Source organism: the organism of the source record quoted next, unplaced genomic scaffold, assembly GCF_019419815.1.
Source record: "Pyrus x bretschneideri cultivar Hongxiangsu unplaced genomic scaffold, Pyrus_bretschneideri_v1 Contig59, whole genome shotgun sequence".
In the NCBI taxonomy this organism is placed as follows: Eukaryota; Viridiplantae; Streptophyta; class Magnoliopsida; order Rosales; family Rosaceae; genus Pyrus; species Pyrus x bretschneideri.
In genome coordinates this window covers 1-50,813 of record NW_025999797.1, presented here as the reverse complement: position 1 = coordinate 50,813, position 50,813 = coordinate 1, and the positions used below count along the sequence as shown (strand labels likewise).

The 50,813-nt window shown below is 37.1% G+C and overlaps 6 protein-coding genes across 8 annotated transcripts; 3 read left to right on the top strand and 3 right to left on the bottom strand.

The window, feature by feature from the left end:
* The first annotated feature begins 4,616 nt into the window (after positions 1 to 4,616).
* Positions 4,617 to 6,136, top strand: LOC103965215 (probable indole-3-pyruvate monooxygenase YUCCA11). Its single transcript, XM_018651881.2, has 4 exons — positions 4,617 to 5,228; positions 5,373 to 5,606; positions 5,723 to 5,845; positions 5,948 to 6,136. The coding sequence occupies exons 1-4, from the start codon at positions 4,617 to 4,619 to the stop codon at positions 6,134 to 6,136; spliced, it is 1,158 nt and encodes a 385-aa protein (XP_018507397.2).
* Positions 6,137 to 8,695: 2,559 nt separating this feature from the next.
* Positions 8,696 to 10,785, top strand: LOC103965189 (B3 domain-containing transcription factor VRN1). Its single transcript, XM_009378202.3, has 4 exons — positions 8,696 to 9,106; positions 9,310 to 9,769; positions 10,016 to 10,143; positions 10,297 to 10,785. Exons 1-4 carry the CDS (start codon positions 9,002 to 9,004, stop codon positions 10,567 to 10,569), a joined length of 966 nt encoding a protein of 321 aa, XP_009376477.2. The 5' UTR covers positions 8,696 to 9,001; the 3' UTR covers positions 10,570 to 10,785.
* A 750-nt stretch (positions 10,786 to 11,535) lies between these two features.
* LOC103965212 (B3 domain-containing protein Os01g0723500-like) lies at positions 11,536 to 13,819 on the top strand. The gene is made up of 4 exons (XM_048571341.1): positions 11,536 to 11,700; positions 12,471 to 13,049; positions 13,196 to 13,466; positions 13,554 to 13,819. The coding sequence occupies exons 1-4, from the start codon at positions 11,536 to 11,538 to the stop codon at positions 13,589 to 13,591; spliced, it is 1,053 nt and encodes a 350-aa protein (XP_048427298.1). The 3' UTR covers positions 13,592 to 13,819.
* An 11,828-nt stretch (positions 13,820 to 25,647) lies between these two features.
* LOC125471201 (serine/threonine-protein kinase SAPK6-like) lies at positions 25,648 to 29,394 on the bottom strand. 3 transcript variants are annotated; one of them, XR_007253513.1, is made up of 4 exons: positions 27,990 to 29,394; positions 26,709 to 27,707; positions 26,240 to 26,532; positions 25,648 to 26,140 (listed from the first exon to the last, which is right to left on the bottom strand). XR_007253513.1 is itself a non-coding variant. In XM_048571390.1 (3 exons), exons 1-3 carry the CDS (start codon positions 28,107 to 28,109, stop codon positions 27,328 to 27,330), a joined length of 252 nt encoding a protein of 83 aa, XP_048427347.1. In that variant the 5' UTR covers positions 28,110 to 28,486; the 3' UTR covers positions 26,542 to 27,327. The 3 variants fall into 3 exon arrangements, 2 of the variants coding, with proteins under 2 accessions (XP_048427347.1, XP_048427346.1); XM_048571390.1 differs by lacking the exons at positions 25,648 to 26,140; positions 26,240 to 26,532 and having other exon boundaries at positions 26,542 to 27,337; positions 27,586 to 27,707; positions 27,990 to 28,486; XM_048571389.1 differs by lacking the exons at positions 25,648 to 26,140; positions 26,240 to 26,532 and having other exon boundaries at positions 26,542 to 27,707; positions 27,990 to 28,487.
* A 7,641-nt stretch (positions 29,395 to 37,035) lies between these two features.
* On the bottom strand, positions 37,036 to 38,476 carry LOC108868526 (chaperonin 60 subunit alpha 1, chloroplastic-like). Its single transcript, XM_048571317.1, has 2 exons — positions 38,104 to 38,476; positions 37,036 to 37,813 (listed from the first exon to the last, which is right to left on the bottom strand). Exons 1-2 carry the CDS (start codon positions 38,104 to 38,106, stop codon positions 37,382 to 37,384), a joined length of 435 nt encoding a protein of 144 aa, XP_048427274.1. The 5' UTR covers positions 38,107 to 38,476; the 3' UTR covers positions 37,036 to 37,381.
* A 574-nt stretch (positions 38,477 to 39,050) lies between these two features.
* On the bottom strand, positions 39,051 to 43,739 carry LOC103965188 (extra-large guanine nucleotide-binding protein 1). The gene is made up of 8 exons (XM_009378201.3): positions 42,464 to 43,739; positions 42,227 to 42,364; positions 42,028 to 42,132; positions 41,753 to 41,938; positions 40,966 to 41,146; positions 40,353 to 40,582; positions 40,065 to 40,228; positions 39,051 to 39,757 (listed from the first exon to the last, which is right to left on the bottom strand). Exons 1-8 carry the CDS (start codon positions 43,571 to 43,573, stop codon positions 39,163 to 39,165), a joined length of 2,709 nt encoding a protein of 902 aa, XP_009376476.2. The 5' UTR covers positions 43,574 to 43,739; the 3' UTR covers positions 39,051 to 39,162.
* Positions 43,740 to 50,813: the final 7,074 nt, after the last annotated feature.

Here is a 50,813-nt window from a genome sequence, read left to right as displayed (position 1 = left end):
AAATATTGGGTAAATTACAAAAAACTACTTCAACTATTGGACCAATCACAGTTTCATACGTCATGTTTAAAACATTTCAATGTCATACCTCAACTTATAAATTTGTTGCAATGTCAGACCTCCGTTAACTCTTCCGTCAAATTGACTGTTAAATATTGACGTGGCTTGAGGCGAGACCCCTTCCTATTAAAAAAATTAATTAAATATTACAACAACAACAACAACAACAACAACAAAGCCTTTTACCACTAAGTGGGGTTGGCTATTCTGTATCATATCCTCCGTTAGATCCAAGTACTCTAAGTCTCTTCTTAGAGTCTTTTCCAAAGTCTTCCTAGGTATTTCTCTACCCCTTTGGCCATGGACCTCTGTCCCGTAGTCGCATCTTCTAACCGGAGTGTCAATAGGCCTTCGTTGCACATGTCCAAACCATCGTAACCGATTTTCTCTCATCTTTCCTTGAATTTCGGCTACTCCAACTTTACCTCGTATATCTTCATTCCTAATCTTATCCTTTCTCGTGTGCCCACACATCCAACGAAGCATCCTCATCTCCGCTACACCCATTTTATGTACGTGTTGATGCTTCACCGCTCAACATTCAGTGCCATACAGCATCGCCGACCTTATTGTCGTCCTATAAAATTTTTCCTTGAGCTTCAGTGGCATACGACGGTCACACAACACATCAGATGCACTCTTCCACTTCATCCATCCAGCTTGTATTTTATGGTTGAGGTCTCTATCTAAATCTCTGTTCTTTTGCAAGATAGATCCTAGGTAGCGAAATTGGTCACTCTTTGGTACTTCCTAATCTCCGATCCTCACCCCTAACTCATTTGGGCCTCCATTTGCACTGAACTTGCACTTCGTATATTCTGTCTTTGATTGACTTAGGTGAAGACCTTTAGATTCCAACACTTCTCTCCAAAGGTTAAGCTTCGCACTTACCCTTTCCTGAGTTTCATCTATCAACACTATATCGTCTGCGAAAAGCATACACCAAGGAATATCATCTTGAATATGTCTCGTTAGCTTATCCATTACCAATGCAAAAAGGTAAGGACTTAAAGATGAGCCTTGGTGTAACCCTACAGTTATGAGGAAGCTTTTGGTTTGTCCTTCATGAGTTCTTACGATAATCTTTGCTCCATCATACATATCCTTTATAACTTGGATATATACTACTCGTACTCCTTTCTTCTCTAAAATCCTCCAAAGAATCTCTCTTAGGACCCTATCATACGTTTTTTCCAAATCTATAAAACCATGTGTAAATCATTTTTCATATCTCTATATCTTTCCATTAATCTTCGTAAGAGATAGATTGCCTCCATGGTTGAGCACCCTGGCATGAACCCAAATTGGTTGTCCGAGACCCGTGTCTCTTACCTCAATCTATACTCATTGACTTTCTCTCAGAGCTTCATTGTATGACTCATTAGCTTAATACCCTTATAATTCATTCACTTTTGTACATCGCCCTTATTCTTGTAGTGCTCTTTAGCCACTCATTTGGCATCTTCTTCGCTTTCAAAATCCTATCGGAAAGGTCTGTGAGCCATGTTATACTTGTCACTCCCAAGACTTTCCACACTTCGATTGGTATATCATTTGGGCCTACTGCTTTTCTATGCTTCATCTTTTTCAAAGCTAAACAACCACTTATTCCTTCCTAATTCGGCGGTAAAAAGAGTAGTTTCTACACTCTTCTGAGTTACTCAACTCCCTCAGAGAAATACTCCTTTGATGTCCTTCATTGAAAAGATTATGAAAACAACCTTTCCATCTATCTTTGACCGCATTGGAGAGGTTATTAAAAACAAATAAAATAAAATCATTTAATAATTTTTTTTAAATGGAGGACCCACACCTACAATCCCATCCCTTTTCTTCCCTATGCACCCGTGTCCCCTACCCCCAACCTTCCTTCACCACCAAAACTAGAACCCCACCAAGACTCTCCCTTGTCTTCATCCTCCCTACTCGATCGTCTTCTCCACCCAGCCACCTCTGCCAAATTCCAGTCAAGTCTTCCTACTTCTGTAACTCTCCAAAAACCCTTAAATGCCCATCAAATCCTAGACTAATTACTTCATCCTTCAACTCTTTTCTTCTTCTCCTATGGGCTATGAGAACTAAGGCTCAGACGAAGCCCACCCCTCTCGTCATCGCTATCCTCTTTGCAGATCGTCTCCGTCGCCGCCTCTGCCACCACTATTGCAACAACGCCAACCGACAACAATCCTCTTTTTGCGCCCTCACTGTATCGCTATCTCCGAAACCGTAGCTCGACCCCCGACAACTCCACGTACATCGACCTGCATCAACTCGAGCTCGTACTCTCTCTCATGATCTCCGTCTTCTTCCTCCGAGTACCTCAAAATCACGGTGCAAAGTAGGGATTATAGGGGAATATGGTAGAGGAAGAGGAGGAGGATGAAGAGGAGGGGGAGGGGGAGAGAAAGGGGGACGAGGAAAAAGAAAAGAGTTGGAGGACACAAGTGTGAAGGAAGGTTAGGGGTGAGGGACACGGGTGGATAGAGAAGAAGGGGGGATGGGTTTGTAGGAGTGGGTCCCTCATTTAAAAAAAAATTATTAAATGATTTTATTTTTTAGTTTTTAATATTTAATTAATTTTTTTTATAGAAATTGGGCTCCGCCTCAAGCCACGTCAGCATTTAACGGTCAATTTGATAGAAAAGAAGGAGGTCTGACATTACAACAAATTTATAAGTTGAGGTATGACACTGAAATGTTTTAAACATGAGGTATGAAACTGTGATTGGCCCAATAGTTGAGGTAGTTTTTTTGTAATTCACCCTAAAACATTTATTGACTAAAAGTTGTTTCTTGTAATTTTAATGTGCTATTTTAAGTTTTATAAAATGTCAGGCTATTGACCTTAAAAACTACCAATCCTATGTGGCGCGCATGCCGAGTAATTAATAAACTAACTACATCCTTTGGTTATGTGCGGGGCGTGCCAACTCGTCGGTCGAGTTCGGTGGGGGAGTAAAATGTGTTGATGTGGCGTTGGGCGCGCTGCTGACTTCTTGATCTTGCGATTGCGGTCGAGGAAGGAACACGTCTCGGCCTTCGGGTTCTAGAGCCTGAAGACAAGGCTGCTAGTTCTGCAAAGTTCACAAATTGTATGTTGTGTAAAACCATCTCACACTAGACGCATGTATGTCTTAGATTAGAGGTGAGGTGTATGGCTTATGTGAAAATATAGCACAGCTGTAAATGGAAGGACAATGTACTTGAGGTTGTAGCTGGATAAGAATGAATGTAAACGAATGAATCAATCAATAAAATTAGCAGCTATGATTTGTTCACTCTAACTCTCTGAAAAACACTCTCTGAAAATTCCTTTTGTTCTTTACCTTTTCTCTCATAAGTTTTTACTAGAAATCCATCACATAATGGTTTTAAAAGTTAGTCCGGTAATAAAACTGTATCGACATATTACATGGGTAATATGATAAACTGTTGATATGTCATGGGTAATATATCGTGCATAAAATTATCAATTACTGCCTGCACAACATATCGACATATTACATGCATTTTCAACAATGTCAACGTACGTTAAAGAATCGATGTCCCACACTAGGAATCTGGTGCATAAGTTTAATTCTGTCAGACAAAAATTTTAGCTAAGGAAATATCATTAAACTTTACTGGTTTTACTACATATAATCATTAAACTGTACTAGTTTTACTACATATAAGTGCAAAATAATGACATCCATGTAACTCAAAGGCATTTGGATTTTTTATAAAAAAAAAAAAAGAAAAAAAGAAAAAAAAAAGGCCCTTCGAATTCATATTTGAGCCGTACTGATATTGCCAACAAATTCTTCACAAACAATTCATGAGTACATATTTGCTTACCAGTCTACTTAGTATCATTGAATGAGTTTAGATTTTGATGGTGGTAAGCAAAAGTATTCAAAAATATGTGGTGGTAAGTAAAAGTATTCAGAAATATGTGGTGGTAGGTATACGGCCAACCTAACTAAAGTTGAAACTTTTGGGGCCTTAGTGCGAAAATGAAAAATAAGATCATCTCTTGTACTAATTTTTAAAACCATGTATTAATGCCATAAACTAAAATTTATAACTCCGAATCATCAACAAAAATCATCAATTTACAAAAACTCATCGATTTTATTGTTTGACTATATTTGTCTCTTTTCTCTATTATTTTTGTTAAATTAGCTGTCCTATCATTTATAGGCTAATATGAAACCTGGCATGTGAATTTGATGTTGTTTGGCGTAACTCGTTTCAACTACATATCTGCTGGCTGGGCTGCATTTGCAAAGCGAAACTGTTTGACAGGAGAAGTTCGCATGGTTCCACATCAAAGTGCTCCAAACACGACAGGAATTATTCATACGCAGTACTGCTGCAACTGATTCAACAAATTTGTTAGAAATGAGTAAGTAGTCCTGCCTGTAATTAGTAATTCTAAGTTGGCTTTGTGTTGTACTATTGGGTTTAAATTCCTGAGCGTGTAATATGTTGTACACAGAATCAAATTCCGAAAAACAAAAACAAGAATCTTTCAGTCACTTGACAAAACCACCTAACCAAAATTCAACATAGAAATGGAGGAAGTGCAGGTGGTCATCGTCGGTGCTGGTCCGGCCGGCTTAGCAACCTCAGCGTGTCTTAATCACCTTAACATTGCAAATGCGGTACTCGAAAGAGAAGATTGCTATGCTTCTCTTTGGAAGAAAAAGTCATATGATCGTTTGAAGCTACACCTAGCAAAGCAATTTTGCGAACTTCCCTATATGCCTTTCCCTTCAGATACACCTACATACGTCCCCAAGAATTTGTTTGTTCAATACTTGGATACTTATGTATCCCAATTCAACATAAACCCTAAGTGCAACCGAAGCGTGAAGTCTGCTTTCTACGATGTGGATTTAGAGAAATGGTGTGTCAAGGTCGAGAACACGCTTTCGGGTGCACAAGAAATGTATCTTGGGAAGTTTCTTGTGGTGGCAAGTGGTGAAAATAGCGTAGGTTATATTCCTCAAGTGCGTGGCTTGGATGGGTTCAATGGGCAGGCCATTCATTCAATCAAGTATGAAAACGGCAAGAAATATGGTGGGAAAAATGTTTTGGTCGTTGGTTCTGGTAATTCAGGCATGGAAATTGCTTATGATTTGTCGAATTCTGGAGCTAATACTTCCATTGTTGTCCGTAGCCCGGTAAAACTTCTGCCTGCCTTTTTCTCCCACACAAGGACAACTAAAGTTGTTCCTTTTTTTTAAGCTCCTTGAATGTGCACTCAAATTTGTATCGATCATCTTATTTCAGGTACATTAATATTTAAACTTTTGTAAACATCGCAGGTACATGTTCTCAGCAAGGAAATTGTGTTCTTTGGAATGGTTTTGTTAAAACTCCTCCCAGTTACAATAGTCGACATGGTTGTCGTAGGATTAGGCAAATTGAAGTACGGAAATTTATCCAAGTACGGAATTCAAAAGCCAAAACAGGGACCTTTTTATCTCAAGGCTACTAAGGGTCGATCCCCCACTATCGACGTTGGTTGCATTAAGAAGATTAAAACCAGAGAAATAACGGTAAAATAATTTTTAATGCATAATTTATATCTTCATTCTTTATGTTGCAGATTTATAACATTTACTTATGTTGTTGACAATTAAAATAATTAACTATCGATAAAAAATTTCATCAGGTCTTGCCTTCCATAACAAGCATAGAAGGAAATCTAATCAAATTTGAAAATGGCATCTATAATTGGTACGATGCTATCATATTTGCTACAGGCTACAAAAGCAGCGTTCTAAATTGGCTTAAGGTATGCGTTTATGTCTAATGTTTTCTTAGCATGTACCGAAGAATTGCTACTCTTTATGATATATACAGTCCAAATAACGTTGTTCATTGTTTTCTTGTGAAGGATGACAACTGCTACTTTAACGACAATGGAATACCACAAAAGAGGTTCCCAGATCACTGGAAATCAGAAAATGGTCTTTACAGCGCTGGGTTCTCAAGCCGTGGATTGCTTGGCATTGCACATGATGCACATTGTATAGCAAATGACATTAGTTCGTGTTTGAACTTACACTGCAAGAAAATGGATTGACTGTGATGGATTATCAAGCGTGATACAGTAACATGGCATTCGTATTACATTCATGAATGTCATACTAACCTGCTGACATGATATTAAAGTTGAAGGATTTGTAACATTAATTCTTTACATTCTTTGAATTGATTTTTCAGCGAGTTAATTGATTCTTTGCATTTGTTTTTGGAAGTTGTACCTGCACTAAGTATTTATGTAATACGAATTTACCTGCATTGCATATGATCCATCTTTCTTTTTAAGAATTAGAAATTTTCCTCTTTATTCGCATACAAATAGAGCTAATTAGCATAGCAGTCCGTTGGGATGTAGCTGCTTGTAGTAAGTATTGACTATATAGGAGAATGCAAGTATTGTCCTTCAAAAACAAAAATAAAAAAAAATATTCTCACACACTTTGTGTGTGCCCATATGCTAGTTTTTAATTAAACTATCAATATCTCTTTTAACCCAAATTTACTAACTAAATTACCCTCACAAACTCAATTCAATATATAAATTTGTCTTTACACCCATTTGGAATATAAAAACACAAAATCAATGTTCTACAACTCATTCAAGATTTGTCTCTCTAGCGACATTTGCTTAGCTGTCATATAATTTCTTTTATAAAATGTTGTAGAATACAATTATATCTGCTACCAAAAGATTCAAATTTGGTACATTTTAATTTGATTGTTAATTTCATCTTATACTTGATGGTAATTATGCAATAGGGTAGAAAAGACAATTCACATTTGAAGTTTAAGTTGGGTGTAAAGAGAAGTTATATGGGTTCAAATAAAATTTTCAAAAAAAATGTGAGGTGCCAGACAATCCTTAAAGACTCTTTCTTCTCTTTTTGGGATGCCGTGTTCATAGTAGACCTAACATTTTCAATCCGATCCGTTAACCCGACACGACCCGTTAAAATTAGTATTCGAGTGAGTGATAAACGGGTCGGGTGGTTAACAGGTCAACTTGTTAATCACCCGTTAAATAACGGGTCATGTTGGGTGAACCCGTGAAACCCGTTAACCATCCGTTAACACCCGTTAGTGAGGACTTTTGTGTAAATTCAATAGTCCTAAGCCCAAATGGGTGGCCCTGTGCGGATCGAACGGCTGCAATCAGCTGGTCGCGAAAAGAGACACCTCTCAGATTCAATCCCTCGCACTCACCTTTGCTACGCCGCAATTCTCAACTTAGCTTTTGACATCCCACAAAGTTTGCAATTCTTCGAAATCCCGAACACCCACTCCGCCAGCAGGGGTGAAATTTGCAGAGGGAGAAGAGGAATTGCCAAAGGTTGTTTTGTCCAGCGTCGACTTAATTGCATTTTTTGCATTCGTCCAAGCTTATCCAAATTAATTGTTGTATGAATTACGATAAAGGAAAATCCAATTTCACTTTCTGTAGAGGTTGGTTGGAATTTGTGCGTGACAATAATTTGGTACTGGATGATGTGTGCGATTTTGTGTTGAATACCAACAACACTAAACCTTTGTTTGATGTCGTCCTTTTCCGAGCCCATGATGATGGGGAAAAAACAGTGCTTCAGATAGAAGAAGGTGATTTTCTACCCTGCCCAAAATCGGAGGGGAGATATCCAATAGCACCGCAGTTCCACAAGAAAAAGAGAACAAGTTGGAGTCCGAAAGCTAGAGCTGGTCCTGAGTTTTTGGGAGCCTGGGACAAAATTCTAAATTGAGTTCCTTCTGAAGACACCCTCACAAGTCACAAGTTTCAGTATATCTAACTTTGACAATTTGGTGAAATGTCCTTGTACCACTGGTTTTTATGGCTTTCTATTTTTTTGTTGTTTCGCTTAGCCAAGGACATTTTCAGACTCCTTTCTTTAATTGCGTGATGTAATGGTGTTTTTCTTTTAATTGGTTTTTGAATTCTCCTTTTGTTCACAAAAATTTACCTTTCATGTAATTATTAGCTATATCAAACTAACAAAATGAAATATGCATTGCTGCTGTTTAGTATTCGTAAAACTAGCATAAAACTATTTGGACACTCTTGCATGTATTAGAGTGTCAATCAACAAATATGTCAGTTTTGTGTATTTAAATAACATCACGTGTTTACTATTAATATTGTAGTGTCACTTTTGTGCTTTGGCAGTGTCAAATGTAATTCTGGTGTTTTGCGTGATCGTTGGTCGATGTGCAGAGTCGCTTGCGTGGTGACAATATGTGTTGAGCTGCAAGGGTTTGAATTGTTGTTTTCTTCGGGTATTATTTGTTTTGTATATGGATACTTTTTAAGGTCAAGGTTACGAATTTGGACAATGTACTTTTTACTTAAATATATCATGTTTAGTTCACATATGTCTTAACTTATTAGACTTTTTCCATGATACATCGTTGTTTAATTTAAAAAAGGCTCGTTCAAAAGATTTAACTTTGGATGTTGTAACATCTTTTTTGTTAATGAGGTCTATAAGAATGAAAGAAAAATACTAATGCTAGTGGAAATATTCCACCATATATAGAAGAAAAATGATGTTACGAGCGTGCATGCGCAACATGCTTGATGGAAATAAACTTGTACCTGTCCAGCACTGCGGTCCTTCATTTTTATCTTTTCTTTCTTCTGAGATTTCCATTTCTGCACAATGTGACTTTAGTACGCATTGCAGATTAAGGAAACCAGACTGCATACACTCCTTCCATAATTTGTAAAAGAAAAACCAAGTTTACTGATTCCATCAAGAAAATGACGTTGAGCTGCTGGCCGCTTTGAATAAATCATTTACTTTCAACTACCAATTACATAATTGCAGACCTCCTCTTGTATACCTTTTCCTTGGTACTTCGTCATCAGATTCCATCTAGTAGATCCTGCACTTTGTTCATAAGCTTTGGAGCACCTATGGCTTTTCTACCCCGAGAAATCGATGACCGCCCGACATTTCCCCCTGCCGTTCCTCATTTCTTCAAGATCATTCTCAATGACACTTCCAGAGACAAGAAAATTGTAAACCTCTCTCTCTCTCTCTCTCTCTCTCTCTTTCTCTCTCTCATGTTTTCTGTTGTAGTTAGGCCTAGATCATATTGAGGTGATTAATCTCTACTGTTGTTAGGCTTAGATAGTACTGATGAGTTGATTAATTTCTTGCCCGAAAAAGATGAGTGTTTTATACTTAAAGACCAAAAACTGAAACTTTCGCTGTTGCGCAGAAAATTCCACCGAAATTTGTGACGAAATACGGAGACAATATGTCAAATCCAGTATTTTTCAAGGTTCCAAGTGGCTTAGAATGGAAAATAGAACTTCGAAAATGGGATGGTGAGGTCTGGTTTGAGAATGGTTGGCAGGAATTCTCTAGTTTTTACTCTCTGGATTACGGTCACTTGCTGGTTTTTGGGTATGAAGGGAATTCAAAATTCAGGGTTCGGATATTAGAGAGAAGCTGCACAGAGATAGACTATCCACTACAAAATACAGCGGAAAAAGCTGATGAAGATGAAAAATCCAGTGATGATTCCCATGATACTTCCTATCATGAGTCTGGTGATTATTCGGATGTTGGTTCTGTTGAAATCGGGGATAATCATACACCCTGCCCAAGAAAAACAAGGGAGAAATCTCTACTGTCTTGTCCCCGACCTCGCAAGAAAAACAGACCAAGTTCACGTGGTAAGGCGAAAACCAACATCGAACTTGTTCAATGTGGTTCCACATCAATCAGACTAATTAGAAACTCTCAGCAGTACGAAATGATGTTTGAGAAGACAACGAAAAGCAGAGATCCACATTTGTCCAGATCGGAAGTGAAACTAGAGAACATAATTTTGTTCTCCATTTTCACCTCCTTGTGCTTTCTGCCATTATGTTCTCAGTCTCTAAATTGTAATTAATATCCTTATTGTATTAATTCAACAGGCAAAGCTAATGTTCCAGCTGCAAGTGCAAATGCCACAGCTCTTGAGAGAGCTAGTGGTTTCAAATCTGATCGACACCCTCCTCTCAAGGTTGTTATGACACGCACATATTTATATCGATGCTACTTGGTAAGCTTTCTATAGAGCCGTCACCCCGTTTGGGGATACCGCGGATAACGAATTTAGCAGATGCAATTGTCATCCCAAGGCCATCATACGCATTGGTTCCTAAATTTTGTTATTGACTTTACTGCTTTTCCCCTTTCTTTTTTTATTTTTCAGAGTTTGCCATCCCAGTTTATCAAGAAACACCTTAACCGGACTGTTGGTTATGTCATCCTTCGGGTTTCGGGTGGAAGAACTTGGCGTGTCAAATTCGAACAATACGACACCGGAAGATGCAGGTTGCTGGGAGGTTGGAAGAAATTTGTCCGAGAGAACAGTTTGGCAATTGGCGATGAGTGTGTCTTTACTGTGATTAACACCACCAAACCTTTGTTTGATGTTGTCATTTCCCGGCAGCGGATAGAATGCTGCGACTTGCAACTTGAATAACTGAAAGAGACGACTGAATCTGAATCTGAATATTGCACCATGAGTGACTGCTACCAAGTTGAATTGAGTATTAAGAGCACAGGAAGAAGTGTCTGTAAATTTAATGATGTGCAAACATAAATACCCCTAAGTTGCGTTTATATGTTGTGCCCTCCATTGTTATGACTCCTGATCCCGTTCGAAAGATCAATCTAGAATCTTATATGTTGTGTTTTATATTTCAGTTGTCATTTTGAACAGTTCATCTTAATAGGAATACTCTATTGTGAGAGTAAGGATTATTTGAGATCCTTCATCTCAAATTTCATCTTTAGGTGCGAGGCAGTTTTCTCAAGCTCTTCTGAAGTCTTAGTGAGATTCGTGTCAACGACATAAACTATAACTCTAGCAATTCGAAATAAGACTTCATAGTTTTAACACGCAAGGGCATAATTCATCCCTGACTGATTAGATAATCACTTAAACAGGTATACCACATCCGTCGGATTGTAAGTGAACGCCTCAAACAAGTTAAGAGGGTGTTCCGTGGTTTGGAACTATTTGAACCAGTCCATGTAATTCTTCGGGAACTTACATGTACATCTCCGTATTTATATCCCCATAAAGAAAACACTAACCACATTTCATAATGCTGCTATCAATCACATGATGTTTTAAGAAAAATCTTGCGCCGTAAGACGTGCATCATATCGCAAGAGATAATGCTAGGTAAACAAGTGTCCACCTCTCGGAAAAGAAAAAGTTAACAAAGTATTCATAAAGTTATGATTAATGTTAGGGATATCGAATTTTTAAATTAATTTTACAAATCGAATAATGTTGATGTTGATGATTAAATTATAATTGAAGTGTCAATTTATGTATTTATATTTTATTTATGACACATCATTTTATTTATAAATTTAATTTAAAATTTTGTCACCGTAGCATTACGCGGAAAGTATACATAAACACAGATTCCTTGAAATGCTCAACACACACCAAACCAAGGACAGTTCTGAGTCTTTGACCATTTCTCCGTTCAGAAGAGAAACGCTGAAGAGGAAGAAGAAAATGATGATGGCAAGATCAAATGCAGTAAGAGCACCCACCTTTTTCAAGGTTCTTGTAGATGACTTCTCCACCCAGTTGGTAAGTCCAGCAGCGCCCTCCTATTATCTACTCTCTCTTTACACTTTACATAAAATAAAAACAGAAAAGAAAATTCCTTTAATTATTTACCGGAAGTCAACAGAAAAAAAAATTGCTTTGTTATATCACAGTGGATAATCTTTGGAGTTCCCACGATTCGAACCTAATAGCTTTGAGTAAACAGTATTTACAGCACTCAAGTTTCATGTTATGGAGTCTAATTATTAGCCAAGTGGTCTTAATCCTCTTCTAATTTCATCCTGCGCAGTGGAAAAAAAATCATAACTTCGATTGAATCTGTAAAATAATTAAGGTCTGTTTGGAATCCTTCTTGGATCCTATTTTTTGTTTTCAAACATGACGAATGTAGCTAAATTACTTAATACTCATTAGTTTCAAAATAAAAAAAAATTGGATTCAAGAAGGATACCAAGCAACCGCAAAGGATCGGGGCATAAATTTCTCCTTATTTGTGATAAAATATGTACATGGCATCCCATATCTACCATAGATCCCTGCGTAGATTTTAGGAAATTATTTCCGCACACCCTGTCTCCTGCATGCCCTTGTTTAGTTATGTCCCTTTGATTCACCTTTCCAGCCCCATATAGAGCCCCTCATTGGGGATGCTCTAACTATTTGCCTTTTGTTTTTAATTTTCGTTGGCTGAAAATAAGTTTGCTATGTATGCTGATCTTGATGTAAATTATATGTTGCCAGTTGGATCATAGGATTAATTTCTATGTGCATCCTGATCACTTTCGTTACAGCAAATCCCGCTGGCTTTTCTCGTGCATTTTGATGGAAAGGTACCTCAAGAGACCCATCTTCAGACCCCAGGTGGAACTTGGCCTGTTAGTCTGGAAAAACGTAATGACAGGTTCTTTTTCCAAAAGGGTTGGAAGGAATTTGTGCAGGACAATGGTTTCCAGCTTTGTGAGTTCCTAGTTTTTCGATATTATGAAAAATTGGGATTCTATGTTGACATATATGGAAGAAATGGATGCAAAAAGGAGTTTGTGGCGGTTATTAGGAAGAGGGACAGACCTCATGAGGAGGCACATGGCAATGCAGTTCACAGAAAGACACCAAGAAATCATGGAAAGCAGAATGTAGATAACCAAAGCCGAAAGGGCTTGGCTCATGGAACTGGGACTAGTCGTGCGACTCATGCCAATATTCAAATCAAAGATGAAGTAACTAATGATAGAGAATATGAATTATCGATGCATCGAAGGGCTACAAGAACTGAGAATGCTGTTACTCTTCAGAGAGGCAATGGTTTTGAATATCGAAACCCTTTTTTCAAGGTTCCACTGCGGTTCTCATATACCCATTATGGTTATCTGGTAAGCTTTCTATGGAGTAACCCTACTAGGCCATCAAAATAAACTCACTATTTATAATTTTGTACATGTACAGAGAAACGTAAAATCATACATATTCTGTGTAAATTTGTTTGTCTTTCGACTCTTTCCTGCTTTTCTTTTTTCAGGCTTTGCCAGGTATGTTTGTCAAGGCACATCTCACTGAGAGGCCTTCTGATGCTACCCTTCGGGTTTCTGATGGGAGAATTTGGCCTGTTAAAGTTGGATTTGATGTAGCTGGACACTGCAGATTCCTTAGCGGTTGGAGTCTATTTGTGAAAGACAATGGTTTAGAAATTGGTGATATATGTGTCTTTGTCTTGATTAACAAGATTGAGTTTTTGTTTGAAGTTGTTCTTCACCGCAAGATAGGAGCTGTGAGTCCTACCTTGTCACCAGGTAAGCAATCTGTTATGCAGTGAATTTCTGCTCCATTATGTCTGCCCTCTGCATAACACAGACATGTCTTATTGTTTATTCTTTTAGTTTTATGGAAGACAAACTGCAGCGGAGGATCAATTTGAGGTACGAAATCAAGATAGAAGTATAATATATGAAGCTTCTTCTGATGAAATGCCTCCTGCAAACGAAGGCCAAGCATAAGTATTACAAGGCCAGTTTACTATATGTATATTTTGTCTTTTGTTGTTATTTTACCACCTGTCCACTGGCTCGTCTAAAAGAACAGTAATGTACCATATCAACCACTTAATTTCGATATCCTTATGTGTTTCATTGAACAGAAGGGGACATACTGCCACTCTTCATGTTAGATAGATTGTGTCCTGCCAAGTTGTTTGCTCTTCAAACATCTCATCAACTAAATCATGTCCTAAAGATGAAAAATCAATACTAGGTAGAAAAAATGGACAAATATGGGTGGGCATTATTGAATTATTTCTCCATTCGAAGGTGCAATTTTTCTGTTTTTTGTTCGTGCAAATAAGCTCTAATTTAATGTAAGTTAGTTTTGTTTTTGGGTTTTTGATAGCTATTAGACATCAGTCCAACTAAATTGGGGTTTCAAGATTTTGCATCCAAACTAATCTTATTGAGCAAAAATAATTAAGTTGGATTGGGTAGGATTAGAGAAAAATCAGACTCCGTTTTTTTTTTTTTTCTTATCAAACGATAGGTTTTGTTAAATTAGATGTTAGATTGGTCATCGATAGTGTTCGAATCCATATTGTCATGCAAGGGCTCAATACTTTTCCATCACTGTGGTAAATGGCCACTTCCGGAAAATCAGACTCCTATTCTAACAGTTTCTCATCTAGCAATCAATTTTGTTCATTCACATTTATAAAATTATTTTTAAAAGGGTTAGGTCCTTAATTTTCATTTGGAGAGAAAGGACCATACCGATCACATTTTGTAAACTACATGTATTATTCTTGTAATAAAAGTGGGGTCTATTTGTATGAAAACAACTCATGGTCAATTTTCATTTAGTGAAAGGAAAATACCATGAAGACCACATTTTAATATTTTATAGACTACATGTGAACCATTTTTTAAAAGGAAAACTAATAAAAACGGTTTGAAAACTTTGAGTTTTAACGATACCATGATTGACTTTTTAATGTACAAATGTGATTTTTCGTTAAAATGAACAGTATCAGGAGCTTTTCGTTAAAGTTTTCTTTTTTAAATAAATGTGGGACCTATTTGTATATAAATAATTTTCATTACGGGGAGGAAAGTACCATGGAGACCACATTGTGTAGACTATATGTGAATCTCTCTGCTAAAAGTGAGGCCTATTCGTATTGGCGGATTCAACCTATTAGAGTGATGATTCATATGGTCTGTAAAATGTGGTTTCTCTAGAATCACTGGGGAAGAAAACAACAGTTTACTTTTAAAAAAGATAATTGATAAAAAAAAGTGAAAGCAATAAATTGTTATGTTGGTTAGAGTCTTCTTCTTTAGAGTCACTACCTCCTCATTCCCTTTAGTGTAGACTAGGATAAAATATCTCATGTACTTCATGTAGTCGAAAAAGATAATTGAAAAATGGGTGTTTGTGTTTTTTGGAGGAAATTGACAGAAGAAAGTTACTCTATGGGACACAGCTACACCTATCCTCGTGAGAGTACGTTTTTTCTAAAAAGAATTCACAAGAGAAGAAAAAAGGAAAGATAAAAATAGTATCAAGAGAAAATCGTGATGGGAACAAGAAGAAGAAAAACCCTCCTTTTTCAAGGTTCTTGTAGATGACTTTATGTAAAGAAAGGCCCATGTTCTAACTAGAAAGGAAACTTGAAATTTACCTCCTTTTTTTCCTTTTTTTTTTGGAGAAACTGGATAATTCATTACTAGGACCGAAGCCAAAAAGAGACAAATCAAAGGCGATAATAGGCTAACAAAAGAAACATAATCTCGAGAAAGTAAGGAGAGAAGATAGAGACCCAGCGCTCAGGCCAAGGTCATCCCCTTGATTCCTACTTAAGCAACCTAGCAAGGGGGACACGGTAGTCCATCCTTGTTCAGAATACCAACTAACGATGATGTGGGTCCTTCAACCCAAACAGAGTTGCTTATCTCCGCACCTTTATGTGTAGCAATATAATCTGCTGCTTCATTGGCTGATCTCGGAACCAAGACCAGACGCAAGCATGGAAAGCTTTTTCAAGATCATGGAGGCGACAGAGAGAAGGCAAAGCTTCCCAACTGCAGTTTTCAAAATTCCCATTCAGACACGAAATCACCTCCAGAGAATCAGATTCCACCACTATGTTTGGATATACCACGCTGCAAAGCCAGTGTCCCCGCCTCCAAAACTCCCAGTGCCTCGGTTGTAATAGCATTCGGATCTCGAATCTCTTGCCTCCGCACAGCCAAGCACCTCCCTATACAATCACGGGCCATAATACCAATGTAAGTTGCTGGGTGACCAACCATCCAGCTTGCATCCATATTAATCTTCACCACGTGAGGGGCCGATGGAGACTACCTAGGATCAGCTTTGCTCACCTGTTGGACTGGGTCAACCACATCAGCCCTTCAAGCAATGGCCTCAAAATAGGAGTTTGTGGCATATGATATGACATGGAGAGACTAGACGGCTGATGACTTTGTGTTGTTGAAGATCACATTGCACTGAGCCTTCTATATGTGCCAACAAGTGAAGGCAAAAAGAGTTAAAGGACAAGACCTATCTTGGAAGGATCCATTATCCACCTTCATAAACCTATCAATCCATTCATAGAAAGTAGTAATGGTACCTTTGTCAACCCGATAACCTAGCGGCAAAAAAGGAGAACATGCTTAATAGATTCCTCCTGGTTACCACAAATAGTGCATAACAGAGACGAAGAACACCTTTGTTTGAAAAGGTCTACCTTCGTGGCTAACGCTTGGCGTAACACCCGCCACATAAAGTGTTTAATCTTAAAGGGGCATCCATTTTCCAGATATGGCTCCAAATCAAGGAATCAATCACTGATGACTAAGAAGGTCGTTTGGTTTTTCCTTTACGCAACCCCGAATGCAGCCAGTGATAACCCGCTTTGACCAAATATTTCCCCCTTCGATCATTCGTCCAAACTAACCGATCCGCCATGATCTAGCTGTAAGAAGGGTGGTTGATTATTGAGGAAACAGTCTGACTTCGATTAGCAATAGCCCCATTCAAAAGGATGGGGTGCCCCCGTTCAAACGAAGGAATCCAACGGTCCACCCACAAATGTGTGTTCTCCCCGTTCATGATTTGCCAATGGGCCCCGTTGGTGATCAAATCTCTTCGAGCCAAGAGAATGGACCAGGCCCATGAGGTTGTACCACCACGCTTGGCATCGAAGAAAGAAGTCTTTGGGAAATAGCGTGCCTTCATCACTTGGGCCCAATGAAAGGTGGGCTCATGAATAAGCCTCCAACACTGCTTTGCCAACAGTGCTAAGTTGAACTCGCTTAAGTATCGAAAACTTATTTCGCTCTCTGTTTTAGAAATACCCAGCGTCTCCCAACTCACCAAATGAATTAGGTGTTCACCCTCCTTTTGGCCCTACTAGAATCTAGCAAGGGTTGCGTCAACGTCACAGAAAATCATGAGTATTAGGAAAACAAAACACATTTATTAGGTATATTGGGATAGCCTATGCTACTGCTTTAATTAAGACCTTCATGCCCGCTTAGGAGAGGAAAGATTGCTTTCATCCTTGAATTTTTGGCATTATCCGATCCTTCACATAGGCCAAGGCCTCTCGGTTCGACCTTCCCCAAACAGTCGACCTTTGTTATATATATATGACAATGGTTTTATTATTACCTGAGTAATTCTGTTGAAGTGTAAATGATTCTGCTAATTTTTTAGTGTTCAAGAAATTTGAATGGTATGTATGTTTTTGTTGTTATTTTGTCACGTAATCTTGTAAGACATGTAGATGAATGGAACTCACATGCTCTCTAGATCTAATGATCCTGAGCCTTAGGATCAAATGATCCGGACTGTTGAAATTTGATCCAACAGCTACAAATAGATGGCCTCCTAAAAGTTATAATAATTGTGACCGTTGGATCAAATTTCAACGGTCTGGATCATTTGATCCTTAGGTTTAAGATCATTAAATCTAGAGAGGATCTGAGTTCGGATGAATGAGGTTCACATTTTGTATTTGTGGTCCAAGAGTCATAGCTCTGCCACTTATCTTAGTTTTATGGGATGATGAATTTTAAGGCTGAGATTGGTGTGTGTAAGAGAGAGAACCCTCTTTCCTTTTGTATCGTTACTGAGCTCATATGCTCATTGGAGTGGAATGAACAACTACTGAAATTCTGTGTCATTCACTTACATTCTTCCACGAAATCTAATAAAGGACATTCCTCCACTCTTTTTCAAATTCTTCCATAAATCAAAATACCAAAATATCAAACACTAACAAATTCTATTTAACTTGTCCAATCTAGTCTCCCTGAATTTCATGTTTTCTGTTTATTGTAATCTAATTGGTTCTTAATCCCAAAAATCTGTAGACTGCTTAAGGCTTTTTTTTTTCTTTTTTTCTTTTTTGACAACGATAGGATAATTACACTAAATTCATTTAAACCACAAGAGAAAGGGATTCAAACTTAGAGTGCAAAGGATGGTGGTTAAACCCAGGTCTGCGTGGTTAAGGTATTGAATTATTTAAATCTGTACATGAATCAATATTTACGGTAGCTCTTTGTGTAGTTTTTTCTTACGTTACAGAAAATCCCGCCAGGGTTTTGCATGCATTTTGATGGAAAGGAACCTCTGCAGTCCCTTCTTCGGACCCTGGCTGGAACTTGGAGTGTTGGTGGGTTCTTTTTCCGAAAGGGTTGGAAGGAATTTGTATACAATGGTTTAAAACTTTGTGAATTTCTAGTTTTTCAATGTGCTGGAAATTCAAAAGTATATGTTGACATATATGGAAGAAATTGCTGCAATAAGGAGTTTATAATGGTACTACGGCATTTTATAAACATAACTATCCCCTCGAAAAAGGTACATTGTAATGCAATTCAAGGAAAGCAGAATGTAGATGGCCATCACTTAGGCTCAGCGAGTGGAACTATAACTAGTCAAGTCACTTGTGACATAAAAACTCAAGTAATCGATATTGAATCTGAAACATCGATGAATGTTCACGAGCCTGCAGCTCAAGAGGAGCAACATAGCGAGCATCCTGAAATTGAGCTGCCTAGTAAGTTTCCGAATTCGTAATATATAGGCAAATGTGGTGGCTTTGTATGGATTGAGAGACAGATAATGTTGGGTTCAGTTTGTAAAGCATCATACTTTGAAGGTGGGAGATGTTTGTGTCTTTGAGCTGATTAAGACAGATAATGTTATGTTTTAAGTTTCCATTTTTAGATGTAGTAGTTTGAGTTGTGTTTCGGTATGATGGGTAGTTTTGTATGGATTGAGTCTTGGAGATGTTTTTTAATCTCCTTTTACCTTTGTTTCAATATATTCAGAAATGGAAACGAAACCTTCAATTCTTGCGCATTTTAATACTCAAAAAGGTTTTGCATCATCATTAACAATGTTTCGGTTTTATTTTTCATCACGAGTTGGTTAATAGCTGCAAAAACATTAGGTAAAGTATAAAGATTTAGCATGCTGAAGATATTTAGAAAATTTGAGACTCCTCAAGAAGCTGGAAACGTATTTTGTGCATATAGCAGCTTGTCGACTGGCTCAACCCAGCAGGTTTGGGCCAACCATTATGTTTGGAGGGGCACCCTTCTGGTATGAGTCTCAGGTCTACCCTCTCAGTCTGAGGCTCGAATCAACCCTCTTATCTGAGACTCGGGTCGGTCCATTTGGATGGACCAGCATGTGGAGGTGTAAGGCCTAGTCGCTGAGGTCGTTAATAAACCAAATTACAATTAACTTATTTAAATAAGAGGAATCAGCATATGCATAAGAGCCTTCTACTTTCAAAATATGTTTTTGCTATGAATAGGATTTAGCAGATAATAGAACAATATCCTACTTAATTAGGGTACCAACTAGTCAACTAAGTATCTCGGATCCACGAATCTTGTCAATCAGTATAACTCACTATGTGAGTTAAATAACTTGAAGATCAAGTTACTTGACTTTCAAGTAATTTGGTTCTCAAATTAATTGACATCTCAAGATAATTCTTACAAGTACAATAAGAAAGAACAAATTTGAAGATATATAGGCAAATTTGGTGGCTCTTTTCTTTCTATTAATATTCGGAAAAAGTACTTCCTTAATAATATTAAACCAACTCAAGGTGGTTTTTGAATTGAATAAACCTTATTACACATAGTTCATGATGGTTAATCACCAGATTTCTAACAGGAGAAAATATAAGCATTTTTATCTGCGCCGCTGCAAAAACCATTAGCGTAAGTACCAACCTCCCTGGCGTATTTGTCCTCACACAATTTTTTGTAGATCTTATCGTGGCAATTATTCGGCATCGGCTGTACTCAGGGGCGGTCCTGGCCCAGTGCCACCAGGATGACCGTTCGGGGTCCAAAAAAACGAGGGGCACCAAAAAAAATTAAGCTGGTTCATATATGTATAAGATTTTGTTTTATTCTTCATATATAGTAAACGCTCATGTTAAAAAGCAATATGTTCCAGATGGCAGGATGGTTTTATTTGGTTTATGTTTCTGTGCCCACCCAAGTTCAATTCCCTCTCTCAACATAAAGGGATAGTTTCCCTTTTTTTCATTTTTTTTTCATGTCTACTTTAAATAGCAAACAAACATTAATTAGGATATTAAATGTTGTTTTCAGTTTGAATTTACTTGCAAAATCATGTTCAAGTTCGTCTAAATATAAATTTGTATCTGTTGATAATCTTTTCATGGTTAAGTAATAAACTGTTTCATTATCTTTTTATTGAACAAAGCATTATTATTGACAATCCAAAAATATCATCCTACACTTCTTTGTATAATTTTTCCCTTATGATTTTATATATTTGGAATGAACCGCAACTTTTCATGAGCGCTCGAAAAACAAAAACATAGTTGAATTACTATGTGCCCTTTGGTAGTAGCAATTTGTTGTTTTCATTTGTAGCTTACATATAGAAATTAGAGATCTTAAATATGAAAAATTAATATCAAAGGTTTCATAACGTGCAAGTAGCTTGTAGATCAGTTAGTTAAAAGTGTCCAGCTTGTTACTCAAGGACTCGTTTTCGAATTTCCTCACCGTATTTCTGGTGAGTTTAGTGTAAATTATCCTATCATTTGTCAAAAAAATCATAATATGCAAAAGGTCTATTTTCTTTAATATTCTATGTACAACATACGAATACCAAGATAAATAATTATTTTATACAAAATTATGTTAGGGCGTAATTTTCAATGTCGCTCAGGACTTCAAAAAACTCAGTACCGGCCCTGGCTCTACTCTCCCTCAAGCACGACCTGTATACGGCCTCGCCACAACCTCATCTCCTGCAAGTGCAAGCCACACGTGCACATTAATATAAATTATATATGTTTCGTTAATATAACTGCATGGGCCTATTCATCTTTATGCTGTCGAAGCGATTTTTAATTATATTGTTAAACAGCCTAACAAGAGAATGTAACGTAACCGTTTAACGTGTACAGTGGGGAAAAGAATATAAAACCAAATGGATGAAGAAGCATTTACCAATAGTACTGAAGATGAGAACAACCAGAAGGATGGAAAAGACGCTGAGGCTGTTCATGTTTTTATGTGTCTGTTGATTTTGAATAAGACGCATATGAGAAGAGGTGTTGTTTATATTTATATGCAAAAATCTCTTCACATATTCATTGAATTGGGATCTTGGGTAAGATGTACAGTATATATGTTACTAAATCCGCCCATTATTCAATTAACTAATTAATAGAAAAATTAAGTTCCCATCCTCATTTTCATATTACTTTAACTTTTGTTAGCGTCATTATTTTAGTATTTAAGAAATCACAAGTTAACAATTGTAAATGTGCTTGTATTATTTAGTATTTAAGATCAAGTTACTTTGACTTTTTTCGTTTACCAAAATTTCTCAAAAAATAAGTTTTGTTTTACATATTTATACGGGTACAATGTTTTTGGAGAAAATTTGGTAAAATTGTTTACGTTTTATGTATCCATATGCGTGCCTACAATGGTAGATTCTTTTCCTTGCGTTACCCACTTACCCATGAGGTTTTTTCTCTTATGCTTTTTATTTGGGTACACTGAATTAGCTATAATTTCTTGTAAATTCAATGTGTATCCATTTGGTATTATGTGTTGTTTATACGTACATGGTTTTTTGGAGGAGGATTTTTTCCCTTTTTTTTTTCCCTCCCCTTCTCGCCCCTTCTATTTAAATAATTACGGTTAAATCACGTCAATATATTAGATTAATTTAACATAGAAAGATAAATATAATATACAAAATGTAAGAGGAGGGAAGAAAATATGATAGGAAAATGAGGGGAGATAATCCTAATTCTTGTTTTTTATGTCATTTGCTCTTTTTTAACTTGTCAAGTTCATGAGTACGTTGCTTTTGCATGTGTCCATAATAAATTTAATGGGATACATTATTTCCCTCATCACTGCACAAATAAATTTGCACGAATCTTTATTGCAAATCATGATCACATAACCGTCGGGATTTTTAAAATTTCACAATTTGTTTTAGATTTAAGGGGTTTTTTAACTTTAATCATTTAAGAATATTGAATTTAAAATAAATCTGGTGTTAGATTACATATTGATTATAGTCATTTGATGTGTCCTTAATTTAAAATAATTAATATGCATTTTATTTAATGTCTCTCATTAAATATTTAAATTTATTAACATACAAATTTTAATTTATTTTTTGACAAAAAATAGTTTTTTTTTAATTTATTAATTTTATTTAACATTCTTCAAATTTGAAAGACTCAATTAATGTACCTAAATGTTAGTACCGAAATGTATTATATTGAAATAATATATTTAAATGTTAGTACCAAAATATATATACTGAAATATACGCACCGAAATGTATTATATTAAACTAATGTACCTAAATTATGTACCGAAATGTATGCACCGGAATGTTAGTATCAAAATGTATTATATTGAATTAATGTACCCAAATGTTTGTATCGAAATGTGTGTACCTAAATGAATACACCGAAATGTATTATAATGAATTTAATGTATAACAAAAATTATTTTATCTAAATGTTTACAACAAAATATATTACGATAAATGAAATGAAAAAAAATTAATACATTAAAATTAGGGAGAAAAAAAAATTATTAAAAAATCAAAATGTAATTAATAAATGAGATTATTAATGTATCAAGAGACTAAAATTATACTTTGATCTTACTCATGGTTTTCGTCTAAAAGTCATCTTTACCAATGTCATATCCCGGCCTGGGACGGAATGTGACAATTTGGTCTCAGAGCCTAACCCTGATCGTGGTGTGTTGACGAGGACGTCGGGCCCTTAAGGGGGGTGGATTGTGACATCCCACATCGCCCAGGGGAGTGATCCTTATATGTATATTCTCATCCCTACCTAGTACGAGGTCTTTTGGGAGCTCACTGGCTTCGGGTTCTATGGGAACTCCGAAGTTAAGCGAGAAGGGGGTTAGAGCAATCCCATGATGGGTGACCCACTGGGAAGTTGCTCGTGAGTTCCCAAAAACAAAACCGTGAGGGAATGGTAAGCCCAAAGCGGACAATATCGTGCTACGGTGGTGGAATGGGCTCGGGAAGTGATCCGCTCCGGGCTGGGATGTGACAACCAAGGATTAGGATGAAGTTTTCTATAGATTTAATTGCTTGATTTCATAGTTATTGTGATTTTTTTTTTTAACAAAATAATTATTGTGATTTGAATTACATAAATTGTTGGATTTCAATCCCTTAAATGTTGTTTATTAGAGAAATTTTGAAATGAAAAATATGACATGGAAATATAGTAATACTAAAAAGTTGAGGTGTACATCCACTTAGTACTACGATCTAGTGGTATTTTTCTTCACTTATAAGCGAGAGGTCTTAGGTTCGGTTCTCGTCAAAGACGAATTTGAACTACATTATTGCTAGTCCATTAGTGTAGATAATATCGCATATCCAAAAGAAAAAAAGTTGAGATGTACAAAGTCAAAGGACTAATAAAAAACTGAAAAAACAATAAGGTTTTAATCTAAGAGTTGTGCTTATCGGAACCAAAATGACCCTTAATTAATTATACATAAACTACTGCTAATGAGTTCATGAATGTTAATTAGTAAATTTCATTTGTTGAGTTTGTTTCCGTGTCCACAAAATCAAGAAGAGTACTTATTAGACCGTTTAGTCTAGTAACCAGTGTTCTAAAAATCGGTCCAGGTGGCAACCTAGGTGTTGGACAATGGATCCCCAACTCGATTGCGACCAAAACGTTCACTTAAGGCGGGGAGGCCTCCTAGGTGCTTGTTAGGCGTTCTAGGCGGTGCTAGGCGGCAGTCAAGGCGGTTGCAAATCCCAAACTCGTTGCAACTCTCGCAACAAATCTGCAACTTCCGATGTCATACTTAGATGCAAAGTCTCGGCGAGCTTTTGAAGCTTGTCGTCTATGAGCAGATGAGGGAAGAGAGAGTACAAATAAAGAGAGAGCCTCGGCGGCGCGAGTTGCAGTCTTGCAGATTTAGTTTGAGTTGCTGAAAGGGCTAATGAAGAAGAAGAAACGAAAGGGTTTAATGGAAATGTTATTTTCACTTTCCAATGGGTCAAAATGTGGTATTGATCTGGGCTGCACCTTGGGGAATGTGAGAGAGGTGGAGTGGAACCCGGTTTTTAATTTTGAAACCACCCACTGCATGGTCTTGCTATCTTTTAAAAAGGTGGGGATATAAATAAATATATATATATATATCTATATATGTTACATATAAATGTTATATGAATTATTTAAATAATGGCCTTTTTCCTTAGACTATCGTATTATATACATAAAATAAGTAATTATATAGTTATATTATAAATCGAAATTTGCCTAGTCCTCCTAGGTACTAGGCCCCAGCTCGCCACCCGACTAGTGTCTAACATTTTTTAGAACCATGTTAGTAGCACTTAATTTATATCTAATTACAAGAAGTGTTCAGTATTTCAAATCTCATAGAGAATAGCAATTGGGTAGAGAAAGAAAAAATAATAAAAAGTTAAAGAGACCAAACCACATTTGCGCATTAAAATAAAATATTTGAAATAATATGATATGTCTTCACTACTTTTATCATCCAATGATACAAGTGCTTTTTCATTAAAACGGTAACGTGATAAGGAAATAGTAGATGGTAATAGGTTGAAAGTGGGTCTCACCATCACTCATTTTGCGTATGAAAAGTTTGAAGCTTTGAAATGTTGAGAATGAATCTCATATTGATGGAAGGATGAACTTTACATGGACTTAGAAGTAAGCTGAGTTATTTCCTATATTGCAAAATGAAGCACCGACATTAATCTTAATCGAGTTTGGCGGTGACGGAGGCCACCGAGAAAGAGAAAGAAGGGGGCAATAAACAGTTTGGGATTATGTAGACACAAAAGCGATAGGAAAAGGCCCACCAACCTACTCACCACAATGGGGTTCTCCTGTTTATCATCCCAAAGAAGGGAATTCCTAGAATGCCAAATAAAATGGATAAAGACAAGAAGAAGATCAAATTGACCATGTTTGAAGACAGCAGCACGATAACTAAGCCACTCTAAGAAGCAAGAGAAAGAAGAGCAGTGTGGTCCAAGCTCAATGTTGGCAGACAAACAAACGACTCTTGCAAATGGACATTCAGTAAAACACATGTAACGCCGACTCCGAAGAGGAACTACATAACACACAAATGTCATCCACCGCAATGCCTTTGTTAACTAAACAGGCACGAGTAGGTAGAATGTTCTAAGCAGCTTGCCAAACACACAATTTTACTTTATTCGGAACCTTTGCTTTCCAGATAATATTCCATAGAGAGTTCGAAGCCCCATCGTGAAAAGAAAAAGGTTCACTCACCAAACCACGAGTAACCTTGTACGCACTTTTAACAGAGAAAACTCCATTAGCATCGTAGTGCCATATCAAACGGTCCTGGGGCAATCTCAAACTTAGCGGGATGGAGAAAATTATCAAAGCTTCATTAAGAGGGAAAATATTCAATAGTAACTGATCATTTTAGGAAGCCAGCGATAGCAAGATTAAGGAATAGACCAATTCTGATTCACCATTGGATGGGGGTGATGATAAAGGCCGAAACAAGTGCAGACGATCCAGCCACCTGTTTTTCCAAATACAAATAGAACACCCATTGCCCACCTTTCAACGAGACCCTCGCTCTAGAACGATGCGAGCCTCCATAATCCCTCGCCAGCAAAGAGACGGACTGGAACCCAAAGTAACATCTCAAAAGGAATTGTGAGGAAAATATTTGACTTTGAGTAATTGAGAGGTAAGTGAATCCGAGTTGTGAAGCAGTCTCCAGCCCTATTTAGCCAAAAGGTCGAGATTGAAATCATACAGAGATCAAAATCCCAAACTACCCTCAGATGTTGGTTTGCACATGTTTTCCCATGAAAGCCAATGAATACTCTTTGAATCACCAGGGTCCCCCTACCAAAATCGACAGAGAATGCGTTGAAGATCTTCACAAAGGGTTTTAGGCAAGAGAAAGCAATTCATCATATATATGGGGAGAGTTAAACCCACCACCTTAATAAAAATCTCCTTCCCTGCACTACTCAATAGCTTGTCTTTCCAATCTTTAAGTTTTTTCCACAACCTATCTTTAATGTATGCAAATCTTGTGAAACGACTTTGACCAATAACAATCAGAAGCCCTAAATACTTGTCCAGAACATCCACCCGAGGCATATAGGAGCAAGTTGATCTTGAATGGCTCGACAAACATTGGGGCTAAAAGACAGGACAATCTTTTGCAGATTGATACGTTGCTTGGATGCACGTTCATAAATATTCTTAATATTCTTTAGATGCCAACATTCCTGAAAAAATGCTCGGAGAAAGAGGAAACTATCATCAGCAAATAATAAGTGAGTTATAGTGGGTGCCCCACAACAAATTAAGACCCCATCAATAAGCCTAAACCTCTAAAAAAATTCAAACAGCCTTGTGAGCCCCTCTAAACAAATCAGAAACAAATATGGGGAAAACGGATCACCTTGACGGAGACCACGAGTGGGGGAAATGTAACCTGTAATCTCACCATTAACTAGGAAAAAGTATGAGACAGAGGATACACAATTCATGACAGTTTCAACCCAACTCGCAGCAAATCCAAGCTTCAACAATATAGAATGCAAGAATCCTCATTCCACTCGATTGTATTCCTTACTCATATCTAGGTTTAAAGCTAGATAACCATTCCGGCCTCGATGAAGATTGTGAAGATAATGCCCAACCTCAGAAGCAATAACAGAGTTATCAGAAATCATTCTACCAGGGACAAAGGCACCTTACTGCTTGGAAATAATCTAATCCAATATGCTCTTTAAACGGTTCACTAACACCTTGGCACCAATTTTATATAGAACGTTACACAATGCAATCGGTCTAAGCTGCGTCATGTTCTGAACTTCAACTACCTTCATAATTATAGAGATGAGAGTATAATTGAGCTCTTTCAAAATATGCCCAGATGAGATAAATGACTTGGCCACACATATTACATCATTGCCAACAATTGGCTACAACTTCTGAAAAAAAATATTGGGGGCATTCCATCCGGCCTTGGAGCAGTGTGTGGATCCATGTGAATTAACACCTCATTGATCTCGAAATCAGAATAGTCTGCCAGTAAGAGATCATTCATTGCCAGAGTTACACGACTCTGAGTTATATGCAAAATATATGAGCAAGAAGACACCCATTAGTGGAAAACATACTCGAGAAATAACTAATTACAAGTTACCGAATTTAAGGCTAGGCATGGGCCGAGCCGGGCCCAATTTTGAAGGGATCAGACCGAACCCAGGTTAAAAGAAACAGGCCGGGCCGGGCCGCATAATGAAATTTCAGAATCTGAAACCGAACCTAACCTGACCCGTTTGAAACGGGCCGGTTTGGGTTGGGTCCACGGGTCCAATAACAATAACAGAATGATGTTTGGGTGGCGAAGCGATCTATGGTTTATGATTTCCCTTGCCAGATTCTCATCAATCTGCAACCAAGCAATGAAACAAACAGTTAACCACATACACATATAATCATATGAAAATAACAAAATAATCTGTTTCTTATGGATTCATTGAACGAAATGGAAAAATTCTAGCTTTTTCTAAGTACCAACTCCGAAATGGAAAAATTCTAGCTATATGAGGTTTATAATTCTAAAAGAATTAAACTTTAAGGCAAAAAAAAAAAAAGTAAAAGGTGATATGAAATTACATTGAAATAAAAAAAAAAAAAAAAAAAAAAAAAAAAGGGAAAAGTAAGTAAGGACCTTGTGGCCGCGTTCGATGTATTTCATGGCGACGAGCTCTTTGGTCTCTTTGTTCCTCATAATCCTGGCCACCCCAAAATTCCTAGATCCAATATCCTTAACAAGCTCATACTTTTCCATTTTCTACGCTTTATTTCTTCAAATTTTGTTGTTTGAGACTCCGTATAAAAACTCCAATTGAGCTACACACCTTGGAAGCTTGAAAGGATCAATTGAGCTTTCAATTCATGGATGATCTCTAAACTCACACAACACCCAAATAGAGCAATTGGATCGAATTGGAAACAAAGATCAACGTTATAGAGAGATGGAGAGGGTGGGGGGATTGGGAATGAAGAGGGTTATTAAATTGGATCACTTGCTGGATTTGATTTGGGGAATTAATTAGGGTTGTGGTTGCTTGTGGTGAAGATTGCATTCCCATTCTCGATTTCTTACACGCATTCAGAAATTAAAGCCATAAAAAAAAAAAAAAAAAAAAAGGAATTAGTTATAAATTGACATACAAGTTTGACAATGGATTCTTGAGATACAAAGATAGAATAGTTTTGAGTCCCACTTGTGCATGACGGCATAAGGTATTTGAAGAACATCATTGTAGTGCTATTGCTGGACATGCTGGATTCCTTAAAACCTATAAAAGACTATCTCGGTCTTTTTATTGGGTTGGCATGAAAAAGGATATCAAGGAATTTGTATCCAATTGTGCAACTTGTCAACAACAAAAATATGAGACATTGGCTCCTGCGGGATTACTCCAACCATTACCGATTCCTTCTCGAGTGTGGACCGACATTTCAATGGACTTTATCGTGGGATTACCACCTTGCAAAGGTAAATTTGTAATTTGGGTAGTTGTAGATAGGTTGTCCAAGTATGCTCACTTTCTTGCCCTTTCCCATCCTTACACGGCTGTCTCGGTGGCGAATCTATTTGTTGAACACATCTTTAAACTCCATGGAATGCTTACTTCAATAGTGTCCGATAGAGATCCCATCTTTATGAGCAAATTTTGGAAGGAATTTTTTGCACTGTAAGGTTCAAACCTGTGTTTTAGCTCGGTTTATCATCCATAGACAGATGGGCAAATAGAGGTGGTTAACAGGTGTTTGGAAACGTATTTGAGGTGTTTTTGCAGCCTACAGCCCAATAAGTGGTTGACTTGGTTACCGTGGGCAGAGTATAGTTACAACACGACCTTCCACTCTACCACCAAGCTATGTCCCTGCGAGGTGGTTTATGGGCAACCACCTTCAGCAATACCAGTTTATGAGGCTGGTACTACAAAACTTGATCTAGTTGATAGGTGTTTGCAGGAGCGAAACACAATCTTATCTCTTTTAAAGGAAAATTTGATGGTTGCTCAGAATAGAATGACTATTAAGCTAACAAACATAGAACCGAGCGGGTCTTCCAAGTGGGTGATTTGGTGTATTTGAGACTAGTTCCATATCAACATTCATCCTTGGCTTCACATCCATTTCACAAGCTTCAACCTCGATTCTATGGACCATATGAAGTGTTGGCAAAGGTTGGACCAGTTGCTTATAAACTCCGATTACCAGAGAATTCGAAATTACACCCTGTCTTTCATGTTTCCTGCCTTAAGAAGCACCTGGATCCTCACATTCAACCTACTCTCCAGTCTTCAGTTATCACCGATGCCGGCATATTGCAAGAAGTTCCAGTAGCAATATTGGAGCATGTTGGAAACCTGTGTTTATGTGGGACTGCCAGTCCCACATCGCCCATACACTTTTTACAATTACTCTTTATAAGTGAGTTCACTCACTTATAGTTTGAATTGAATTGGGCCAAAGCCATGGACCTTGGGCCTTAGACTTGGGGAGTTTGGGTGTATATATTAAATGTCAAAGATGGGCCTTGGGCCTTGAGGCTTGGATGGACGAAAAACACAAGTTACATTTTTGATTTTTTGGATTCAGTTTTTCCGAAAGGATAAAACTAATTGAACAGTTACGTTCAGTTTTTTTTTAAACAGTTGCATTCGGTTTTTCCTTTTAAAGAACTGATAAGCATGAACGGTTGTGTTCGTTCAAATTATGCCATTATAAATATGGCAATAAAATCAGAAACAAAGGCAATGAATTTTCGTCTCCCTTCCCTCCATATTTTCCAGAAACACACACAACCAATTCGCCAAGAATCCAAGTTCGAGTGCAAGAACTTGGATTAGATAGTTGTATCCTGCAAGATAGACGTCCATCGAACTGCTGCACTGGTGTAGGGACGAATTTCTGTCTTAGGAGATTGCTTCTGCAAGCCTCTATCGTCAAAGAACAAGTCAGTGATTTGTGATTTTATATATAATTACACTAAGTGTTTATGTTTTAATATATTGTATTTGTTGCTGAGTTTTACCATTCGAAATAAAACTGTGCAAATTGTTGTATAATATATACTTAACATTTGATTGTTTCTAACAGAGCAGAGGATAGTCAAGATGGGGACTATTGCATCAACCGAGGTATTAGTTCAGTGAAAGAATCATGCTCCAGCCGATGCAACTAGGGAGGATTATGTCGACTTGAAGTCCCGATTTCCTATGGTATCCCAGTTATGATGTCTAGCATTCATATTGAGTTGTGTACTGTTGTGCGTTTCAGTCTTGTAGACAAGCCCTGTTTTGAGGCGGGTATTGATAGGTGATTGTGTATTGTGACAATTGGACGGGAATTATAGTGATGAGTTGGCAATTGCTGACTAGGACAAACAAGAATTAGTTACAAATAGTTAGCTGTTAAAGTGGTTAGAAGAGTGACTTAGAGGAGAAGCCTTGTAACTACTATAAAAGGGAAGATTTGTAAGAAGGAAGGGTTGTTGTAATTGTTGAGAATTGTAATAAGAAATACATCTTCAGCCATACATTTGAGTAGAGCAGAGTGCAGGTCCGTATCAAGCAGAAGTGTACGACGCATAGGTTTTCCTGTTCACGGGAAAGAAGCCTTGGATGACAGAGATGGCGGTTTCGAGAAGAGCTGGGCTCGTCTGGATTGCCCCGAGCAACTTCTTTGTGAGTCGTCAACATTATTATGGGTTGTCATTAATATATCATCTGCACTAAGATAACATTCATGCGTCCTTTGTAATGATTCATAATGAATTGGTAAATTTTGAAACAAAACATGTGAATGAAAATTTTTCACCAAGGAGGAATTGACTAGAAAACCTACAAAATAAATAAAACTGGTCAGGTTTTTTTGTAGGGTTGGTTACGATTCGGTAACCGAACTGAAAATCCCAAATCGAAAATTGAACCAACAAGTTTGGAAATTGAAAATTTCTATCGAAATCGAATTGTAATTTTTCATTTCCCAAAATTTGGTAAACTGAAATAATTTCAGTATTTCGAGTCAGTTTGATAAAGGCATATCGAAACCATTTCAATTTCAAACCATTTCAAAAATTTCTTGGATGCAAGGTCAATGTGCATATTCAAGCTTGCAAAGTACATCACACCCCAGTAAGACAACAAATGCCTTCTCATTCTGATAATATTACTCAAGGGTAGTAAATGCCTGCAGCTAATCTGCAGCAAATAAAATTACAAAACATGCAAGACAATAAAAGACCAACAGATACTAAGTAAACAAAAAACTTGACCCCAACCTGAAGGCTGCCCACCCCTAGGTGTAAAGATAAATTTACATATTAAATTAGATTTGTGAGGATAGTTTAGGTAATAAAGTTTAAAGAGATATTAAATATCAATTATTTCAATTATTTTCTCATTGGACCCATCTCCTAGCAAATTTTCATAGCATTTCAAAATACTTTTTTTGGTTTTTCTGGTTTTCTGTTTTTAATTAAAAATTAAAATAAAAAGTGAGTTGCGGCTGCCTTTTGTGAAATTGGAATATTATTTCTCAATTTATTTTTAGGAAAATTAGAATTTCTTACCATTTTTCTATATCATTTAGATTAAACATCTGCGCCTTTTTAAAATTTGATTATAGTGTTTTGATCAATAACCACCTTAAGCTAAATTACATGTCATTATTATATTTATATTGCATAATTTCAGCTTACTATCTACAGTTAGAGTTGGTGAGAAAACAAAGAAGAAAAAACAAATGATAAATACAAACAGTTAAACTCCACTCCATTCGCACGTTGCACTTGCTAGGCCTATAATTCCGGATGCATTTCTCTCTTAATAATAAAAAATCTATAAAAAAAAACATTACAAATAATTAAAAACACCACTCTCAGAAAAAGAGGAATTGGAAAGAAAAGGAGAGACAAGAAAAATTACGTGGAGAAAGAATAACCACGTTCAATTTTCAAACTGCATAGCAGTTCCGTTTAGTTTCAAACTCCCACAACCTTTTATCATAACTTCCCAGTTGCATTTCAATATGTGATAAACAGACAGAACTAACCCTTTGTTCTATATATGCTACCGAATAGTCTTTTTCTCTTCGAAAGCCACTTTGACAGTTATATGCACAGCTTCTGTAATTGAATCACCTTTCGGGGAAAGAAAAATGAAGAACAAAAAGAAAAATTTTAAGAACCTACCGAATAGTATCACCACAAAATTTGCAAAGCTTGAAATGATCATATATCTGCAAAGAAACAATGAGTACCTGTGAAGCAATAATGGAAGTCATTCAAGAACTCAACAATTTGCAGAGGAGTTGTTGAAAGGAAAAACATACCTGTCAAGAATTAAGATCAGAAAAGTCATTAAAAGAAAAAGTAAAGAAACCCAATTAGATACAGGAAAGAATGAAGCCGTGAAAAATTGGTTACTAAAAAAAACCCAATTAGATATTGAAAAGAGGGAAATCCCAATCAACTCTCCACTACTTGGGATCATTATCATATTCATCTTTGAAAATAAGTTGTTGTATCAAAAGTCCGAATGTTTGAAGGCATAGTGTTTACTGACATAAAGATCAATAGAAGATGAACCGCTGAGAGTAATCTCACTAACTCTAATAATAGATAGTAAACTGAGATTATGTAATACAACAATCTGAAGCCAAGCCAAACAAAATTAAAGCACAACCCAAGGGAAACAAAATTAATTAAAGCACAACCCAAAGGAAACAATTAAAGTACGTAGAGTTATGCGCATGCGAAAAGCTTTTTTTACATCACAAATTGTCTTTAAGGTCATTTAAAAGTTGAGACAAAAATTACAATGTCCATTGTTACTGTTTGGTCCTCCACTCGAATCGTCTTCAAGGTCATTTAATATATAGTTGCTTTTTTCTCGAGTTTCGTTGGTGGAAGCTTGGAAATGCTTCCTTTATTGAAGAGGAAATTAAATTAGTGAATTAGTTGATTATGAACTAAAACCATAAAATGAAATGAGGCAACACGTTCACATTTGAAACATGGCCGACAATTCAACGAAATGTTCAAAAAAATTCCAGAGGAAGTTAATTTGCTGTGCAAGAAGTCCATCAAAATTATTAAAAAAAAATAATTGAATGCAAATATGTGATCAAAATTAAAATTGAGAGAGAATGAAAATTGAAGACATGAATTACTACCCAAATAAAAATTTCGATTTTTGGAAAAGAATTTGTTCTGAAAGAGATTTACACCCCTAAAATTCATAACCATCTATTTGTATAAACAATGAGGAACACTGCGTCTGCAATTTCATTGATCCTTCTTCCCCATGCGAAGAAGAAATCAAACAGAGTATTACAGCTTTAAATTTAAACAAAAAGTATTGAAAGGATTACTAAAACTACTAATGCAAAAAACATTACCCTAAACCCTACCATTCCGGAGCCCAATAAGGTGTGGATCTGCCTCAAATTTACCTCTTTAAGTTGAGCTCTTCAAAAAGCTACGATAGCTTCAGCTTACCAGGCCCGAGTTAATTAATTAGTTAAGCTTTGGAAAAGTTAGCTCCAACTTAAGGTATTAAATTACAGTCTCCAATTGCTCAAACAATCACTTATTTAATAAAGGAATCTTTTGATATAAGCGCCTCAGTTTTGAATTTTCTAGATCAAATATTCATACCTTTTAGTGATTTGATTAAACTTTTTTTTATCATAATTTTAGTGCTAATATGCACATTATATTGTAACAAATTTCCTATAATCTAACCTTTTGATTACACTCTTCTCCATTAGAGATAATTGTAATGAAAAAAAAAAAAAAAAGGCTGGTTAGATTCAATTTATTTTTACAATAATGCTACAATTTAGCAATAATTATCTACGATTTAAGATATTTTCTTTCCAAAATAGTTTAAAATATTTTTAAATCCCCCAAAATCAAACGTATTGAAATGAGGTTTTCTTTTAGTATGTTAAGAGAAAATAGGATTGAGAATAATATAAACGTACCAATACACAATGTGTACAAAATAAAGCATACCAAAATAAAAATAATGTACCAATATTAACAATATGTACCAAATCAAATGTACCACAATTGCAAATAAATGTACCAAGTAATGATTTTTGTAAATTCAAACGTACCCACAAATAATATACACGTAATGTATTTTACCTAATAATAATTCGTCAACAACTATACTTTAAAAAACAGCAAAAAAAATATAATTTCACAAAAAAATTGAAAAAATTACACGGAGCTTTTATGTTGATCATCAACTATTTGGAAAAGAAAAAACCATTTGAAAAAAAAAATTAAATGTTTGCATACCCACAAAAAAAAAAAATATTGGGATCGAAAAAACATATTTGGAAGAAGAGAAATATAGTTTAATTACTAATATCTCCACTAAATTACGAAAAGTGCATCATCCAAATAAAGGGATAAATTCAAAAATTATTTTAATTTTAAAAACTAGAGGTGATTATTGGTCAAAGCACTTTAATTAAATTTTAAAAAAGCACAAATGTTTAATCTAAATCATATATAAAAACTGATTTTCCCTTTAATTAAACTGTGTCTTCATATTTTCTACATAAACAATCACTTGCATTTGCAATTTAAAATAAATAAACAAAAAAGGATAGAGTTTGTGAAAATTCGAGAGAACTGGGATATGAGAACATATCAAGAAGATAGTATTTAGGCTTGGAGGTGTCAATTTCATCGGGGGTTCGAAAAAATCCGATTTCCTCCCAGTGACGCTGCCATCTGAGGTTGATTTCGTGGAAAGAATAGGGCTTCATCATCGGTTGCTGGTTCGGTTTCTGCTCCACCACTCCATTGGCTTTGTCGGCCACCGAGTTCCTTGGGAGCTGAAATTAAAGCGCATGATAGGAAAAAGAATTAAACACCAAAAATACCAAAGAGAGGAGAAAGAAAGTGAAGAAAAATACCTGAGAAACTGAACGATTCAATTTTTGCCTGACGGAAGAAAGAGATAAACCAAAGGCAACTGCTCATAGCAGTTTCAAACAACAACAGGTTCATCTTCCAAGGCAAAAACTGAAATCGCAGTTTCTTCCAACACCACGTTCGATTTCAATTCCTGTGAAGTCGCAGGTTTTTATCTTTTTTCTTTAGATTATCTGAGTTGCTTTTGTACCAAAATGCCCTTGCAAATTATAACCCTTTTTATGCTGTTAGTTTTTCCCTTTTTTTTTTTTTTCTTTTTTTTTTATTGGGAGGGGTTTGTAGTTCAAAAATTTTTGGTGAAGCTTGAGACAAAAAGCTTGACTTCTGAATTTCAAATATTGGAGATTAGAGATAAAGAAGAAAAAATAAAAATAGGACTTTTGTTTCCTCTGTTGCAATGTACAACTCCTCACCGTTCTCTCATTCGTCAGCATTTAACTGGTTCTGTTAAGCTCCAAAAGGATAAGTGAAATATTTGAGCATTGTAATTGTCAGAAGATAGAATCAAAGATTTAATGAATGAATTTTCGTTTATATGGTTAGTTATATGTGGGGATGAACTGATATTAGGCAATGTTTCGGGCTATTGGGATTGGGTTCTCTCGTTCGCTTCCAGCAGCTGCTGCCCTTAATTGTGTCTCGAAGGATGGACTTGGACGGTTGAGTAGGTGCATCTACACTGCTAGTCTAGCATCTGCTTTTTCAGAGGACTAAGGAAGTGAAATGTCCTGAAAGATAGTGTACTATCACTGTCTCATTTTTGCGCGGTTCTTGTGTTGAGGAATCAGGATAGACTCGAAATTCTACTAAATAATTGGATCGAGTTAGGTTATGTTCCCGCACCTGCACAAGTAAGTACAGAGGAAGGAGCTGGAACTGCTGACGTTATCATGGGTTTGTTGCAGGTAAAATGAATTTTCTTGGATTTTGAATCATTATTAACTTGGTGTGTTGCTTGCACCATTAAATATCTTCTGGGTCCTCATGTTTTGTCATTTGTATGATCATTTGCTATGTAGGCATGCTATATCCGCAAGGCCCTTCTTATAAATAAGTATAAGTGGGAGACCGTGGTTGATGCTGGAGATGCATTAAGCAGTTATGAAATAAAGCAGTAATGGCAAATTGTTTTGCAAAAGTGTTTTTGGATAAAAATAAATAATAAAAAAAAAAAAGCAATATTATAGTATTTGATAAATTTTTATGTAAAACAGTTGTAACTATGTAAAATAACCAAAAAATATATAATACTATATGTGCCATTAATTTAATTTTCTTAGTGAATTACTAAATATACTTTTTTTTTAAAAGAAAATTATTTATAAACTTTATCTTAAATATTAATTTGTATGACAAACTACTTCAATTGAAATATTTTAGTCCAATCCATGTTTCATGAGGTAATTAACTCTTTATTCTCGTTCTTTTGGTTAGGGTAATTACGCACACTGGTATTAAGCCATTTGTTTCTCTTTTTTCGATATGGGGACGTCGGGAAGAGGGATATTCGAATACGGGACCTTGGTGTATGAGTGAATGTTATTAACCACGTACAAACCCTTGCTATAAAGCTATACGTGATATGTACTGGGTTTTCAATATTTTTTTTGTACATGGTATGTTGGATTACTAGTTTACTCAACTACAAGAGTTGTAAGATTCAAGCAATCCCAATTTTGTTGCTGAAATAATCAAATTGTTTTGTGACACCACAAAAAAGGTTATAACAGAGTTGGAGCAATATTTGTAATAACCTAAAAAGGTCAAACTCTTGGATGCAAGGGGAGGTTCAAGGTCACGCCTTTTCACTGCAGAATATATACCTAAACCCTAAGATAAATCAGAAGCAGAGTTCACATGATAGGATCACAAATCTCAGGACCCTATTCAACCTGCAAGCAGCAATAGAAATGGCAAATGGAGAAGGCTAGAAGGGAGCAGGGCTCCAATATTTTTTTGGGTTTTGTATTTCTGTTTGTAAATTCTGATCTACTACAATTCAGGGAGCTCAGCTCCTTTTATAGACTTTAAACCTTGTGAAAAGGCATGTTTTCAATTCAACTGCAACCACTGCCCTCTGTCCAACATCAAAACCGCTCAATGGTAGTTCCAACGTCGTGCGGTAACTCAATAGCTCTGCCAAATTTGACTCCCTCATTCACAACATTCCTTCCCCTAGGACCAAAAGTAAGGCCAATAACACCCGCAAGCTTGTCAAGTCCACCTTGTAGTGCATGTTGAAAATGCTGATCAAAAGCAATTTCTTTTGCAGAGGATTTCATAACAGAACAAAGTCTTGATTGCATGTAATTCACCCTACTGTTTTGTTGCTGATTCACCCCACTTCGCAAACTCTCAAGCACCAATGCTTTACTTGCTATGGCACTAGCAGCACCACCATGCTTCAAGATCAGCTGTGCATTCGTAACCTGCGAATTCCCCGTTAATCCCACCTTCATCATATACTCATGGATCCTCCGACCCACAGTCAGCCGACAAGCACCACTCATGACAAGAAGCTCCATAAAATTTGCATTTGCAGGAGGACATGTGGGTTGCACAAGATATACATCACACCCAATTCAGAGCAGTTCACAGAGAAATTGAGATAATGAACAAGATAGAATCCATCAATTTTTCTTACTTCTCTCTCAATTTTTCTTGTTTCCTCCACAAACCCTAATTTGTTCCCCAATTAATTTTTTCCACAAACCTTCGCTCTTCCCACCCCTCTTTCACTTACTCTCCTATCCCCAAATTTAAAAATCCAAACAAATAAACAACGAAATTTTAGACAAGAGAAGCTTACCATAGGAAGGACGCCGAGCCAAAGAACGCGACCTGGAGAACGAGAGAGATCTCTGGGAGGAAGGATGGCTTCTTTCAGATCTGGCGTAGCAAGCTGAAAGCTCCAATCTTTTCGTCAAGTTTTAGGATTTGTATAATAATAGAAAACAATTAAATGAACAAGGAAAAAGGAAAGACTTGCTTAAAATATAAAGGTTTTTTTTTTTTTTTTTTTTTTAAGGGATGGCATCACACCTGAAGGATTTTTCTGAAACAGAGAAGGGAAGTGAGAGTGAGAGAGAAGTCTCGAAAGGAAGCCAAAGGTGGGTTCTGGGAAAAATGGGGAAGACAGGGTGAGAAAGGGAAGGGTAGGATTGGAAAATTGAAAAGTTCATTAACTTGTTACTGTTCACCCGTGTTTTGTTGAAATAAGCCGATTTTTTGAAGCTGCCTTTTTTTGCTTTTAGCTTTTAACTTTTTTTTCATTCATAACTTTGAAAAAAAAACTGATTTTAAGCGTTTATCAAACATCTAAAATATCCTAACTTTTTTTCATGTTCACTTTTTTTAAAAGAAAATAGGGCTAAATTGGCCGTGCACAAGGCAATATGAACGTGTTGTTGTTGACCCAACAAATTGTGTCGTTGGGTTGGGCTGCTAAAAATATATTATTGAGCACGCAAGAACAAGTTCGGTACAGTTGTGTAGATGACTGAAGATTCCGTGTATCATAGATCCTTGTTTTTTCCCTATCTTGGCCTTCGGTGGTTTCTCCTTCGTGGTATGGAGAATTTTGGGGATTACACGGAAACTCGATTGTAACTATTTTGTAACGGATTGTTTTACTTCGATTTGTGCATTAGATGTAGGGCGGGGGATGAACGAAAAGTAGAACAAACTCGCATCTGTATTGGTTATTTATCAGTTCCTTTTCTTCTCACTTGAAAATCTTGGAAGCTGCAGGGCAGGTGAAAGGCAACGATCTTTCTATTGCTCATATACAAACCATTATATTTACAGTGGAATTGATCAATGTCACACAAATGTATAACTGGATTTACAAGCCTTTTCGGTTTTGACATCAATTTGAAAAGGAGCTTGCTTCGGTGCTATAGACCGAATAATCAAAGCCAAAATTGGCCCTCTCTTCATCCCATTTTAAAATCTCCCTCGAATATTTAAGAGCTGCATCGACACTATCCGGCTGCAATCCTTTCACCACGGAAACGTACAATTTCTTCCCGGTTAGAGAAGAATAGAACCTCTTGAACTTTGCTGCAATGTAGTGAGCTCCTAAATGACCCAATGAGGGACTGCTGTTAATGTTGTTGCTGTTCATGTTGCTACTTGAGCGATGACGACTCATCACTGGACGAAAATCTTCAAACCACTCACACTGATTTAACGGTACCCGTTCTACCTTATCCTCAAATAAATCAAACTTGTTTAGAATCAAGAGGAAGTCCATCTGTTCAAAGGTTGGATGAGCAACGATGCTTTCAAAGAAAGTCCTGGCCAGCAACATCTTGTTATTGAAATACCCATTCCCATCAGCAGAGAACTGATCGTAGTCGCTCAAGGACACGCAGAATATGACCATTCCAACATCTTCAAACATCTCTAACCATTTACAGTTTTCTCCAAGTCCTCTTGCATTTACTCTAATAAGTTCGTACCTATAAAGCAACGAAATAAAAGAAAGGTTAATCACCAGTCAAACCCCTGAAAGCAAGAAAGGAGTATGTCTCAGTGACCCGTAAAACTGAGAATTAGCCGTCAACTCAAGTTCGACAGTACCAGGGAAACAAACAGCATATATCTATGTTACACTGTTAGCTTTAATAACTTCAGTTTTCCAAGCATCTAATCTATTTGCTTGCATAATTTTTACCACACTTATCCGCACGTGAGCTTTAGCGATTATGATTAATATTAACAAGCAGCTCAGATCCACTTGACTGTGCAATATACAGGAGAACGTACCTAAGCAAAGAGTCATGCTGATTACTAGTATTGATGGTATCTTCAGATTCTGAGTTGGGAAATGAGAAGTCCACACAAGCAAGCCCATTAGATGAAGTGACACCTTCAGCATATAGGATGTCTAGATCTGTGGGCTCGTAGTCTATTCTTAAAATGTCAACAGCCTGAAAAGTGAATGAAGACCGGGTCCATTAGATTAAGCAAAAGATAGTACTATGATTACTATCGACCAGTATTCAGTACCATGCAAACAATTTACAAGAGTTAAACAGAGGACACAGAACTTACCCTCTCTAGGAAATAAGTAGCAACACTAGGTAGCATTTCCAATTCCCTTCTCCGCGTGTATGTGGCCTGAATGGCTGAATCATTCCACAATTCCTCGACTAATGGTGCATATTCACGAGTAGCAGCTGGAAAAATGGCTTCCAGATTGCCTGACACCATAGTCTTGAGAAGCCAATCAGAGAACGCTTTCAGCCTCGGACCAACAGAGTACAGAGTTTTGTCATTGTTCCCTGTTGTTAACCAGAACACAATTTCTCTAAGCAATATATCAATTTCAACATGGTTATTCTCAATGAAACCCTCTCCAAGTGCGATGCAGACTAACCAACCTGACTAGTGTAATTATAATATGCATAGCTAATCAATCAATGCAAAAGGAGAGCTGAAGCATAAGAAGTTACATTAATTAATAATCTTCTGTCAAATACCAAGTCCTACATAACTTTTGTAACTTGTTTGATATAAATATCTTGTACAAATTGATATCTATTGCCATTCCTGTATATAATTCAATTTCCCATTCTGAACAACATGAACAGAGGTTATGCACAAGCACACATGTATCGAGTCAAAGAAGATATGGAAAAAGTTATACAATTATATAGACTCATACCATTGGCATCTGTTTGACTGGAAGAACATTTCTTCCTCATTCCATCCAAACATTCCTCTTCAAAACGCTCACGGCCCTCAAGAAGTATACCAAGATAACCATACACATTACTCTGTATTTTACATTTGATGTTTTCACGCTCATCCTCCAAGAAGGGGACAGCTTTATATAGAATCTTGGCCTGGAACAAACATTCATATGTGAATGGTTAGGGTTTATATTTGGCAGAGAATAAGAATTATGTTCTGAAATACCAGATACAACTTAGAACTGAAAACTCGGTACAAACTTGTTGGCTAAGAAGTCCATCCCAGTCAAGCCATCTTAATTCAAAGACTCATTGACTATTCTTTTCTAGTAAGTGTGCTTATATGCATGCAATAAATCAATTCAAAATCCCATTTAGATTAACAATACAATTTTTAGCAAGTACACTTCAACAATATCAACTGCATATAACTTATAAGGCAGAAAGCTTGAACTAGAACTTGTTTTCTCATTTGAGGTCAATACAAAAACTAGATCTTTAAGAAGCAAGCAAGAAATGTAATTAATTATACACCAAGAAGGTTTTTGCTATTACAGCATCCACAAATCATTAGGATTAGGAACCAGACCTCTAGTTCCTACATATATGTGATACACATAGGTTGATGCGGAGATATGATCTATCTCTTGAAACATCAATTGTTCATTCAGCCTCGGAATTTACAATAGATCAGTCATCTTTGCATAAACAGAATAGAAATGATACGAAGGAAAAATAATTTCAGATAAAATCAATCACCTGTTTAAATATAGTACTTGTTCCGGAACCATTACATCCAACTAAAAGAATCTTCTGAAGAATTCTCCGCTCAATGTAATCAGGGACAACTCTACTACCCACATAGTTGAAGGATTTTCCACAAGGAGTTGAAGATTTAGAAGGGACTGGTAGTGACAAGGCAGCACAGACAAGCTTTGTTCCAGCCTGAAAAAGTGAATAATAGTAGTTTAATATACATGAAAACTTAAACAAGCAAACGAAACATAAGAATGCAAGTATTCTCGAATCCATACCTTGCCCCATATGTATCCTTTAGTATTTTTCTGGCCCTCCTCTTGGTATGACCCATCCTCGTTCACCCAAAAATGTGGGTTACCAGCACATTGAACCCCAGCCAACTGCAATGTTCAACAAAAGGTGTTAATGAACCCTGCATATTAACCAGCTGCAACCTGCAGCAACAATTTCATATGCCTAGCAATTCCATCCAACCTGCAACATCCGAAGCTCGACTTTGGTAATTTCCCGGCCATTTATGTAAACCTGTGTGTTCCCATTGCTAGCATTTGCCTTGATGGGACCCCCAACACTGAGATGGGGACTAATGATCTTGGAAGGCTTCTGCCCTTCCTGTTAAAATTCGACAACACCGCGAAATTTCACAAGCGTGTTAGCACACTGAGGAAACAACAAGAAACAACAAAATAAATCTAAGTTAACCATATTCACCTTTCCCCAAAGACCAGAAACTTTATCATACCAATAGTTTCCTGGTTTTAATTTCTTCGGCGGAATAGGGCAGGTTTGTAATAGAACCAGCTCCTCGTGACAAAGAGGCTGTCCATTAACACAAATATAATCCGGGGGTAGCTGATTTGCCTCACAAAACTTTTCGGATTTCATCACCTGTCGAACCTCCAAATCATTCAACAGCCGCTTGAGCATTCTAGAGCACTTCCCCAAGCTCCCTCTTTTCGACTCATCAATTGGAAACCCAATACAAGTCACACATTTTCGACCTTCGGGCATTGATCCCATTGCTCTAAGCACACAACTACTACAATACTTAGCATCACAAACAATGCAAACCTCCTTCTCAGTAAACCTCGTCCCCTTCAAACATCGGTAGCACGCCTTCTTCTTCCCTTTGCTCTGAGGCTCCCGCTTCGCCTGCACAACCTCAGCCTCGTCTTCATCAGCCCCATCATCCGACTCAATGTCCCGAAAAGTCACCACCGGCGGCCGCCGTGCATCATAATCCAAAGCCTTACTGGATGAAACACGAGACGACGGATAGTCCAAACTCAAAACCGACTCCGTGGAGACCCAGTCCAGCTCAGGTTCTGGCCGATTCGAATCACTGTTGAAGTCCACACTCTCCTTCCCGTCACCAATCACATCGGAAAACTCACCCGACCTGTTATTCAACCCGTTTGAAAACTCCGACGGGCCGGAGCTGCTCAATTCACGGGACAACGCACACCCAGCAACACTCTCCACACCAGTCTCCTCAAATCCAATCATCGACGTCGGTGAAACAGTCGATTCAGAACCTTCCAACTCCTTCGTGTAATCCTCGCTGCCCCGATCAAAAACGGAAGTCGGAGACACCGTCGAGTTCGACGTCTTGAGCTCTTTAGAGAACGTTGCGGGCGCAAGCACCGGCTGGACCACCGGCAAGGTGAGCTTCTCGGGCAGCGCAACCCCTCCGACCACCGCCGCCACTGGAATTCTGTCGACGTTGATCGGAACCGCCCGAGGAAGATCGTAACTGACCGCAGGACCCTTGTACTCTATCGCAAACGAGTACTGGGCGCCGTCGTCGGCGCCGGAAGGCATTTTGACGGCAGAATCGAGCTCGGAAATGGATCGGAGAAAAATGGAGGAGGAGTGGAAAAAGTGGAAATTGGAGGGGATGTGGGTAGCGTTTGGGGAGAAGGAAAATGTGATGGGAAGGTGAGGGAAAGTGACTGGGCGGAGAAGTGAAAAAAATTACAGCGAGCTAGTTTTTTCGGATTGGAATCTTTTTTGTCACCTTTTTCTTCTTTTTGGTGCTTTTTTGGGTTGGCGGGGAGGCGTTGTGGGGTCCAGTTTTGGGGTGCTTTTGTCTTTTTGTGACGTGGTGTTGGTATTGGAGAGGACCACGGAGGGTATTATGGACTTTTTAGTTTTTACTGTGCCGATATCATCTGCTTTGGCGGAGTTGCAGCCAATCAGATTTGGGGGCGTGGAACTGGATTTTGGATTCTGGGAGTTCCAGTTGAAATTAATGACCTCGCCTGGAATGAAATCTCGTACTCACAATAATGGGCTGGCTTTTTTTCGGAGTTAGATTATCTTCTCTCTTTTTTCTCCTTCTCTTCCTTCTTCGTCTATTTGAACGGTCACGGTTAAGTCACATTAACATTTTATATTAATTTTTTATAGCAAGAGAAAAACAAAATAAGATAATGTGAGAGGAGAGAATGGAAGAGGACGGAAAGAGCAAGGAAAAGAATCATAGTTCCTTTTTTTTGGGTCCGGCCATTTTTACGATTATGGATCAAGGTTATAAAAGATATTAGGTGATAGTTATGCAGCGAGTCCGAGTCTAAAGGTTAGGCAAATTTAAGTAAATTTATTATATATTGTAGAAATAAATCTAGTTATACTTAGAAAAAACACACACACACAATTTTATTGGGATATCTAAATTACAAAATAAAACGACATATTACTTATAAAGTATTAGAACATATTAAAAACATAAGGAACAAGCAAATAATGAGTATTCATCTAAGTATTTATTAAGTCTGACATTTTATTGAAAAATTAAAACCCAAAATGAAAGTTATCGATTTTTAGTATAAGTGAGAGTCGCAACCTTGGCGGGCTAGGTGGACGCCTAAGCAGGTCTATGTGCACTTTCTTAACTTTCAAACGCATAAAGACTATCAGGGTAGTGGCCAGCTGCCTAGACGGGAATTTTTAGAACAATGTTAGGGATAGAGTAGTGTCCATGATGAGTCCTAATTTTAAGAATAGTTCCCTTAGTATTTCTCATATAAAATTACACAAATTATCATTATATTTAATGGATTAGTTCTTATATTAATATTTCATAATTTTTAAAATCTAGCAGATGAATGTTACATCAATTTTTTTTAACAAATGATATTATTTACAATAATGATGGGGGAATGAGCTAAGTTTTACAACAAGCTAGCAATAATGTGGATGTTACACCATTTAGGGCCAGTTTAGGATTGCTTTGCTTTTGAAAAGAAAAAACAAATTAGTTATGTTGTGCTTTAAGAATAATCAACTGTAAAGTAAAGCAGATGAGTGTTTGATTAACTATACTATAAAAGTATTGTGCGTTTAAAAAGCAGTGTAAAAGCGTTTGGTAAATTTTAATGTACAAGTGATATAATTCTATTTTTGAACAAACAGTATTATCTACACTATGGGGGAGGGGTGGGCTTAGCCTCACAATGGGCTAGCAATAATGTGGTTGAAATTCGCATTTGGTGAGAATCGAATCAAAGACCTCTCACTTACAAGTGAAGAGGAATAGAAGAAGAATACCACTAGACCGTAGTACTAGATGGCACAAGTGACATAATTATATACAATGACAAAATGGACATAGTAGTATGAGTGCAGGTTACGACAACAAGGGTGGGGACAGTGGTAATGGTGGTGGTTGCAATGGCGGCGCGGTTGCGGTTGTGGTGGCAGTGGTGGCGGTTACAGTTGCGGTTGTGGTGATGGTATTAGTGGTGGAGGTGGCGGTCATGATGGTGGTGACAATGGTGGTAGTGGCGGGATGTGGTTGTGGTGACAGTGGTGGCAGTTATGGTTATGGTTATGGTGGTGGTGGCAGTTATGGTTATGGTGGTGGTGGCGGCGTAGTGGTGACAATGGTGGTAGTGACGGTTGTTGTGGTCACAATAGTGGAGGCTATGGTTATGGTGGCGGCGATGGCAACAGTGATGGTCGGAGGTGGTAGTGGTCACTTTATTATCTAAGAGATAAAATGTGTGTAGAAGGGTATAAATATGTCATTTCAAACAATTAATGAAGGTATTACAACATTGAAAATATTTATTAAAAGCTCAACTCAGTTTTTCATTAAAACAACTTTTAAAAGCAACCTACACACTGCTTTAAAAGTTGCTATTTGAAGACCGTTGCTTTTAAAATAAGTAAGATATTTTATTTATTACATGCCATACATTTGGTATGTCTTGTGATCCTAATTTGAGGATGTACCAACCCACTAGGACATTGGCGGACATTGGCAGCAGTTATGTTGTCCCTAATTTCATGGCTCCTTCGTGACTCTTTTTTAGTTTTTTGACACATATTATTCGACTTAACTTTGAATCTAACACTATTAAGTTTTTATATAATTAAATAATGCAATAAAACAGAAATTTTAACAAACAACAAAAAACAACAGCAACCTCCGCAACAACCCTAGCCCCGCAGCAACCAAAACCAATTTTTCCCACCATTCAAGTCGGCTGCAATTGCTCACCGCCGGCGAAGCTCATTTTTTTCTCCTTTTATCTCTATCTTCTTCTTTACGGATATCCTCCGACGAAGCATTGATTAGATATCCTCTTTTGCATCCCAAATACCAAATTTTGATAAAATATATGTTCCTTGACGTGTTGAACTGATCACGATCTAGTGCGGAACTTGAAGAGAGAGCGAAAGGAAGCTTTGCCGGAAGTAAGGAGGAGCGACGGGCGGTGATGGGTTTGTGTGGTGCTCGGGAATTTTATTTCACTATTGGTTTTTGTAAATATTTGAGTTTTTAAAGTTATAAGTAAGGATTTTATGAAAGTTTAATAAAAAGTTGAAAACCTATTAGATATATAGGAACAAAATTGCAAGATAGGAGGTGGGGATTCTCATTTCTTCTTAGGATTTTTTCTTTTTTCTTCAACCAGTGTGTTCCGGATTACAAAATATTTTGATATTTCATTGGAGATGTATCACAATTTGCATTGTGGTGTTTTCATTTTTTTTTTTTTTTTTAGTAATGCTACACATACCACATTTTGTATACTATATTTGAATCACCTCTTTTTAATAGAACTGATATCCATCAATCCAAGTACGTTCGAGCTCTATTTAAAAAATGGTACAGATGTGATATACAACATGTGATAAGGTGTAGCATGTTTGTTTCACTTTTGATTGTCAGGTGGTTGATAGTTTTTTTGGCAAGCAACGATATTTGATATTTCATTAATCATCCCCAAGGTTCTAAAAGACACTAGGCGCTAGTTGGGCGGCGGGCTGTGGCCTAGTGCCTAGGCGGACTAAGTGGATTTAAGTAAATCTATTATATTTCGTGTAAATAAGTGTCTGTTTATACTTTAAATATATATAATTTCATCATAAACTACAAAATAGAATGACATATGTATTATGAAGTATTGGAACATACATGATGTGTTTTCATTTAGGTACCGTTTGGTACGTGGGACGGGATGGAACAGAGTGGGACAAGGCGTTCTGTCGCATGTTTGGTGCACCTAAAACGGGTGGAACGAGCTGTTCCACGGGACGAGTTTTGGGTGAATTTTCATTCCACCTCACCCTCTGGAACGACTCGTTCCACATCCGTGGAACACAAAATTATAACCTCTCCATCTCCTTCTTCTTCCTCCTTGTTTCCATCCGAGGGCATCTTTACTCCCGCTCCGTTCCGTTCCGTCCTGTCCCGTCCCGTCCCGTCCCGTCCCGTCCCATTCTGTTCCGTCCTGTCCCGTCTGCATACCAAACGATACCTTAAGTATGCAAGAAGTCTCTTACAATTTATGGAAAAAAATAAAATGCAAAATGAAAGTTATCTATTCTTTGTCTACGTGAGTCGCAACCTAAGCGGGTGCCTAGGCAGGTTTGGGCGGGTGCCTAGGCGATCTCTGCAGACACCTCAGCAGGTCTAGGTGCCCTTTCTTAATTTTCAAAATCCTAGGCCTTAATCAGGGCAATGGCCTGCTGCCTAGCGCCTAGGTGGCGCTAGACGGGGATTTTTAGAATAGTGATCATCCCAAACAATACAAAGGTGCCAATTGGGTACAATATTCTAGTGACCAAGAAAATGATATGGAGGTGAATTTGCACAAACAAAACAACAATAGTAAATCCCTAAACAGCTACCAGATGTACGAGAACTTCACACACCACCCATACAAACCTGTCACAAAACGATAGATATAACAGGTTTGTATTGGCGATTACAAACGGTCACCGCCGAATAGTGAGACCACATAAAGTCTTCACAGAAGCGAGACCACATAAAGTCATCGGTAGTAGACGAGACCACATAACTCATTGGTTAAAGCAAAAATCAATACAGCCAACGTTACATCGTGGCCACAACACTCGATATACGAGATAATAGAACTTAATTAGACAAGACTAAACTAAACTGAACTAAACTAAATTAAATTTAATTAACTACTCCGAGAAAGAAGACCACAACACGACACAAAACAATGGAAGGATAAGATACTCAGGCAAAGACTACCAGCCGTGACTCTGCACAAATTGGGTATGCAACACGCACAGGTCAAACTGAGGGCTACAAACGTTGGAAACACAGGCATTGAAGTTTCCAGATTTGAAGAACTCAAGTGGCGTGACCACCAAAATAAAGCGGCCTAGGCCATGTAACCCCCAGATGTGCTCGCCTAAGGCTTGCAACAACAAGATTCCAAATCAGCGCTACAATAGATATGAGCATAGAAGGCATTGATGCAATAGATCCGAGCACAAAAGGCGCCGATGCAGCAAAAGAAGTCGAAGAGAGTATCATTAAACCGAATCAGTTTGACAGAAGTGGCTCCGAACCACCAACAACCCCAATCCAAAACCAAATCACAAATCAATCCCCAAATCAAGGAAGGGACCTTGAGAAAGGCATAACCTGAATCTAGGTTGGAGACACAAAACCATGAGATAGCCAAGACAAAAATGGCAAAAGGGAAAACGGGGCAAGAGAAGAGAAAAAGTGTAGAAAAAGCTGAAAGGTGAGGAAAAAAAAAGGGCGGTAGAGAGGATGTGAGGAGAAGGATAAGGGAAAAAAGGAATGAAATGAAAGTTAGGAGGAGATATGGATGGGCTACCACTGGCCCCAAGCCATAGTAAAGGGCCAGCGGCTATGACGACTACGAGTTAAGGTTTGTTAGGGGAGGGAAAGGGCCTGGGTGAGAGAGCAACGAGAGATAGAGAGAGAGATTCGTCCTTGTCTCTCCAGTCGATTGGTTGATAGTTGAAATTCTTATTTCATCTCATAAAAATCACCAATTGAATATAGTGCTTACTAATAATTATCCGACATCTTATCCAATGGCATACCACTCTTTAACACTAATAATTTGCCTCGTGTTAGCGAGCAATTTTATGGTGTATCCTAAACACGAGCAAATTTATGGTGTATCTTGAACAGCATCACGTGGTGTCACAATTTCACACAAATGTTTTAGTTGCACAAATATTTATTGTATGTCAACAAATTTGTTAGTTTTATATGTTCGGTTAGTGTTACTCTTATTAACAATATAATTGATCTCTCTTATGGCTCAACTCTTCAGTTACTTCTTGTCGCAGGGAAAGTATTATGTTCTTTCTCTTGACGAGGGAATTAATAGTTGATTCCTTGTTAGAGATTATTGAGAATTTGAGATTGTGTCTCGAGTAAGTGATGTCGTTGTGGTTGCTTCTTTTCTTTAGAGGTCATAGATAGAGATCAATTATGTCCTCAATAAGTCATGCAGCCGTTGTTTAATTTGATTGTTCTTCTTTGAATATGATAGGGACTGCATCTCCAATAACCAATACTCAAAGTATCTAATTAGTCAAATTATAACAATATATTGTTGAAATTTTGAAACAAATAATTAAAAAAGTACGAAATTGGGGAACCTTAAGTTATCTTATATATATAATTAATAACCTTCCTATCATGTTCAACTTCAACCCTTGTAGTTCAACCAACCACCCTACCTTTTCACCAAAACATATGCATAATCTTCTATTACACCAATAAAAAAAGTTTGATTAATTATGTATGATTAGACGTATGTGACTGGTTTCTTAGGAAATGCATACCTGTTTTCTATTTCATGATCCACCTATTGTTTTACAGATTCTTGGTTAAATGGGATTAGATCAATTCTGGTCTGGCTTCAATTCGTGGTGCTGCTTATGAATTTATTTCAAGTTTTGGTTGTTTACGCTATGTGGGCTCGAATCCTAGCTATGCTAGACTTTAGTGTTGTAGGTTTTTCTAGTCGCTTTTGAAAAGCTTGTCCACTTTAGTTTAATTCTTTGAGTTTGTTATTTTTGCAGTAATGTTGAAATTTGTATTCCGTATATGTCGTTATTGTGGTATTCAAATTAATTTTTTAATGAATGTCATTCTTTCTTCGTAAGTGTTTGAATTGAAAAAACTTATAATAACGTCATCGTGCGCATGAGCGCAACTAATACCCAATTTCTAACTCTATATATATGGACCGTACAGTGTAATGGAATAATACCAAATGCTTTTGTTCTCTAATGGAATAAAATGGAATAATACCAAATGCTTTTGTTCTCTAACTTCTGCTTGGAAAATAAAAATGTCTGCGGGAGTTAAGCATCGTAAACTTAAGTTCAACCCTTGTTTTATAGGGTATTATTGACACTTCAAAATAGTCAACTTATACTTTTTGCATAAATAAAATTAAGAAAGAAATACCTCTAGAAATTAAGAAAGAAATAATACTACTAGAGAGTCCTAAATAACTTTACCATATGTCAATAAGAATTCCCTATTTTTGATCATCAAACCTTTATACTATATATATTAGATTGTAACCAAATTAGGAAATCAAACACGAGATGATCACAAAGTTTGACTCATGTTGAGTTATTATTTTTGGAAAGTGGTATTCACACATCAATTTTTACTTCTCATACATTCCTTTTAATTTTCAGTCATTGATATTCTTTAATTCATTCGATCCGACGACAAAAAATTAAGAAGAATGTGGGTAAGATGACTGTAATCAAAACAATTCACGTGAATTTGGTT

Bases quoted from the DNA above. Each gene is read 5' to 3' on its own strand.
- LOC125471201 (XM_048571389.1), bottom strand. From the start codon at position 28,109: ATGGAAAAGTATGAGCTTGTTAAGGATATTGGATCTAGGAATTTTGGG. The intron at 27,708-27,989 runs GTCCTTACTTAC...GCTTGGTTGCAG, and splicing joins ACATCGAACGCGGCCACAAG to ATTGATGAGAATCTGGCAAG.
- LOC103965215 (XM_018651881.2), top strand. From the start codon at position 4,617: ATGGAGGAAGTGCAGGTGGTCATCGTCGGTGCTGGTCCGGCCGGCTTA. The intron at 5,607-5,722 runs GTAAAATAATTT...AAATTTCATCAG, and splicing joins TTAAAACCAGAGAAATAACG to GTCTTGCCTTCCATAACAAG. The intron at 5,846-5,947 runs GTATGCGTTTAT...TTTCTTGTGAAG, and splicing joins GCGTTCTAAATTGGCTTAAG to GATGACAACTGCTACTTTAA.
- LOC103965188 (XM_009378201.3), bottom strand. From the start codon at position 43,573: ATGCCTTCCGGCGCCGACGACGGCGCCCAGTACTCGTTTGCGATAGAG. The intron at 40,583-40,965 runs GTATGAGTCTAT...GGTTAACAACAG, and splicing joins CAGTCAAACAGATGCCAATG to GGAACAATGACAAAACTCTG. The intron at 40,229-40,352 runs GTAAGTTCTGTG...TTCACTTTTCAG, and splicing joins CTACTTATTTCCTAGAGAGG to GCTGTTGACATTTTAAGAAT.
- LOC103965212 (XM_048571341.1), top strand. From the start codon at position 11,536: ATGCTCAACACACACCAAACCAAGGACAGTTCTGAGTCTTTGACCATT. The intron at 11,701-12,470 runs GTAAGTCCAGCA...CTTTCGTTACAG, and splicing joins ATGACTTCTCCACCCAGTTG to CAAATCCCGCTGGCTTTTCT. The intron at 13,050-13,195 runs GTAAGCTTTCTA...TTCTTTTTTCAG, and splicing joins ATACCCATTATGGTTATCTG to GCTTTGCCAGGTATGTTTGT.
- LOC103965189 (XM_009378202.3), top strand. From the start codon at position 9,002: ATGGCTTTTCTACCCCGAGAAATCGATGACCGCCCGACATTTCCCCCT. The intron at 9,107-9,309 runs GTAAACCTCTCT...GCTGTTGCGCAG, and splicing joins CTTCCAGAGACAAGAAAATT to AAAATTCCACCGAAATTTGT. The intron at 9,770-10,015 runs GTAAGGCGAAAA...TTAATTCAACAG, and splicing joins AAACAGACCAAGTTCACGTG to GCAAAGCTAATGTTCCAGCT.